General features: G+C 37.4%; 3 protein-coding genes across 3 annotated transcripts; 2 read left to right on the forward strand and 1 right to left on the reverse strand.

Annotated features, from left to right (window-relative positions):
• Window positions 1–9,777: 9,777 nt before the first annotated feature.
• Window positions 9,778–12,730, forward strand: LOC110912207 (mitochondrial inner membrane protease ATP23). The gene is made up of 5 exons (XM_022156884.2): window positions 9,778–9,937; window positions 10,034–10,155; window positions 10,846–10,983; window positions 11,084–11,167; window positions 12,293–12,730. Exons 1-5 carry the CDS (start codon window positions 9,841–9,843, stop codon window positions 12,425–12,427), a joined length of 576 nt encoding a protein of 191 aa, XP_022012576.1. The 5' UTR covers window positions 9,778–9,840; the 3' UTR covers window positions 12,428–12,730.
• Window positions 12,731–17,321: 4,591 nt separating this feature from the next.
• On the forward strand, window positions 17,322–19,850 carry LOC110912208 (ras-related protein RABB1b). The gene is made up of 6 exons (XM_022156885.2): window positions 17,322–17,480; window positions 17,593–17,732; window positions 18,935–19,017; window positions 19,100–19,304; window positions 19,405–19,473; window positions 19,573–19,850. Exons 1-6 carry the CDS (start codon window positions 17,435–17,437, stop codon window positions 19,660–19,662), a joined length of 633 nt encoding a protein of 210 aa, XP_022012577.1. The 5' UTR covers window positions 17,322–17,434; the 3' UTR covers window positions 19,663–19,850.
• Window positions 19,851–23,028: 3,178 nt separating this feature from the next.
• LOC110912209 (pentatricopeptide repeat-containing protein At4g35850, mitochondrial) lies at window positions 23,029–27,174 on the reverse strand. The gene is made up of 13 exons (XM_022156886.1): window positions 27,064–27,174; window positions 26,827–26,962; window positions 26,546–26,708; window positions 25,902–25,967; window positions 25,700–25,797; window positions 24,852–24,969; window positions 24,566–24,775; window positions 24,367–24,443; window positions 24,176–24,269; window positions 24,014–24,079; window positions 23,847–23,924; window positions 23,676–23,777; window positions 23,029–23,316 (listed from the first exon to the last, which is right to left on the reverse strand). The coding sequence occupies exons 1-13, from the start codon at window positions 27,086–27,088 to the stop codon at window positions 23,206–23,208; spliced, it is 1,344 nt and encodes a 447-aa protein (XP_022012578.1). The 5' UTR covers window positions 27,089–27,174; the 3' UTR covers window positions 23,029–23,205.
• Window positions 27,175–72,089: the final 44,915 nt, after the last annotated feature.

The raw sequence follows: 72,089 nt of genomic DNA on the forward strand, positions 1-72,089 counted from the left end.
ATATAAAAGGTTGAGTAACCTTTAATGGACACGTGTAACCTTTACAAAGCAGTAGGAACCACTATAAATATATATCTCATCAAAACAAATCAAAGGTGTACATTCTTCTTTCTTCTTCTGTTCAAGTCTCGCCCTCTACTATATATATTTATTATTATTATTATTATTTACACTATAATAATGATAAAGCCATGCCCCGTTTTAAGTGTTTTAACTCCCGATCACCACTACCCTTTTCGATTGATCTGAGCCCTATAACGCATGTCAAGGCTCTGCCCGACTAAGTTCGTTTGGGTTCTGTCTCGTGACATAGGGACAAGGTTGAATTAGGGGTACTATACTTACCACGAGTGCATTATATATATATATATATATATATATATATTAATAGCTCAAAAATTATACCCAAGATTTATACCAGGAGGTTTTCTAGTTGAACCCTAAAGTTATAAAGTGAGTCCATTCCTTTTTCTCACCGTTTTATTCCCTTTTTGTGATTCACCCAAAACTATTATTTATTATTTTATTTTGTCAAATAAGAAACCCTAATTAAGACCCCCAAGTGATCCTGCATAAGCCCTAAAATTTTCAGAACAATTGGAATCAGGATCAGGGCCCCTAAAACTCAGGGGGGGTATCCCCTACTTGACGATTATCTTCATATCTCGTTGTAAAATTCGAGTTTCTTCGATCTGTCGACTCACCAAGGCTAGTTAAAGACGTGGCTACCTATGCTAAAAGGGTCCCCGTCGCGTGGCGCGACAGGGTGTCGCGTGGCGCGACCGCGCCGTTTTTCCAGTATATATTCAGGAGTGTGGGACTTAGATTTGGGCGTTGGTTCGACGTACAAATTCAATTTAGGCACTGAGATATCGTTCAATTACTTCAAAACACACAACATGAAACGCTGCTACGATACAGGGTATTAACTCAATCACTGATACGATTCAATATCCGATCGATTGAAACTATCCGAGGGATGTTTAAGTGCTGCTCAAACCCGGGTTATACTTTGTCATTCGTCGTGATTCCGACATGATGTTTGAGTGTCGCCCTAACCTCGGGCTATACTCTGTCATTCGTTGCGAATCCGCTGGATGTTTAAGTATCGCACTTTGTCATTCGTTGTGAGGTTTTAATCTCGTGAGCTTATCGTAAAAGTTGTATTCAGTTACTTACCTAGTTTCGTGTGCATTATTGTTTAAATTAGGTTATCAGGCTTATCATTAGGCTAAACTCTACTCCATACACTTACAATCAAAGTAGATGCTAATTCTCAGAAGAATTTGAATCAGGAAGCTTGTTAAATCAATACTGCATGCTTATAAAGTGAGTCATTCTCTTTTATCAACTGTTTTACAATACCTCAAATTATTTTTGAATGTTATAATTACAGGGATTAAGTCGTGGTTATCTTAATCACTGGCTAGCGAGGTATTGTACACATTACTAATTTCTCACGGTTAGGTTAATAAGCCCTAACACAGGTTAGGCAAATAAGTCCTAACAGTGATAATCGTCACTACTTGGGTGAAAGGACCCAATAGTGGCATGACCATTGTCACCAGGAAGTGACACCGGCGCCAGATAAAAATAAGATAAATACCATTGTAATCGCTCTTATGCTGTAATTTATAACTATGTGTCATTTTATCAAAAATGAATGATTCACTCAGTATTTCCTGCTGACAAAACCTTTTTAAAATGCGTTTCAGGTAATTACAGTAGAATGGAGTAAGAATGGATACGGCACCAACAAGGGTTACAGAAATGGCTCATTTTATCAATTAAATTAAATTAAGAAGTTTATCCCATATCAAAAGCTACTTTTGTAAAAGTTGGGTTCTATCCCATCTATTTAATAAATAAAATCCGGTGTTTCTAAACTCTGATATTTTTCCTAACTCACGGTCCTGATGAAATTTCCGCTGCAATGTTTTTCTAAATTAAATAACCATCGGTACCACTTGGCTGCTCGCGGCGCCCGATTCCATTCAGGGTGGGGTCGGGGGCCGTGACATTAATCCAAGTCACTTGGTGAACACATTCATTACCAACAAGATGAATGTTCAACGTCTACAATCACTATTATGTGTGACATAGAGTCAACTAGATCGACACTCAATGGCATTCATAATTTCGCCATAAGTGATTTGCACACATTTATTGTTATTCATTAGGAGATATGTATATTTTGGATACTCTCCCAAACGAAGGTAAAATCTCCATATATTTCCAACAATAGTCAAGTGGTAGACGCATCTACGTGTAGATCACTCGGAACAAATCTCGCAAGATTATTATTCACACTTGTGAATTTTCCAATGACTTCTAACGAACTTATAAAAATGACTAGTACTTGGTTAATTATGGGTCTTGGCGGAGACTAATTAACTCTAAACATTCAAATGTGTATGAACATGAAAAAAATTTGTGTACAGACAAAGTTGAGGGAGAATTTTCATTCATTATAAGGAAAAGACAGTAACTTTTGAAGAGTTTGTTCAAAAAGCTAATGGGAAGAACTCATTGTCTAGGCTTATTCTAGATGTTAAATTAGAATTATTTTTAGTTGGTGACAAACTTATAACAATGGCATGTGTTGCTTTGGTCAGCTCAGAAGCTTATGTAAGCTAATGCAATATGAGTTGAATTCACTGATACAATGAGGTTGATCTTGTTCAATCATATGTGTATAAATGTCGTCATAAGTGAAGTTACGGAAATGTTGATCAAATTGTCAAACCCTCAAATTCCACATGCAGAGTATTACCATGAGGCGTGTGACTGCCCAAGATCCAACCACTAATTATATTGGAATGTTTGCGTAATTTGGAAATTATTACACATATTACAATTGGTGATTTAATTTAAAAGTTTTAAAAATATAACTTAAGTTTAGCAGCGGAAATATGAAATAAAGTTATTACAGTTAGAAACCACAATTTTAAAGAAATGTACAAAATATAAAACTTTCCAAACCACACACACACTCCATCCGTTTGCAACGTCCGTCCGTAGCTGAAAGTATCTTTAAATAGGATGAAAACCCGAATTTTCACTTGTTTATACGTCAACCGGCGCAAGTAGGTGCCATACCCAGTGAAAGGGTGCGTTAAGTGCTGAAAATCTGTTGTTTGGCACTAGGTTGAGCCAAATACATTGTTGGTGACGCCAGACCAACGATGGTTACTGGTTTTTTCTTCGAATTTCTTGTATTCAACTCCCGCCTTGTGCATAAGCTTCCAAACCTTCATAATGCTTCCCAAAAACCTTCTGTTAACTCCAAAAGCCATCCGTTAAACTCCAAAAGCCATTCGTTAAACTCCAAAAGCCATCCGTTAAGCTCTGGGTACCTGCAAATCAAATAAAACTCAAAATGACCATGTTTTGTAATAATAAACACTTAAAACCATCTACTTACATATATTAAAACACAATTATTCACTCTTTTTATCATAAACTTAATAAATTTAGTTATAAATATTATAACGATAACAATTTACGATGTAAACCAAAACACAGTAATTGTATCAACCTACTTATTGATGATTATATCTAACAATGATTCAACTTCAATATGGGTTGTACACTTGTACCCAACTCTATAGGAAATATAGTTTCATCTCATTAAATGCAAATTGAGTATTCGAATCGCCCTTGATGTGTTAATCTAGTCGACAAACTATTTCCTTATACCATTTGGGTCTTAATTGGATTAATTGCAAGCCTAGCTTTACTTTTTTGGCCTAGTTTTTATCATCTGACACTTTAGCTTCGTCCTGATTTTCTTTACCTTTGACCTTCTTTGCTTTGCTTTAGCTTGTTTTGGCTTTGATTGCCGGCTTTTAGGCTTTCGAACTACAACCTTCATAGCCTAAAATCTCAAACAATTTGTTGTTTTAGTTTAAATTTAATATGTATATATATGTAGACAAGCACACACACATAATGAACTGATTAATTACCATTTATGGTTCAACATGTTGAGTTTGGCGCTCTTCAAATGCACTCATTCTTGTGCTAATAAATGCATCATTATCGGCTAAGCAAACATCATCCTTATATAAATCATTACTTCCAAACTGAACATGGACTTCAGATGAATGTCGCATCTAAAATAATGAACAATTTGTTATAATATAAAACCAATAAACAAATGTAATATAAAATACCTTTGGTATATAAGGTTTAACACTTGGAATAATATCACAAGGCATCCAAAATCTACAATTAACAAATATATATTATTGTAAATTATTTAATACTAATAAAAAAGTATGATTATTGCCACATGGCATTCTCATACTAAACCAAGAACCTACTTAATGCCACATGGCATTCTCTTATTTAATTTACTAATAATATTATCAATTAATTAATTAATACAAAACAATAAAAAATCCTTAACAACTTAATACTAACAAATATTTTATTGTTTACTTAGATAATGATTATTTACTTTTAACTTATCTAAAATATATAGTTAGTTATTAGTAACAACTCTACTTATAATAAACAATTTTAAATAATGTCAATGTGACAACATCTTCTTATTCTTTAAAATGATTTTTTACTATATGTTAAACATCTATTAAATAAATTACAATTTTATATTATAATATAAAAATGGTAAAGAATAGGTTAATCCAATATTTGAAAACCGGTTTACTTCCATGCTTTGAAAACGCTTTTAATGTTATTAGACCCGTGTAATAAAGGGGTTTAAGGATAAAATATCTTCATAATAATTTTGATGCAAGTTTATATTCACCGGATGTCCTAAATGAGGTTATATTTTTAGGCTTGCCAAACCACTCATATTATCCGGAAGTAATATTGGCACTTAAACGTTTATCCCTAGATTTCGTTTAATACCGCCAAATAGAATGATTCCGTTTAAATTGAAAAGAAGACAGTTTCCTCTCGTCCTATGTTTTGCCATGACGATAAATAAAAGTATAGGACAGTTTTTATGTAAAGTTGGTTTGTTTCTAAAAGAATCGGTTTTTACACATGACCAACTGTTGCGTCATCTATGGTAAAAAATTCACTTATGTAAATTTTTGTAGAGAGTATAAATTTAAATAATTTATAAATTTATATCCTCAAACCCGTATAGTACACGGGTCTAATAATCTAGTAATATAATAAAAGATAGAAAATTAGATAAATTAAAGATCAACCAAATGTTCCTTTATTGACTTTCTTGGCCACCAAATACTGTTTTGTTTCGTTCATCAATTCTATTTTACATTTTATAAAAAGTGTGCACTAGACTATAGTTTCAGGGTAAAGTAATCATAGTTTCATGGTAAGATAATAAAATTTCATCGTCTCTACTAAGGGTGTAAGGGGTGCTCACCTCTTAGGTGAGTCCCCCCTCTTACACACAACCAATCACATAGTTCCATATCAACTCCCCTAATACACTCCCCTAATACCGATTTTTGATGGCGGCACTCCCCTATTAGGTGAGTTCAAAATTAATTTTTTTTTTGGTAAAATTATGGATGTTTAAAAATTATATAAAAGACATTTCATTAAATTTAAAAAAAATACATTCAAACTAGAAAAAAAAACACATTGAAAGTAGAAAATAAAAATTACATTAAAACTAGAAAATTAAAATTTTAGAAATCGCATGGCCACCCATACTTGTTAGCGATTTCTCCCTTTCGGGCGAGGATGATCGGCAACATACTTGGCGGAACATCGTCGTGCGGCTTAAGGAAGGTTTTCATATCTCGATCGTAATTGTAGTTTTTCATCGTCTCGAGTTGTGCCGATATGAGCTCGCGAGCCTCCGACTCTCTTTTTTTCCTCAATTCGATCGCCTCCAATTCTACCGCATGCTTCGCTTCTTTCATGGCGGTGTACACTTTGAATTGTGCCGCCAACTCGGCCGAGCTTCCCTCGGACGATGTAGCTTGACGCTTGTCTCGCCGTTGTGCTCTTTGTGGCGAGGGATCTTCGTTCATATCCGGTATCGAAAAGTCCACGTCAACGGGCTTTCTTTTATGTGCCGAACCTTCACCTTCCTCACCCATCAATGGGACTTGGGCCCATTTCTCGTGTTTTCGAACGACCTCCCACGCCTCGATGTGTTGAAAACCGCTTGGAAATCTTTCTTTAAATTCTTTTAACGCGACTTTCATCACGTCCAGATCCTGACATCCGCTTGCTCGTGTGCGATCCTACATGTTATAAAATAAAAAAAATTAGAAAGTGTTAAAATAGTATTAACTTAGAAAAAAAATAAAAAATATGCAATGTTAAAAAAAATATAATTTTTACCGCTTGTTGGTATAGGCCGTTGAAAAAGTTTATTTTCGCATGCATCGGGTTCCATTTAGACCGTACTTATGAACGGTCCGGTTACTTCCACCGATAGTTTTGTTAAAGTGCTCTAAAATTTTACCCCAAAAACTTTCGCGACTTTGTTGATTGCCCTTTTTTTTTGTTGGTAGAACAATGTACCCACGCCTTCGCCAACGCCTCTTCTTGTTCTTTTGTCCATTTTTCGCTCACCGTTTTCCCTTTTTTTTCTCGAGCCTCATCTTCTTCGTTGCCCGCGTCTTCGTCCACATTATATTCATCTTCCTCGTCGTCGTCGCCCAAATTTTGAGTTTCGGGCACTACCTCATCGTCCTCGTCGTCGTGAATAGGTAGAGGACGTTCGACATTTCCTCGTATAGAAGGAACTTGTGGAGAACGATAAGCATAAGGGTCGAAGGCGGGGGATTGAGGAGGAGCGTCCATTGATAACAAATTTTGAAAATAGCCGAAATTGGGTTGTTGGGTGTTGTAAAACGAGGGGTGTGTAGGTTGTTGGAAAAAAAACGGGGGTTGTGAAGTGTATCCGAAAGGGGGTTGTGGTTGAGCATTTGAACCGCTCGAACCATCTCGAGACGGTTTCGAGACCTGTCCCTTAGTTTTTTTCTTGGCCTCGCGGGGTCGGTTCTCCATTGCTCGGTGTATAAAAAATAAAAAGTGAAGGGGGTTTGGTTGGAGAGTATAAAAAATAAAAAGTGAAGTGGGTGTGGTTGGAGAGCTTAAAAAAATAGAGAGAATGAGATGGTTTGAGTATAAAAAAATGGTGAGAATGAGATGGTTATTTATATTATTTTTAAAAAAGTGATTTTTTTTTTATTAAAAATATGACTGTTAGAAGAGGACCGTTCCTCAAATCTCGTGCACAATCAATCGGTGAGGCCACGCCCAAATTACACCCCGAATCGGGACCCCGCTTTGATGGCGGCGGTGTTCCCGATCGGGGAAACCTATCACCGCGGGCACTCACCGAAGACGCCCCGTACACCCTAACTTTTTTAAAATTATTGGGTCCCGTGAACCCGACCTACTCCGCCCCTCAGCACATGTGTCCCTTCATTGTGCCACGACTGATCTGCACCATCTTGTGCCAAGGTCGTCTCCTGCGCCAAAATAATATAGCAGATTGAACACTGTTATGCTAAATTACACATGTCACGCTTTAGTTTATTGAAAATTTTAAATAGTTAATGACTTTTTTGTTAACTATCACTTTAAGGGTTATGCTATTCTACAAAGACTCTTAATTGTAAGAAGTGTAAGAAGGATTTATAGAGTGATAAGTGTTCAATAACCTAAAACCTAAACCCACTACACCACCACCCAAAAATCTAACCCCCCCCCCCCCCGAAAAAAAAATAAAAAAACTATACCTCACCAAAAAAAAAACCCCAAAAAACCTAATCCCCCCATCTCGACAAATATTTTTTTTAGTGGGTGAGAGAGGGGGGGGGGGGGTAGGTTTTTGGGTGGTGGTGGGTGTTTAGTTTTTTTTTTTTTGTGTAGTGGATTTTTTTAGAAGCCTTTATACCCTTCTTACAATTAGAAGCCTTTGTATTTGATCCTAATCCATCATTTTAAATAGTTAATGACTATTCTTTAACCATCATGAATTCTTGATCAATATGTTTAATTTGGTGATTATCTTTTTTTACCTCAACTCTCGGTTTAGGAGTTAAAATTAGTATACATAATTTTTTTTTGAACTGCTTAAATTACACCAAATCCACCTTCGGCGGTGCTCGAACCCTTGGTCTTAAGAGAAGCAACACCTTAACTCAAATGGTTTTGCCAATTGGGCCCAATCCCACCCATTAGCATACATAAATAACACATAAAAACTAAAGATAATTCATATTATAAACACATGATATTTAAAATTTTGAATGTGTAAAACACAAAGAGAAAATGAAGGGGCTCCTCCAATCATTTCCCAAAATGTTAATGGTATTTTGATTATGCATGGACAACCACCAAAGTAGCTTTACCATCCATTTCCACCTTGGATGACTATAAAAACCCTCTTCACAACATACAATAAAAACATCCATCAAATAAGCAGTATTTCTCTACATTCATCCTAGAGAAAAATACTGCACTTTTCACCTTTTTTTTCAAATAAATTCACCAAAAATGGCCCGCCAGATGATGGTTCTTGCACTCATCGTCATCGCCTTTGTGGCAGTCACCTCCGCTGCTGCCGTTGACGATAGCTCCCTAACAGATGTCACAAATGAGTCTGCTCCAATAACACTATCTGGCAGTGGAGCAGTTGCTACAAGGGTCCTTGGTGACTGTGGTGGCGATGCAAGTGGAACTTCCACCGCGACGAAGCTCTCTGTCACCGCCACCGCGGGTGTTGCAGCTGTGGTTGGCGTATTCATTCTCTAAATTATTATTGATTGGTGTTTGATTGCTATGTACACACATTGTACAGCATGGTTTCTTTTTTCTTTTTCATGATGATGTACAAAAGGTTTCTTATTTGTAATCTTTAACATTTTGTGAATAAAAAGAAGAAAGATGATGGTTATTTGAATATCAAGTTTCTAGACAGGTAGATTAATCGAGTAACTTGAGCTTGAATTTTATTTGCATTATATAAGGAGTGTAGCCTACAAAATGCTCTCCGACTAACCCTATAATCCATTTTCTAGATGTATATTTAAATATTTTCGAATGATTTCGGATACTAAACATTGACTGGTTGGATTCTCCTGCACTCTTCGGCGGGAATTCAATTGGTATGAATTCGGTTCGTTACGTCTAGAGAAAACCTCAAAAACAAAGTCATGATATGCCAAAATAATATCAATACGAATTTTACGTCGACCGAAACTTAAACTTGTTAAATATTATAACAAGTTGTAATCTTTTCTAATTAAAATAGTAATTTTAGCATTAAGTAAATTACAAAAATCGTTCATTATGTTGATACCAGATTGCAAACTATGTCATTTATCTTTAAAAAGTACAAAAAACCTACTCGATTTTTGCAAATTCTGAGGGAGCAAAACGGTTAAAGTGATAAAACCATAGAGAGCAAAACGGTAGTTAACTCTAAGTTTTATGTTTTTCACCAGTTGGTTGGTGTAAAAAAAAACCGGTTTTAGAACCAAAACCGGGAAAAAAACCGAAACCGGTTTTACAACCAAACCGAACCGCCGGTTGTAGACCGGTTAGATTCTTGATCTAAAAAACCGGTTAATAACCGAAACCGGTTTTTAAAAAACCAGTTAAAAACATATCCTAACCGGTTATACCGGTTATTGTTTTGGACTTAAAAAACCGGTTAGTAACCGAAATCGGTTATAGAAAAAACCGGTTTTCATTTTGGATGAAAAAACCGGTTCAGTTAATAAACGAAACCGGTTTTTGAAAAAAACCGATTTGTACACCAGGTAAAATCCGGATCAACCCCGAAAATAAACGGAGCAAACCCGACATCTACATACCATCAACACCCACCCAATAAGCAGTCACCATTTCATTCCTTGAGGTATCAAAATGTCAGCCGGATCTGCCTCCGGCAAGAGCTTCTCCGCCGCTAACGCCGGCATGACGGTGGAGGAGTGCGAAAACATGATCCAAGGAAGCCTCAGAAGTAATTACCTAACATTTTTATATTATTCATAGGGTTTAGGGTTTATATATAAATTATAATTATTATTCATCTCAATTGTTTCATTTGATGCATCAGCTCCAACTGTGAAGTTTTTACGGGAGCATTTGGAGAAAAGTGGGTGCGGTATTGTCCCCAATTTCATCAGGGCTGTTAATTGCAGTCAGCGGATGAGTGGTGGATATTCTCGTGGAGAAGGGGTGGGTAACTTCTTTTCTTATATTAATGTCAATGATTGATATTTGATTGGTTTATACTTAGACAATCATATTAGGGATCAAACATTTTGGACCGGATACAGGTTCGGTATTCAACTATTGATACTGTACCAAAAATAGTACCGACCGAACATATACAGTTTTGAATTTAGCTCAGTTTCGGTATGGGTACTATGCGGTCGGTACGACACAGGGTCAAGACTTATAAATGCCTACCAAACCGTACATATACGGTACAAGATTTGGTTTTGGTTTTTGCTAAGTTTTGGTACCGGAAAATATAATATATTGAACAATTTACAATGTAATGTTTTTTTTTTTCTAAAGTCTGACTGATGCGACGTGATTATTTTGTACCTAGTTTCGGTATAAATTATATTCAAAACTGAGCCCCCGCAAAAACCCACGACTCATATGTAATATAGTTTTAGTTTATTCCACAATGACGTAATGCTTTTAAAGTTCCGATTATACCATTGAGACATGTTGTTTTGACTTTCGATATAACTTTTAGTCAAATCGAGCGGGCAAAACCCACTAGTTAAAACTCTCAACATGCAATTTTCCCATCTAAAGTATGATTTTGTTTAACATAGAGCTGATTTAAGCAATTTGAACACGTATAAATGTGCTCGTGTTGATCGAAATTCTTTCAATCTTTGAATATTGTAGATAGTGGTGTGTAGTAATCATTTGACTATTCAAGATGAGGTCACTCAAGTGGTTATCCATGAGTTGATTCATGCGTATGATGACTGTCGAGCCGCAAACTTGGATTGGACTAACTGTGCTCATCATGCCTGTAGTGAGGTCTGAATTTACTCACCTTGTTATGTTGTTTGTTAATCTGTGTGTTGAAGATCTTGATCTTTGAACGACCTCTGGTTTTAATTGTTTATATCTGAAACAGATCCGTGCTGGACATCTTAGTGGTGACTGCCACTATAAGAGGGAACTGTTGCGGGGTTTCGTCAAAATAAGAGGCCATGAACAAGTAAGTCCGTTTTTAATGCATTACGATAGTACGATCAATTATCTAGCCCGGTTAGTTTTATCTTTTGCTTCTTTTGCTTAAGAGAAACTTGTAGTTCATGCTTCTTTTGTATGAAAGTCAAGCTAAACTATCTCGAAGCAGCCTCAGAAACTATCTGATTGGTTATCATTTGTAGGGGTCTAAATGAGCCGAGCCAAGCCCGAGCTCGCCTAAACTGCAATAACAATGATGCTAATTATGTTTTAATTTGAGTTGGTAATTTCGACCCAGTTACTTTTGAATGAGTGGATTAAGGTTATGTTTAATCTCTATATAGGTCAAATTATTATTATAAAAAAAACGTAGCTAAAAAGGAAATATGTCAAATGGGTTTTAACTTTAAACTTTAAGGTGTATCTTTACTTCATGAAACCTCCATAATCATCTTATTCAAAAAGTTCATAATTGAAAGGATATACATTTTTTGGACAAAAGGTGTTTTGTGTCGACCCAATGTATCTTGTTCCTATTTCATCATCATCATACTCAGTAAATCCCATCAGTAGCAAAGCTAAGGTATGGTCTGAGGAGGGTAAGATGTAGACACCCTTACCTCTACCCCGTAGAAATAGAGAGGTTGCTTCCAGTGAGACCCTCGGCTCGATAGTAGTTTTGCATCCAGCCTTGGACATAAGGCACATAACACTCACCAATTGGGACAAAAGTTGTTTAGTGCATGTACCCCCACATGATGCATGATTAACCGTCCCTCGCTTTTTAACGTTATTTTCACGAAATTAGTAAAATAACATTAAAATTAGTGGACTTTCACTCCCCCCCCTCGAGGGCCCACACATATATACATTATATGTGCATACCGCATAACGTTATTTTCACGAAACTAGTAAAATAACATTAAAATTAGTGCACTTTCACTTTTGCCCCGAGGGCCCACACATATATTCATTATATGTGCATACCGCAAGCGGGCGTAATCTTGTTCCTATTTCTTGAATAAATAAATGGTAGGCTGGATTCTGGACACAAAATTCAAGGCTAGGACATTCATTTGCCTCATCTTATTTTTATCAAATCAATTCTTTTTAAGTTCTCACAAATTACCGATTCTGTGTGGTTTTAATAAAGGACTGTGTGAGAAGAAGAGTAATGAAGTCATTGGCGTGCAATCCTTACTGTTCACAAGCAGCCGCTAAAGATGCAATGGAAGCCGTTTGGGACACTTGTTATAATGATACGAAACCATTCGACAGAGCCCCTTAACGAGAGAATTCTATGCTTTTGAGCAACATAATTTCCGGCTCATAAACTTTACCATTTTTATTCGAAACAAGTTAGTTCTGAGACAACTGAAGCATCAACCCCTAGTGGGTATGAACTTTTGGGATGATATTCAAGTTTATTTCTTTTACTTGACCTTTGCATCTCTATGATGCCTGCAATTCTGTAATAATTTTCCTTCCTATATGTTTTTGTTTAATGTAGAGGTGAGGCAATAGTGATGTGATTTTCATTGACAGTAAACATATCAAGATTACTATAATACTATTTCTTATTATTTAATTATGTTTTGTTTTATTAGTTTTTAACTTTAAAAGGTTGTTTTCTACATATTCTATTTTGTTATATTTTATAACTAGGTTAGAACCTGTGTATTACACGGGTTGAATAAATGCAATTTTATATACCAAATAATAAAAAAAGACATATATTTAAAAATCTCGTTTATTACACGGGTTGAATAAATGCAGTTTTATATACCAAATAATAAAACAATATATATTTAAAAATCTCATTTATTACATTGGTTGAATAAATATAATTTTATATATTAAATAATAAAAAGATTATATCTTTAAGAACCCCGTGTATTGTACGGGTTGAGTAAATTTAATTTTATATATTAAATAATAAAAAAGTTACATTTTTAAGAACCTCGTCGAGCTGAGGAGCAAGACTAAGTTCGATCGTTAGGGAGACTAAAGCGGGAGGTTGTGTTATACGGATTGAACACATGTAATTTTATATACCAAACAATAAAAAAGTTATATTTTTATAAATCCTATGTATTATATGTATTGAATAAATCTAATTTTATATACTAAAAAAATTATATTTTAAAACCCCGAGTATTACACGAGTTGCATAAATGTAATTTTGTATAGTAAAAAATAAAAATGTTATATCTTTAAAAAACCTCGTTTATTACACGGGTTGAATGAATCTAATAAAAATTTATATCTTAAAAAAACTAACGGATATACTCGATATACGATGGATGTGGTGATTGCGGTGATTGTTCTTATAAATGTCACGTAAACATAGTGATTACCGTATTTGAGTTGAGAATTGAACACGAAAATATAAGTATAGAACCAATAAATACCTTTTAAACATTTTTGAAATAGGCCCTTAACTATTTTAGTTTAATAAAATAAATAAATCATTTAAATTAACTGGGTTAGAGCTAAAGGATATAATTTGCAAGAGTTTGCAAACATCGAGTACGTTTTCTGTAATTATTGAAGACAAAGGACACAGTTTGCAATAAGTCATAAGTGACATACATAAAGGACGATTTTTGTAATTTACTATATTTTAAAATATTATATATATTATCTCCTATATGAATTGTTTAAATTTATATTAAATTTAATTGTATAATTATCTTTTAATTGATATTAATTATCTATAAAAATAGATGGCTTCAATGAATGACACGTGTACAAAACCTAGTTTCTTTTATTATAGTAGATAGATTTCTATATTTTTTTTAACTAAATATGATCTTAAACTTTTTTAAAAAGGTTCAAAGGTCCAACCAATATGACCAATGGATCAGTAGAGTCGCCGGTACGAACCGGTCCAGTTTTAAAAACATTATGTACAACTGTTTTTTTTATTTAAACAAATTTGAACTCATGTTGATTGGAATTCTTTTGATATTTGAATTATGAGGTGAATCAAATGGGTTGATTGAAATAATTGTGCTCAACTTGCCTGTAGTGACTTCTGAATTTACCCACCTTGTTATGTTCTTTCTTATGATCTTCATCTTGGAATTGCCTTGGGTATTTATTGTTTATATCCGAGACAGATCCGTGCTAGTCATCTTCGTGGTGGCTGCTATTGCGAGGTTTTGTCAAAATAAGAGGCCATGAACAAGTAAGTAGTTTGGTTTTATACATAACAATCGGTTATCGAATAACAAATGGGTAGATTGGGTAGGGTAATACAGATTTCAGATAGTTCAGGTTTCCCCGTTTCGGTTAAACCGAACTACTTCGGTTCAGTTGGTACATTTAGCTTAAATAAAACGCATAAATGATTTGGTATGGGGTAAAAGCGTAAATAAAGCAACAGTAAATTACCAAAATGGTAAATTTTGACCTTGCCTTTTCCGAAATAGAAAACAAGCAGGCAATTTGGAGGCTAAGCCAGTAAATTTGTGGGTAAATTTGGGTTAAGCCCTCACAAAACTCAGCAATGCATTCAATATGTATATAAGAGTTTTTGTTGGATCGGTAAATTTGGTTATGCCAAACATCAAAACCAACATCAAACCACAATTTCTTGTTAATCACTTATGGCTTCCCCAAACCGTTTGTTAATTGTTCGGTTTGGTTAATTAAGTCAGTTTACTTAGTTATGGTTTGGTTATTTCGGTCAAGTTCTCACCACTAAGTGTAAAATTGATTAGGAAATATATCTATTTTGATGATGATAGAAATAATTAACACGTTGTAAAGTTTTCTAATAATCATTAACCATATGCCACTACAAACTATCCAATACTCCAGTTATTCGTCAACATTAACGAACTATCAAGACAAACAAGAAAACAAAACATACATGTCGTACAGTGAACGAACCAAGATGAACGATCCAAATGACGTATACGAAATTATGGTAATTCGAGTGAGATCAATCGAAAAGTTTTTAAAACTAATTAGATACATGTAAAAATATAAGTTTTATATAAGCAAAGTCATTTCTTAAATTATTGTATTAAATTTTACTAAGTATTTATAAATTAAAACCTTTAGACCATGAGTAATGGGACATTATAGGGGCTTGAAGTGGTTTGATAATGCCCCTAACACCACCCCCATAGGCTTTATATGGGCATGAAAAGGAAAGGGCATTTCTAGTATAATGCCCAATGAGGATAGCAAATTTGGAAAGTAATGATGGAATGGGGCATTAAGGAAGGGGTTAACCATTACACACTTTTTAATGGGCGTTATAAGTATTGATGTGGAGGAAAATGCCCCTTAAGGGGCATTAACCATTACGCATGGCCTTATAAACAAGGATTATATTTAGATTTGAAATTCAAATAGATGTAGGTGGAGTGTTCCACAAGAATTTTGGCAAAACAATCTTGGCAACCTTTGCAAATACAAAAGCAAAACAACCATGTTAGTGAAATGTCTTACAAAATGGGTAAGGATAAGGATCATACAAGACTTTTCTTAGAGGTAAAGAAACAGTGTTTCTAAAGGGAAATAACTCTAAACATAGATTAGAAACTGACCTTCACCATTTTCACATGTAATCTTCACATCTTGAGAAGAGCAATAGCAATAACAAGAGCCCTCAAGCTTCACTATTGTATCTTTGTATTAGGTGATAACTACTTTATTTCGTGAGAAAATTTAGAAGGTGATCACCATTTTCAAATAGTGAGATGTTTTAGAAGGTGATCACTAACTAGTAGTAGTGAAATGAGTTGTAAGGTAATCCATTACCTATTCTTAGTGAGATGTTGTACACTGGTAATCTCAATCATTCTAGAGAGTTGTTTTTGTTAAGAGAACGTAGAGTTGATATGTTAAAAAAATCTAAATTTTTTGGTAAGACTTACCAAAAGTTTTCTATGGTAAATAGAAATGTTGTACTCTATGTTTAGGGAGGTTTTCAAAAAAAAAAAAAAAAATTTGATGTTACACTTTTAACCCAAAACTACTTTGGCTTTTTACTTTTAACCTAAAAGTTTTCTATCCTTTCTAGTTTAACATCACAACTTTTTTACTTTCAACTTTGGTCCCCTATACTTTTCATATTTCGCAAAATATTTGTTTTACGTTATGTTCTAAACTTTTCGAGTTAACACGGCGCAACGTTCGTGTGTGGTTCAACGTCGTTACATTTTGTTTTATGCTTCCTTTTGAATTTTGCGAGTTAACATTACACAACGTGCGTGTATGGTTCAACGTTTTTACATCGTCTAATTTTTTCCCGTTTGATAGGTCCGTCGCAACGCGCGGGTCCAAAATCGATTTAGTTATTATATTCGGTGTTTTACGTTTCGGTCTAATTTCTCCGCATCAACACGCTACAACTTCAGTGTTGGTAGTCACTGGCGGTGTTCCCAACTCGCACGTATATTTTCTCATAATTCTAAATAGTAATAATGAAAAAAGTTAAATTCATTTCTAATTTATCTTTATTGTAATAATAATTAGTCGATTAATTTTATAATTACTTAGAGAGTGTTTGGGGTTGAGTTTTGAAGGAGATTTTTAGATTATTGAGTTTTGAAATTGTAAATAATCAGTTTTGAGTGTTTGGGTAAAAAAATTAAAAAATTGATTATTTGCGTTTAGAAAGTTACAAAACGCAGTTTTCCAAAAGCAGCCCCCCCCCCCCCCACTGCAAAAAAAAACGCAGTTTTCCAAAAATTGATTATTTGCGTTTAGAAAAGACTTTTCAGTTGTTTATTTTTTTAAATATATATTTGTCAAACACTAAAATAGTTGATTATCTGATTATTGTGATATCAAGCAACATAATCAAATCCAAATACTATCTTTCAACATCACGTTTTGTTACAGTTAATTATCTGATTATTCAAAACGCATAATCTATTCTCAAAACTCAACCCAAAATACCCTCTCTTAATAAGGGCATGTTTGGCTAAGCTTTTTGAAACAACTTATTGACTTATTGGGAAAGTCAGTATAGAGTAACTTATTGATTTATTGGTTTTTTCCCCTCACATACACTCTCATTGCCAAACATCATTTTAGAGCTAATGATTTTTCAAAAAGCCAATAAATTAATAAGTTCTTTCAAAAACTTAGCCAAACATGCCCTTAAATCAAAATTGGATTCTAAAGTTGATCTTATCAAATGAAATAAAGGGTATCCGCCACGTCAAGTTTTCTTCGACAGAAGAAGCATAAACCCCACCCCCACACAAGAAATCATAATAATCATCATCATCACCATATTCATCTTTTACTGTTGTTAGGTTAAACAAAAACAATGTCGTACGATTACCTTTACAAATACATAATCATCGGCGACACAGGTACTCCTTCTTCACTTTATTTGCTTCATCATCATCATCTAAACCCTACGTCCAATTTTGACCCTTTTCAACCCAAGTCAAAATTAACCATTTTTGTTGTTTGGATACTCAGGTGTGGGGAAATCCTGTCTGTTGTTGCAATTCACTGATAAGCGGTTTCAACCGGTTCATGATTTGACTATTGGAGTCGAATTTGGTGCTCGTATGGTCTCCATTCATGGTAGGCCTGTCAAGCTTCAGATTTGGGATACTGTAAGTGCCTTTTTTTTACTAATCTGCCCTTACGGCACGCACAACTTTTTCTTTCTGTTTTTAGATTTTTTTTTTTTTTTGAATTGTTTGATCGTTATTGATGAATATTTAGTTTGAAATGGTGCTGGTGATTGTCTTTGGTTGTTTTACTAATCTTTTTGTTTTTTTATTTTTAGATTATTTATTTATTTATTTTTTATTATTATTAATTTTTTTTTGTGTGAATTGGTTGATGGTTATTGATGAGGGTTTTGTGGATTAGTGTGAATTAGTGTTGATGATTTTGTGTTTGATGAATAATGATGTCTAGGAATTTTTTAATTGTATCGCTTTGTGAATGGCGTTGGTTGGTACGGTGAAAGAAATAATGTTAATTGATAGTATCTTCGGATGATATTGTTCCATTGTTGGTATCGTAGAAATTTCCTTTTAGCCGGCGATGTTTTGTTTTTAATACTGTAGAATAGAATGGTGTTACTAGGGATAGATTGTGATAATAACTTGAAATTGAAAGATGAAATTGATTCGGGTTTGACCCAATTAATTCTGCGGGTTAACCAGGGTTGTATCAGATTATCCTTTTATGTATGTAAATAGCCGGTGTGGATGTTTAGTATGGTTATGCCCTGTGTGTGGTTGGGTGGAAATGTAGAGTGGGTCTTTTTCAATTCGCACCCAGGCGAGGCAAGGCGCAGGAAAAACGTCTTGCGGCCATCCATAGTTGTTAAAAGCCATTGCCCACTGTAAAAGATTGTGGTTTATACTTTCTACCTATTTGTGAATAGAAGGATTCATAGCATCCATGCTTCAATAGTAAAGGAATATAATGCATGAATGAAGAGAGTTAAGTGTGTTAGTCTAGTTCTCTCTTGATACAAGGAAAGTCGGACTACAAATGAATGAAGAAAGTTGAATGCTGACTTGTATGACAATGTGATTAGCGAGTCAACCACTGTTCATCTAGTACTCTTGAACAGTTGAACATTTACTATAATAAATAGTACTGAACTGAGGGTAGTAACTCCCTTATAAGAATGGATTGGATCAAATATTTCAAGAATACAAGTTGGAAGCTTGAATTTATTGTTCCTGTATCACTCGTTTCTAATGTTATTTATCTTGATTATTAGACCGAAAGATACATACATGCAGAATGCATGACCGTCGCATGATTTGTTTTTGTTAATTTTGTTTTGGTTCAGGCTGGACAAGAGTCATTCAGATCAATCACTAGGTCGTATTACAGAGGAGCAGCCGGGGCACTTCTCGTTTATGACATTACTAGGTACATCTAACTATCATATGTTTTCGTTAAAACCCGAGCTTACATAAGTAGTTTAAGATACCTATAACGAGTGTTGTGGTAGGAGGGAAACATTCAACCATCTAGCTGGGTGGCTTGAAGATGCACGGCAACATGCCAACCCGAACATGACAATCATGCTTGTAGGGAATAAAAGTGATCTTTCCCACCGAAGGGCTGTTAGCAAAGAGGAAGGAGAACAGTTTGCAAAGGAAAACGACCTCTTGTTCTTAGAGGCATCCGCAAGAACATCACAAAATGTTGAGGAGGTACTGTTTTGTCGGTCCTATCTTTATAAGTAAATAAGTCGGAATTGCCACATGTACTCTGATCTTTAATGATTTTTTTAATTATTATTTATATATACAGGCTTTTTTGAAGACTGCTGAGAAGATACTTCAGAAGATCCAGGAAGGTGTATTTGATGTGTCCAATGAGGTAAAACAAACCTATGCAATGTTTTTTCTTCTTTTCTAGCTTGATTTTATAAACTTAGTGAGACCTTTTATTATTATTATTCTGTTTTTGGGTGATTAGTCATCTGGGATCAAGGTCGGATATGGGCGTCCTCAAGGCACAGGAGCAAGAGACGGAACAGTTGCTCAGAGCGGCGGCTGTTGTAGTTGATCTCAAATAGTATGACAATAATATCAACATATCGAATCTTGGAACATGTTATATATTAGTAACTGGTTTCTGCTATCTTGAATGGGATGTGTGAATGACATGGAAATGGGTTTCATGTGTATATAAGGTTTGTGAACATAGTGTTTCTTGTCATCCTGGTTATGTGATCACGTATGCATTAACCGATAGTTTTACACTTTAGCCAAAATGAAACAAACCTGATGACCATTTTTGTTATATGCATGACCCAACTGTTTTTCCTGTCAAAACCGAAACAGTGTTGATTTTCGTTAAGGGTATAACTGTCAAAACCGAAACAGTGTTGATTTTCGTTAAGGGTATACTGTTGAAGTTTGTCTATAGATATAGAAGAATCTTCAACTTTCATGAGTTCTTGCTTTGAGATTTAGTGCATTAAATCTTGAGTGTATTTCTTAAATATAAATAAACAGCAATGCAACTGAAAAGCAATTTGGTTTTGAAGTAATTTGTTCAGACATATAATGATCACTCAAGAGCAATGCTCATTTGAAGCAATTTGAGGCTAACTAGTCTCAGCCTAATTTGATCCTACCAAAAATGCAGAAAAAAAGATCAGGACAAATGAGGAACATGAGGTGATGGTTGGTGGGGGCGGGTAGGGGTGGGGTGGGGTGGGGTGGTGTTGATGGTGGGGGAGGTGATTGATGGTGGAGGACTGATGTGAGAGAGAGGGGTGGACTGATGAGAGAGGGGTTGGAGTGAAATAGAGATTGACTTTTAATATTTAATTTTGATATATTTTATTTAAATATTTTTAAATAATTAGGTAAAAGGACTAAAATACCCTTGTATTTTCTGATTTAACAAAAAAAATCTAGCTAGGTTAGGGCTAAAGTGCATAACGTGTAGGATTTTGAAACGTTAAGGACAAAACTCGTCAAATTTAAAGGTAAAGGACATCGCCTGCAATTTGGTACAAACATAAAGGACAAAACTTGTAATTTATTCCTTAGCTTATTACTCCACCCATTTCATAAAGGATTCGACCTGTTTTAACAACAGCTACCCAATATTCAGGAGAGCCTTTACCTGAACTCATACGTATTTCTGCGGACCTTACTGTAACTGGTTTATCTAGAAATATACGGACCCATATTTTTCCACCGCGACGTGCATTTTGTGTCATTGCTCGTCGACCTGCTTCTATTTGTCTAGATGTGATCCAAGCGGGTTCAAGTGCCTGAAGAGCGTATTTACCAAAACAAATAGTATTACCTCGATGAGATATTCCCTTCATTCTTCCTCTATGTTGTTTACGGAATCTGGTTCTTTTGGGGTTATAGTTGATGGTTTGTTTTGAATTTCATCTCTACTACAGAACCGGACGTGAGAGTTTCTTCTCATTCAGCTCATCGCGAATAAAATCAATTCAAATTAAAGATTTTGAATTCAATTCAGATAGAATATAATTTGAATTAAGATATACATGTATTTAATAAGTAATATACTGAATCATTGATTTCATTTAATCTAGATCAAATCTATTATTCATTTGTGTATCTTGTTTGTATAGATAACTAAATCTATTTATATTAAATAACTCTTTTTTCTTATATTTGTATATTTTAGAATGTTAAAACAAATCTTTCTTTTGTTTTACTCTTTATCGTATTGGGTTGACCCAATTTTAGCAATCCAAGAAAATAAAGTTTTCACGGGCGAATATTTACTCTTTCAATTTCTATTTCAGTTCTATCATTAGTTCATAACTTTTCCGAATAGATGAATTGGTCTCTGGCCGGTTCCGCCACCCCGATCAATGAATCATTCGAATTCATTTTCACTAAAATCTTTTGAATTCATAGGTTCCATCGTTCCAATCGCTTCTTACTTAATGGTTAGGTCTGAATTTTACAACGGAGCTATTAGTTCTTGAGTCGATATTCTTAGTCTTTATCGGCTCGAAGCTCTTTATTTTTTGTTCGACGAGCAGATCCATTTAATGATGAATCCGTATTGGTGCTTTATTACGCAGATTTTTTCTGAGATGACTCATAGACCTTACATATTGGAATTATATATCATCAATATCCTTTTTCTTTCTTTCTCTCATCCTTCCAATTATCCATACCCTTTCTTTTTTTATTTCGATTGACAACTTAGATGCATATTTTTTAATTAAAAAGATTTCAGTTGCTACAACAATATGAACAATATCCAGATAATACGAAGTGATGAGTTGGTTATTACTTCTACAATTATTTGTTTATATTTTTATACTATGGGGCTGTTTTTTTATACTATGGTTTGTTTTTATTCTACAGTCACACACGGCTCCACGAGCCTTTTTACGAGTTCTGACACGGCTTAAAATAGCCATTTTACTCCCTGATGTTTTGGTTTTGCTGCCAGTTTGCTCCCTGGGGGAGCAAAATGGAAAAACAAACAATATGGATGGAGTTAGAGGCGGGGAGCAAACTGACAAAAAAAACCGAAACATCAGGGAGTAAAATGGCTATTTTTAAAGGTTTGGAGCAAAACCGTTAAAGTGACCAAACCACAGGGAGCAAAACAGAAGTTTACTCTATATTCTAACATTCAACTAACAGGATACAAATGCAACACAAGTCATCTCTACATCCAGTCCTTTTTGGAAAATAATTGTTTTATTAGCTGTGTAGTCATTGCTCATGCTATGTCTATAACTAACCAAAGAAAGATCAAAAAGAAATCACATCCTAAAGCATTTTCTTCAAAACAAACCAGCATTGGAATGCCTGGAAATCCCTATGTGGATATGAAAGCATTCCACTATGAATTTGGTGGCTAAACTTTCAAAAACAACTGAAAGATCTTATGCTATTTTCGTTATGATTGATCACCGAACAAAAAGCGCTTATATTCTGCATGTTGGGGAGTCTCATGTTCAACAGATATTGGGACAAGACATGGGGTGCATGTGTAATAGAGACCGGATTTGCATCCAACCTTGAGGTTTTAGAGGAAATTGCAAACGGAAATCAGAACAATGCGTAGTTTGTTGGACAAAGTGAGAATGATTCACTCATGTTACGCTCAGGTATGATACAGTTTGTAGGAAGTTTGGGACGCCTCCCTGCCATTGGTAGAGTTTTCGTACAATAAAAGTTCTCACTCGAGCATTGAGGTATCCTCCCTATGTGACGCTCAAAGGAAAATGTAGGACCTTGAATTGTTGGTGTGATGTGCTTCAATGTGAGCTCAATGTATATGAAATTGTGATGTTAAAGTCATGTGATTTGATTTAGAAAAAGTCAAGTTAAATCACCCTTTAAAATCACTGCTAAAGTTGGGAAAGTAGCTTTATCATTTGGAACTATCAAATGAAAGATTCATAAACACAAATTTTAAAAGGGCAACAAAGACTTGTATTACCATTTATTTGCAAAGCGGAAAATCTTGAAAAAGAAGAAACTTTTGGTCAAATTCATGAGGAACAAAAATTAAGAACCCAAAGTAACTATCAAAACTTGTGCCTAGAGTACAACAAAAACAAATACTTGATAAAACACACCTTTATCATCATCTTCTGCCTCCAAAGTTAGTCGGAGTCCTCCCATATCTTCCACGCAAATTGTCGAGAGTACGCGACACCAACATCAGTCTTGGATCGTCTTCAGGTATCTCTCGTTCCTAATTTTTCATCCAAAAAACTATCCATATGAGAACAAACACGGGCATGCAAAACCAAAATTTCTTATATATATATAAGTGGCAATTTAGACCCCATTTACTTAAGAACGGGTCGACAAGAGATCAAACAGGTCAAAAGTTAGAAAAAAAAAGTTTGATTAGAAATAATACACATAAAATTAGTTCAAGTGTTTTTTATGCATAAAGCCTCCTAAGTCGTTTTACATAAAAAAAAAATAAAAAAAAAAAAAAAAAAAAAAAAACTTTTGTAATCGTCAAAGACCAGCTAAGATTAATAAAAAAATGGATGTTTAAACAACTAATCATGACCGAGATTAAATGAGATGAGGTCCATTCACCTTTAAGCCATTGTGATACGCTTGACAAGCAGCAAGAGATGGAACTATATTACGTGCTTGCATCAGATCCCATACCATATTAGCAATCGTGTATCCCCCAGTCTGCAAACAAAAAATTATATTATATTAATAATATAAACGAGTTTAATAAAATGTTAAAAGCTTGCTTACCTTTTCACCAGAAGCAACAAGGAGAAGGGCATTGCCTGTTGCAGGATTCAGGTTAAAGTTCCTAGAAAGCATCTCTTTCTGAATCAACAAAACAAACAGCAATTAGCAACATACTAAACAAGCATTAACATACAATATATGGTGCCACATCATCATCAGTAGTTTACCAGTTTGTCGAGAGCTATTTCCATACCCTTTGCAGTGTAGCCAGTCATGGCTCCCTCTATAAGTGTCTATAGTAAGATTGGTAAAATTAAATATATGCACGATAAGATAACCGTATTTGTTGTTTACAGACTAAATAACCGTATTTATCCTCCTAAACTTACAGCATAGAGCTCTGGCACAGCTGGGCTGCCTGAGCTCATGTACTCTTCAAAGACTTTAAGCCCACGATCAATGTCTCCACAATTTAGGTAACACCTTAAGATATGAAACATGACGCGCAAAAGATCAACAAAGAAATAAGTTTAGAAAGATAAACAAAACGACAAAAAAACCGATTCCTATTACTTATTACCTCATAATATGCATCAATATGAAAACATCGGGAGTTCTGTTGTCCTTCTTTAGCATCTCCTGAAGAGTATCCACCGCCTGCAACAATGAACATGGCAAAAAGTGAAAAAGACAATGTAGCAATGAACAAGCAAAACGTTTAACAATCGCATTGTAGCAATAACGTTTGACTAAAACAAATTTAAAGATTTTGATAGTACCTGAACATCCTTGAGGTCAGCACAAGCGTGAAAAGCAACATGATATACCGTAAGGAATCTTAGCACAAAACCACCCCTGCGGTGAACATAGTTAGCGGTAGGAATATTGTACAACTCTTCCTCGGTAATGCCCATCATGACATTTTCAGCGCTGTCCCTTGTCTGTTCTATCGAAGACCACCCTTTAGACTGCTCAACCAGCTCCAGAATCTATTCAAACAAAGGAAAACATTTAAATATGGAATCATAAACACGGTATTTAACAAGATTAGTTTCTTAACTTTACCTTGGCAGATGTGTCCTCTGCTAATGGTGTCTTGTTCTTATGTGCAGCGATGAGCCCCGCATAGCAAAATTTGTTTAAACCAAGACCAGCGGCAGTCATATCACGAATAATCGCATATCTGAAATCCCATACCAATATTAACTAACCGTCAATTGACATCACTTGTACTAATAACCATTATGGTATTAGGGGGGTAGGGGCGCTCGTGATGGAATTCCATCACTCACAACATCCAATCAAGTTTCGCCACGTCATCGAGCTTTATTCCATCACTAGTGATGGATTTTATTAGGGATGCCCATCACTAGTGATGGTTTTTTTTTATTTTTAAAATTATAAATTAACAATAAAACAATAAAATTATAAAGTATAAATTTCATGTCAATAAAAAACAATATTTCTAGACATATTTTAGGTTACAACTTAAAAATAAACATATAAAAATAAAAAGATACATAAAGAAAACCTATCGCTATCGGTGTCTATCGGAAACGAATCCGCTGGAAATTCCATTTTTAAAGTTATGCAAGATTGTATTTTTGTAGATGAAAAGGATTGTATTTTTTTGAGGTTTGAAGATTGAATGTATATAAAAAAATGGACAGAAGGTTTTTTTTATAAAACTCCTCCTTCCAACGGTCATATACCAACGGCTCACATCCCACAACGGTAACAAAATAACGCGTGTTCATGGCCACGGGTTTTATATTCCACGCGTGATAAACTGGGGCGGCGCCGCGGCGGCGGTGTTTAACGTTATAAAACGCGTGGATGTTGGTTCATCACGCTGCTCCCCGGGTGGCCTTAATGATATGGGATGAAACAAAGGGATGAAAACAAATGCCTACACTTGATCTACTCGACCAGAGGCTGCACATGCATTAATCAAACAGATAAATGTCTGTCCATTAGGCTTTACTTCAAGCTTCTTCATTTCTTCAAATATCTTCGTTTACAGAAACAGCAAATAGTTACAAGTGTATAATCATATCATCATATGCTGTTGTCTAATGTCTATCGAGGTATGATAAAAATACAACGAAAAGATACCCGTGTTGCCTCAGCAGAATTCTTACACTTCCCGCATGTTGAGATCATGAAGTTGTACAAAACAACCTATTAAAGATATGAGAAATGTTACAAAACCATGAAGTGTAAAAAACCAACTGAAGAGCAATCACATAAGCAATATAGGTGAGAACTAAAGAACCTAAAGCCCAAAAGGTAAATCACGAAACGTCACGTATAAATGTATAAATAGCATCAGATTACATGACCTATATTCAATTGATGCTTTGTTGCCAACATTATCTACTTTTCCAAATCAAATGGAACATTCACAAGGCCCAAAAAAACTACACATGAAAAATAGGCATAGATATGGCACATAAACGATGTGAGTACTAGGGTTTCTAGTTTAAATGTTACAGTAATAAACTACATTCATTAAAAAAATATAAAGAAAAAACTATTAACAACTAAATATAAACAAATGAACGTAAATGAACACATTACCAAACGTTCAGAAACACTATTAAACGAACACGGCTTCTGCTCATTTTTCATTCATTTGACTAATCAAACAAAATTTCTTGTTCGTGTTCGCTCATTTATTAACCAAATAAGCGCAAACGAACTTCCCACTGAACAGTGCCGGTTCATTTACACCTCTAAACGCGAGTAAAAAACCTTACATCAGGTATCAAACCCATGGACTTCATTTCATCACGAAAAAAGAAACAATCCTGCAACCGGACGCCTTTCATACTCCCGGCAATCAACGCACGAAACGTATCCTTCTCCGGCCTCACTCCATCCAGCATCATATCATCATAAACATCTCTCAACAACCAATTCCTACACATAAAACATCCCAATCAACCTCCTAAACTAACAAATCCATAGAACCTAACCCTAAAACCTAAATCTAACAACAAAAACCATTACTATAACAAAATCTGAACAATTAAGATACCTTCGTTGAGAAGTAATAGATCCGATAACAGTGTTGTATTCCGACACATTGTTAGCGTAATTTCTCTTGGCGTATTCATCGGCGGAAACGGCGAAGTGACGACGGCCGATTGCTGCGAGTAGTGACTGGCGATTTGCTGATGAAATGATAAAAATGAATACATATTGGATCAGTGATGAGATATAGATATAGATATAGATATAGAGAGTGTGGAGGTGAGAGTGGACGGAAACCTACCGGAGATTTGACGGAGGAGCTTCATGGATTTGTTGAGAGGTGACGAGGGTTTTTTAGGGGTTTTTGGGAGGAATAATAATACAGAGAGATGAGGAACTCTTTTTTGTTGGGGAATCATGTAAAAAAGCAAAATATATATATATATATATATATATATATATATATATATAATTGATATTTTATGAAGAAAATTATGATTTTAACTGGCTAGCAACGGTTTTGAAACATAGATAAAAATACGCAAGTCAAGACTTGACATTCTATGTGATGATAAAAAAAACCATATCACAATAGTATGTTCGAAAGTCGCGGAAAAATTATTGGTTCAGTTTGTTTAGGTACCGACACTCGTTATAACCTTAAAAACAAGTACTTGCGGCGGGTTCAGAATGTAAATAAAATAACCTATGTACAACTGTATATACGAAAATTAAAAAAATATTACGTTAAGAAAAAAACTAAAAAGAAACGACAAAAAATATGTAAAAGGAAAAAAAATAATAGTTCAAGGCCCAGATAGTAATTACAGTAAAGCGTAAAAGGAAAAAAATTAAAACTTGAACGTCTAAATAGTAATTATAATTATAATAAAGTGTAAGGATAAATAATTAAAATTAAAAAAATAACCTAATTAAAGTTGTGTGACTAAATATGTCATGGCTCGAAGCTTGCTCAGATTTAGCTCGGAAAAAGCTCGCTCGACGTGGCTCGGTTAGAAAGTGAGCCTAGCTCGGCTCGGCTCGTAACGAGCTGAATTGGCTCGCTTTGCTCGCATACCAGTTCGGCTCGGCTTACCTCGGATTAACTTACTTTTAATATATTTTACATATATATATATTATAATATATCACAAAAAATAAAAAACTGATTATTATTTACACATAATTAGGAGTGTAATTTGATATCTATAACATACTCGAAGGTTGACTACCATGCTAAGAATATTGTATTTCGTTGAAATTAAGAATTTATTTTGTGCTGTAAACTTGATTTTCGCTTGTAATGTATTAGGTTGAGCTTATTTTAGATATAATCTTTTGAATTATTGAATAATATTCTAGAAAACTGAATTTTAAAAGCCATGTATTAGTTTTTCTTTTCAAAACCGAGCCAAACCAAGCCGAGCCAAGCTAGCTCGGTTTAAAGCCGAGCATAAATGGGTTGAGGCACAAAGGACCATATAGTTGGTGTTATGTATCTTATGTGAGTGTGTAAAGAGTTGATATGTAGTGATATAAGTAATGAAGACTACACATATCTACCTTGGTACTCGTGAAGTATCTATAGTGTGTTGTATTGATGTTGGATAAACCAAATTATGATATTTTGGGTTGCATAAGTATGTTTCGGTTAGAACTTAGAAGACAAAAGTTTGATAAAATCAGTCAAGCGAGTCATAATATGGAGTTCAATTGGTCATGAGAAAAAAAAAGCTATTGGAACCATAAATGCATGCTTTTAAAATGAGAATGAATGAAAATGAAGAATTTAGATGTAGGGCTGTAAACGAACCGAACGAACACGAACAAGGCCTTGTTCGTGTTCGTTCGTTAAGGAAATAAATGTGTTCACGAACGGTTCATGAACACTTACCGAACGAGATTTTATGTTCGTGTTCGTTCATTAAGGAAATGAGTGTGTTCGCGAACGGTTCACGAACACAAACGAACACAAATAAATTTGGCGTACGTGACGAAGGATAAAGATAGATGGCCCAGAGAGTAGCACTCGAACTTGAATCCCTTATTGTGGAAGGGAGGTCGATCGTATTTGCTGATGTAAATATTGAGAAATGAAAGGGAAATGATGCATAAACAAGGTGAAAGTGGGTTTCCTAGTTTAATTGTTAGGGTAATAAAATAAATAAAAGTTTAATAATATATAAAGTACAAATAAAATATAAGAAAGTACAAAGATCTTCAATTAAAACACAAACATACGAACATAAACGAACGCAAATCAACGAATGTTCATGAACACGTTCACGAACACCTTACCGAACGTTCACGAACACAATCGAACGAACAAGACCTCTGTTCATGTTCGTTCATTTAGCTAATCGAACGAAATTTCTTGTTCATGTCCGTTCGTTTATTAAATGAACGAACATAAACGAACTTCCCGCCGAACGGTTCACGAACTGTTCGCTGAACGTTCGGTTCGTTTACAACCCTATTTAGATGTTATAATTCGAAAATTGAGTTTTGGTAGAAGTCTGACCAAGTCCTAATGTATGTTAAAGTTGTAGTACACAGCCTTTTTTTCATGCACATAGTGGTGTCACATATGAAACCACAGACTCACGGAGGCACATGTGACAGTTTATAGCAACTAGTGTTATTTATCGTCGAGCGTTGCGTGATTCATTATATGTTTTTTTGGTGTTTCGTATAAGATGTATTGGATTCTCTAGTATGTGTGAATTGGGTTTGACTCTAGTATGTGTGAATTGGACTTTATACGATGTACATACACAATCTGTATTTAATTGGACGGAATAACGTTTAGGACAAAATAAGTATCAAATCAGTGTTGGATTAGTTCTGTTTAATCATAATGGAAAACATGAAAGATGATGCCATAGAGTTCGACATGTTTGTCAGTGTGATCTGGTTCCTCCTTAGGGTGCTGACTGATGATGGTGATTATGAAAACCGAAAAGGGTATCGGCTATGGAGAGGATGTCGATTATGATGTTATACTAATTAGGTTATCTGTCTAAGTGTGTAACTTTTAACCTCCACATAAGTCTCCTTATATAAGCACCCAAGAGGAAACCTAATTAGTTAATAAGGGTAATATGGCCCATCAACAATTACCAACTAATTATTTAATAGGTTATTATATATTTTGATCTATATTATGTAAATAATTATAATGGCTACTAGATTAAATATTAAACATAATATATTTAATCTTACATTCTCCCACTTAGCCGAGTAATCATTTACTATGAGTATTAGATAAGCCTGATCAGGAGTTAACACTCACTTTAGCCTTAAACAAGTACTATAGCAGAGAAATACAGCCGTTGAATCATTATGCGACTCAGGACCCCCATTAGTCATACTATAGCCTTAATTTAAAACCTAATCGTCAAGATCAAAATACGCATAAGCCCTTTGTTTGAAATGCCAATATGCTCAAATAAGGCCTTTACTAAATCCCATATTCCGAACATGTTCTCGTAAACCTTAGGAGGGAGACCTTTAGTCATCGGATCTGCAAGCATATCTTTAGTACTAATATACTCGATACAAAGATTATTTTCCTCAACTCGTTCACGTACGAACAGATATTTTGTATCGAGATATAAACCAGCTCCAGTCGAACTGTTACTGTTCGAGAAACTAACGACAGCTGAATTATCACAATAAAGCTTCAATGGTATAGAAATGGAATCAACGACTTTGAGTCCAGTGATTAAATTTCTAATCAACATTCCATGACAGGTTGCGTTATAAACAACAATGTATTCTGCCATCATTGTGGAAGTTGTGGTCAACTGTTGTTTATGACTCTTCCAAGAGATAGGGCCGCCTGCTAACATAAAAATATAGCCCGAAATGGATTTCTTGTCATCTTTGCATTTGGCAAAGTCAGAATCAGAACAGCCCACCACTTATAAATGATCACTTATTCTATAAGTCATTTTAGAGTCTTTCGTCCCTTGCAGATATCGAAGTACCTTCTAAGCTGCTTTCCGGTGATCTAGGCCAGGATTAGTCTGATAACGGCCTAGCATTCCAGCAATATAAGCGATATCTGGGCGAGTACAGACTTGAGCATACATCAGGCTCCCGACTACTGACGCGTAAGGTATCTGGCTCATTTGCTCCTTATCAACCTCTGTTGTCGGACATTAGAATGAACCGAAAACATCTCCTTTAACTACTAGAGCGACGGAGGGTTTGCACTGTTGCATGTTGTAACGTGTAAGGACACGATCTATGTAAGCCTTCTGAGACAATCCTAAGATCCCTTTGTGTCTATCCCGGTGGATTTCGATGCCAATACGTAAGAAGCATCTCCGAGATCCTTCATGTCGAAGTTATGCGAGAGTAACCGCTTCGACTCATGCAACATGTCTAAACTATTACTTGCCAATAGAATATCATCTACGTAAAGGACAAGTATAGTAAAGTTGCTCCCACTCATCTTGAGGTAGGTGCATTGATCCACTTGATTCTTCATAAAACCTTGTTTCTTCATGACTTCATCAAACTTGAGGTACCACTGACGTGATGCTTGTTTTAACCCGTAAATGGATTTCTTCAACTTACAGACTAGATGCTTCTGACCTTCAGGTTTAAAGCCTTCAGGTTGTTTCATGTAAACATCTTCGTCTAAGTCTCCGTTAAGGAAAGCGGTTTTAACGTCCATCTGATGCAGCTCTAAATCAAAATGAGCTACTAGGGCCATGACGATCCTTAATGAATCTTTACGAGAGACAGGTGAAAACGTCTCTTGATAATCAATTCCCTCTTTCTGAGTGTAGCCCTTTGCAACCAATCTCGCTTTGTAGAGTTCAATGTTCCCATTCGGATCCAGTTTTGTTTTGAACACCTATCTGCATCCTACGGGTTTGACACCGTTGGGTAATTCTACCAAACCCCAAACGTCATTTTTCTTCATGGATTCAAGCTCATCAATCATTGTTTTATTCCATTCAGAAGACTGATCACTGCTAATGGCTTCATTGTAAGAGATAGGATCATTGAGCTTTCCGGGATCCATTTCAGTCAGGTAGGTAACATAATCATCCCAGTTAGTAGGCCTTCTTTGCCTAGATGACCTCCTGAGTGGATTACCGGGTTCAGCGTTGTCTTGGTGTTGAGCGTTTGATGTGCCTTCGTCATGAGGTATAATGGGTTCTGATTGTAGAGGTAACTTTGGAGTTGGTGCAGTAGCTTCAGGTGCAGTAGTTGCATTGGGTACAAGAGGAGTAATCAGAGTAATGGTAAGCGACGAGTCCCCCCCCGCATCTTGTACTTCTTGCAATTCTTCGTAAGGGTTGGTACTGTGACAATTGGCACTTTTCCATACATTCCGTACGATAATTAGACAGTAATCAGTGCTTTAATAACTGCGCATGATCTAGTTTACAAGAAGAATGAAATTCTGATTACTGTTATATACACACAATGGCATTTCATGTTGCAAGACTTTTATCATTACTACATGCAACACAATATAATTCTATTAATGCTCAAAACTGAGTTGGCACCATTATCAGACAAACTAAAAGCACTGACGAGAGTTCAGTACTTAGACAGACATGATGTTAAGACACAGAATGAGCACCAGAACCAAGTGATACACTAGGATAGTGTGTAGGAAAGAAGGGATTACAAAACTGCCTTCCTAGTGATGACATAGGTACCGGAAAGTGCCAGAAACACACTAAAACTGTAAAATTTTGCAGAAAATAAATAAATCCAGCAATTTTCAGCAATTTAACATCTCATTATAATGCAGAAAAGTGGTAAAATGGTCCAGAATACTTTCCTAAGTGTCGGGAACCGAAACTGTAATAAAAGACTATATAAAGCACACTAAACTGCGCAATTTAGCACTTTAACGAATAGTAACGAGACCAACAACCGGACACTACCCGAAACATCAAATTTTCACTAGAAGCATTGTTTTAGTGTTACAAAGCAAGTTATGGTCACCAAACACCATATCACATCCTAAAAACACTATAACACATCAAACACTAAATGTTACACTTAAAAATCTAACTAAGTTATATAACTAGATGTTGAAATGTAACTACACCCCCCCCAACCGGTTCTAGATATGGGGGACCCACCCTTGATTTCTTTAGACTATTTATTAGATATTGTTGGAAGATTAGGAAACATATTAACCTTAGGACAAATACATGTTAGAAGATAAGTTTATAAAGGCCAATAGATTATCATGTTCATCATTCACCATCTTCAACCTACAAACACTTCTCTCTCCTTCTCAATAAGCTACGGCCCAAACAACTCCCACAACATCTCCATTTTGTAGCTCCTTTCCAAGCAATCCAAGGGTTATCTAAGGTGATTCAAGCATAATTAAGAAGATTGGAAGCGAAGGAACTTGAAGGACCTTCTTGGAGTGCTTTTATCCACCACATTTCTCATCATCTTCATTCTTGATTCTTCCCTAGCCATTAGAGCTAGTAGTAAGCTTCTTCATCTTGTTTTTACTTCTAATCATAATGGTTAAAGTGTTATGTAAGTGGTTAAACTCAAGAACCACAAAGAAACATGAAGATGGTCATTAACATAAAACTCTAAAACATGAAGATCAAGTTGTTCTAGTGTATGTATTGAACTTGTTTGTTGATTTCTTGTGTTTATGGTGTAGATCACCATATGAAGCTTGCTAGATGATGATTAAACACATGATCTAATAAGTATAAGGATAGATCTTGAAGAAATCATAATGATCATCCTTTATGTCAATCATGAACTTGAAAATGAAGTTGTTTTGGAGAATGATGATGCTTGATACATGTTAAAAGCCTTGTAAATGGATGATTTCAAAAATAATCTTTTCAGGAAACGAAAGATATTTACTAGATTTACATGATCTTGGTTTTTAAAGAAGTTAAGCATGTTTTAAATGCTAAATCAGGGCTAGAAAAATGTGTGTAATAAATAAAATACAAAAGAATCATTTTTAGAAAAATCTTCATACAAGTTGTGAAGAACTAAAATCTTCAAGAATGAGTTTTATAAACAAATAATCACACTTTTAAGGGTAACTAAGCTTACTTAACAACATGCTAAGTTACTACAAATTTTTACCAAGTTTCAAGTTCATGACATAGTGTAAATTTCACATGTTTGGCACTTGGTAAATGTTATTTGATTTGTTGATGATTGATGATGATTTTAAAAGAAAATGATATGCTTTGAAAGCATGGAAACCTCCATTTTAAGGGGAAACTATGGCAAATTTTTTTGTAGAAATTAAACACTTAGAAAAATATTTTTAAAACAAGTGTTTATAAGTAAATTTTGAGAATGGTTTTCATATAAAAGTTGCCATAATTTTTATTACAAAAACTACAAATATTGGAGATTGGTTTTTGATAAATAACATTGACTAAGTACATGTTTAGGAATATATATATATATAGTGGAGAGTTCAAATGAGAAGAATTAAAAATTAAGAATAAAAAGAATAAAGGATACAAAGGTAATTTGAACAAATCATTGAATGAGTCTATTATTTATTTTTGCTATTTAAATTAATGAGCTCTAATCATTTAATGAGCCTACTTATAAAAATAATTGTGCACCATACACAATAAAAACAACCCTGCACATGATCTTACATTTTCAACGTTTCCTTCACCATTAAAACAATATTTTTGTGTAGGATACAGAATGTGTAGGACTCAAACAATTTTAAATAATTTTGTGACTCATAATAAAATATGTGTATGACACAAAATTTTTAAATAATTTTGTCACCTCTAATAAAATTTGTGTAGGAGTCAATACATTAATGATGGTGAAGGAGGAATTTATGGTTATATTAATAAGACTTAAGTAACTCTTTAAAATATTTATTAATATTTTACATCAAAATGTCTATACTACCCTTAGTAATTAAAGCATTAATTAAAAGTGGACAAAAATGAAATCTTGATTAACAACCATTGATAAAAAAATAAAGGGTCTAGATTAATTCATTTTTTCTTCTTTTAAGAAGATTCTTCTTAAATGAACCTCCCCCTATATATATATATATATATATATATATATATATATATATATATATATATATATAATGTAAGTATCTATAGAAAACCCACTTTAATTTAGAAAACCCGGGAAACTCAAAGCTCCCGATGTTTTTTTTTCTTGAAAAAATTTACACATGTTATATACATGTTTTTAAGGGTTTTGGGCCAAAAAAATCAAAAAAGCACCGAGTAGATATTTTAAAAAAAAATAAACAAGTTTTGGTGTAACACATGTTACAAATATGTCAGATGAATGTAACATGTTGTTAGGGCTGGATTTTTGTGATACATGATCCTTACATGTGATCCTAACCAGTGATCCTTGTTTCTTTAGCAGATAGTGATCCTCAGCAGGACTTCAGGATCAGGATCATGGACCATCCCAGGATCCTCATGCTAACAGTTACCTTCATTGAATTAAATGTTGTTTTGCAGGAACATCTAGCAGGATCCGCTCTTAGCATCACAATCAAAGGACGCGTCTTTACAATTATAGCATGTGCTTAATCGGAGATGGACGTTGCAAAGGATATGGAAACTTGGCATGATTTAAGGGCGACAATTTAGGCTAGATTTGCTTTTATTTCTAAAGGGGTAATGAGCTGATTATTAGTCTTTTTACCTAAAATAGGTCACCTACACTTGTATATATAAACACTCTTCCCCATTCGGAAGAACACACAACACAATTCTCACACGCTTAGACACTCGAAACTATAGTGATCCTTGTACTCAGCTCATTATCATCCGAAGTTGTAACCATATTTTGATATATTGAAGTTGGTGATCGGTAGTTGCCATCACCCGAGGTTTTTTATGCCGGAGATCATACATTGATCAAGGGCTTTTTCCTCGTATAAATCATTGTGTCTTTGCATATTACATACTAAAGTGATCCTTTATTCTTTCAATAAACCAAGCATCATACCCCGTTTACATAGAGTTTGGTTGCATTATCCTTGTGTGATTTTTGACCAAAACCGTTTGGCGCCCACCGTGGGGCAATTGGTGCTTCATTCATAAGAAAACTTTCTGTTCGAAATCATTTCAAAGAGTTACATGGCTTCGTCATTAAAGAATACATCCACAGCAATGTCGGCAGTCAATTCATCTACTGGCATTCCACCTTTGCCTCCACCACCAGCTGGGTCTCAGAAAAATGCTGAGAAGAGACCAACTTCTATATCCTCTAAACCATCATCTTCTGCTCTAACTTCTTCTGTTCCCAGTACTAGTGATATATTTACTTTGATTTTGCAGATGAGGGATCGTATGCAGCAGCAGGATGAAAGTAATGACAGGATCCTCAGAGAAATCGGAGATCTCAAAAGGCAAAAGAAAACGGCAGAGGATCATTCCCCACTAATGCCCAAATCTTTGAATTTTGACACTCCAATGATTACTTCTCATCCAACAGAGGTCCCAGACATACAATATATGGGTGGATCAAGAGGAGTCCATTTCAGCCCAGCAACAATGACTCAGGCATCAGGATCATATTTTCAACCGGCGGGATCCTACGCCCAGCATTCGGGATCCTTCATGAGCTTAGGATCCTCCTTTGTCCCTGGATCATCCCAGGTTCAAGGATCCTCCTTCGTTCCGGGATCATCCCAGGTTCAAGGATCCCCCTTTGTTCCAGGATCATCCCAGGTTCAAGGATCCTCCTTCGTTCCGGGATCGTCTCAGATACCAGGATCCTTCCAGATGCCAGGATCCCTAAAAAGTTTGCAAACAGGAAGTCTAGATGTCCATCAAGGGGACTTCATTCCAATGCAGACCATTGCTTCCACTGGTCCCTCCGTTATCCCAGAATCCCAGCAATATGGATTCACACCCAATGTTCCTAACTTGAACCCGATGGGAGGTAACACCTTAAATAATTATCCTACCACTAACCATGGATTCGTGCAGGATACAGGTATCAATCATGCTATGGCCAGGGAGTTACAGAAGCTGAAGGATATGATATCAAGTGTTCCAGGGGTAGTCAAGCCTATCCCAGAGATTGCAGATGGGAGCCATAAGGTATCTCGTTTTGCACCACCAATTTGTGATGCAGAGGTACCCAAAAGGTTCCATATCCCTACTATGAAGCTGTATGATGGTACAACGGATCCTGAGGAGCACATAGCACAATACAGGGAGAGGATGGAGATCAATCCAATCCCAGAAAAGTTAAAGGAAGCATGCTTATGTAAAGGATTTGGATCCACCCTTACTGGATCAGCTCTTAAATGGCTGCTAAGTCTTCCCCCTTACTCTATCACTTCATTTGCTAATTTAGTTAATTTATTCAATAACCAATTCTCTTGTAGTAGAAAATTTGAAAGATTAACTAGTGATTTATATAGGGTAACTCAAAGTCATAATGAATCATTAAGGGATTATATAACTAAATTTAGTAAAGAATCCTTGGACATTCCCAACTTGGATATGGCTATGGCTGTTGAAGCCTTCAAAATGGGACTGCTTAAGGATTCATTGTTCTATGATGATCTTGTTATGACACCATGCAGGAATCTAGATGAAGTAAGAACTCGGGCACTCAGGTTCATCCGGCTAGAGGATGACAAGAGGATCCAGGAGAGACAAGTGGGATCCTCAAAACAGGAGAAGCAAGGATCCTTCTTCAAGAACAATAAATTCAAATCCTACCATAGAAATGACAACCAGAATGTGCATGCTGTTGACCAAGAAGAGGATGATGAAGATTATCCTCCAATCTCCGAATATTGTTTTTCCGTTGATAATCATGAACTAATCCTTGCAATGCAGAATCTAGGAGAAAAAGCTAGGTGGCCCAGGAAGAATGATAAACCATCCGGGACTAAAGACAAGTCAAAATGGTGTGCATACCATGAGGATTTCGGGCATCTAACTGAAGAATGCATAACTTTAAGAAAAGAAATTGGATATCTGTTAAGCAAGGGGCATCTAAAAGAATTGTTGGGAAGAAAAAAGCAAAGGACTCAGGATCCTGAAAGGATCCCTGAAAAGGCTCCAGCCCCTCCGGCGAATGCACAAGTGATCAACTTTATTTCCGGAGGATCAGACATCTGTGGTACATCCTTCTCGGCGGCCAAAAGGCATGCAAAGGAAGCAAAAATGGATAATGGAAAGAGACCTATTCGAACATCAAGTGTCTCAGAAGGAAAGACGATAACGTTTGATGAGGATGATCGCATTAACATCTAGGATCCTCATCATGATAGTTTAGTTATTACTCTCTTTATCTCTAACCATTTTGTCCGCAGGATCCTTATCGACGGAGGAAGCTCAGTGAACATTATCCAGCTTGATGTTCTGAAGAAAATGGGTATCCCAGAATCAGACATCACACCAAGATCCTCCGTGCTTGTAGGATTCAGTGGAGAAACGAAGAAAACTCTGGGGGACATCAAACTCCCAATCTACGTGGAAGGATTACATAATTATCAAAAATTTTGTGTTATTGACTGTTTATCTTGTTGCAATGTTATCCTTGGCAGACCCTGGATACATGATATGAAAGCAGTCCCATCCACCTATCACCAATGTGTGAAACTCCCTAGCCCATGGGGGATAATCAAGATCGACAGTGATCAGCAGGAGGCTAAGGATTGTTATACCTCATCCATGAAGCCAACCTCGAAGCCAAGGGAGCAATAGCAATTACAGTATCCTCCGAGGAATGTCTTGGAGGCAAGGGAACAAGATGTGGACGAAATCCTCTTGGATCCTAGTGATCCTGAATCAAAAATCTATATCGGATCAGGGATCCTTGGCAAAATGAAAGAAGACATAATATCCTTCCTCAAAAGAAGAAAATCTACCTTTGCATGGAAGCACGAAGATATGACAGGTATATCTAAGGATATCATCACTCATAAACTTGTCATTGACAGGTCTATCAAACCAATCCATCAAAAAAGGAGGAAGTTTGCACCAGAAAGGAATGCCATTATCCAAGAAGAAGTAGAGAGACTACTTCGAGCAGGTATGATCAGAGAGGTAAAATATCCAAAATGGTTAGCCAATGTGGTCGTTGTCCAAAAGAAAAACGGAAAGTGGAGGGTATGTGTCGATTTCACTGATCTGAATAAGGCATGTCCCAAGGATCCTTTCCCATTACCCCACATTGACTCCATGGTGGATGCAACGGCGGGGCATGAACTGTTGACCTTTATGGATGCATCATCTGGATTCCAACAAATTCAGATGGAACCATCCGACCAAGAGGATACGGCCTTTATGACCCCAACCGGTTTGTATTGTTATATTGCCATGCCTTTTGGACTAAGAAATGCAGGTGCAACATATCAAAGGCTGGTGAATATGATGTTCAAAGATCAAATTGGACAAACTATGGAAGTATACATAGATGATATGGTAGTTAAATCAAAGAAAGCTGAGGATCACCTAAGGGATTTGGAAGAAGCATTTGATATCCTTGATAATTATAACATGAAGCTTAATCCTTCAAAATGCCACTTTGGTGTTAAGGCAGGTAAATTCCTAGGATATATGGTAACTCAGAGGGGCATTGAAGCAAGCCCGGAGCAAATTAAAGCACCGGTGAATATCAAATCCCCTGCCAATGCTAAGGATGTGCAAAGGCTAACAGGCAGGATAGCAGCTTTAAACAGGTTCATATCAAAATCCTTAGGAAGATGTAAAGAATTTTATGATATCCTAAGGAAAAACAAGAAATTTGAATGGACTGAAAAGCATGAGAATGCTTTACAAGCCCTTAAAGAATATATGTCCTCAGCACCAGCATTAATGAAACCCAGAAAAGGAGATGTGTTATCCTTATACCTAGCGGTATCCTCAACCGCTGTAAGTGCTGTCCTTGTTAAGGATCACAAAGGTACACAACATCCTATTTACTATGTAAGTAAGAGTTTACTTGATGCAGAATCCAGGTACTCACACCTTGAGAAACTTATTCTTGCACTAATTATGGCATCAACTAAGTTAAGACATTATTTTGAAACTCATACTATCGTTGTTAGAACTAATTTTCCAATCAAGAATGTCCTCAGGAAACCAGAGATGTCCGGAAGAATGGCTAAGTGGGCAGTAAAGCTTAGTGCCCATGATATAAGATACGAGCCTAGAACAGCAATCAAATCCCAAGCACTAGCTGACTTTGTGGCTGATTTCAGTAGTGATCTACAAAAGGAAGCAGAATTGGAAGTCCAGCAGCTGGATGAGACCAAGGATCCTTGGATACTACACACTGATGGATCCTCAAATGTCAAAGGCACAGGGCTCGGGATACTACTAAAATCGCCACAGGGGGACATAATACCCCACTCCATAGCCTGTGAGTTCCAAGCAACTAACAATGAGGCTGAATATGAAGCCTTAATTGCTGGCTTGCAAATTGCTAAGGATATGGGGGTGAAATATCTTAAAGTATATGTGGACTCATTATTGATCACCAATCACTTTAATGGATCCTATGCTGTTAAAGGTGAAAAACTAACCAAATATTTAGAGATAGTCAAGGAATTGGCACTCTCTTTTGTCTCTTTCAGCTTAACACAGGTACCAAGGGAGGAGAACACAGAAGCTGATGCATTGGCCAACCTAGGATCGTCCTTGAAGATTCCAGAAGATATAAGTATCCCTATCATCCATATCCTGGCTCCTGCTATTGAAAATCAGGTGGCCATGGAAATAGAAGAGGATACTGCAGTGATCCCTAGTGAAGAAGCTCAATCTTATTCAGGATCATGGATCTCACCAATCATGAGATACTTGCAATACGGGGAGATTCCGATGGAAGAAAATCCTAGAGCTTTCAGGATTAAGGTATCTCAATTCACAATTTTGAAAAATGTATTATATAAGCGATCTCTTGCAGGACCATATTTAAGATGTATCGAGGATCCTGAAATTGAAGAAGTGTTGAGAGACTTCCATGAGGGAGATTGTGGAAACCACACTGGGGGCAGAGCATTATTCTCAAGGATCCTTAGAACAAGATACTACTGGCCAACTATGAAAAGGGATGCTGTAGAATATGCTAAGAAGTGTGATCCTTGTCAAAGACACAGCAATATCCTCCATTAGCCAACTGAATTTTTACACCCAATACCATCCTCTTGGCCATTCATGAGATGGGGAATGGATATAGTTGGCAAGCTTCCTAAAGCACCTGGTGGAAAAGTATTTATGCTTGCCATGACCGACTACTTCTCCAAATGGATAGAAGCTGAAGCCTTTGCTCAAGTCAGAGAAAAGGAAGTTATATCCTTTATTAAAAGAAACATTATAACTAGATTTGGCATTCCCTCTGAAATTGTATGTGATAATGGTTCCCAATTCACTGGGAGCAGAACCACTAACTTTTGTGACAGTTGGGGAATTAAGATGATAACATCAACACCAGTCCATCCACAAGCCAATGGTCAAGCAGAATCATCCAACAAGATCATCATCAACAATCTGAAGAAGAAGCTAGGATCCAAGAAGGGGAAGTGGGCAGAGGAATTGCTTTATGTGCTGTGGGCTGATAGGACAACTCCCAAGAATGCCACTGGTCAAACACCTTTCTCTTTAGTATTTGGGGCTAAAGCAGTGATCCCAACAGAAATGGTAGTTCCAACTGCTAGAACAAGTACTCGTGATCCTGAAGAGAATGCTGCAATCTTAGCTCAAGACTTGGATGCTATTGAGGAAATCAGGGATTTGGCTAGGATAAGGATGGCAAGCTACCAACAAAGAATGGCGGGTGCTTACAATAAAAATGTCAGGATAAGGAAGTTACAAGTCGGGGATATGGTGTTGAGAAAAGCATTCCAAAACACTATCAATCCTGCTGACGGGAAGTTAGCACCAAAGTGGGAAGGCCCTTACTTGATCGAAGCCAAAGCAGGAAAGGGGGCATACAGATTGCTAACCATGGAAGGAAATTTGTTACCAAGAGCCTGGAATGCCATTCACTTAAAAAAATATTTCATGTGAACAGGGTCCTCCAAGCATATGATCCTTACACTGGAAGCATCCTCGAAGGATCCCGGCGATATCAGTGATCCTTACTCTGGTAAAGTCCTTATCTCAGAACTGTTACGTTTTCTTATTTTTACCTAAGGATAAGGATCATGCATCCTTCATCCTCTTCTCACGGACCATTTGAGTTATGATAGTCCAGGTATCTTCAGCATATCGTTAAAGATCTTCAAAAGCACCACAGATCCTTGGGTTCAACCCCAGTTATCCTTGGGCTTGTCCCCAGTTTTCGCCAGTAGCGCACGATGATCCTGGTATAGTTCACGTCTTTGGGACCAGTACCCACTTTCGGGGCTGACAACCTCATCGTACTGGCTATACCCAGGATCCTACGTATAATGGTAGACGTACCATACATCCGTTCCTAAGGTTTCTAACGTTTTCACGTTAGCTAAGGTTTTGACATTCTCATGTCACTAAGTTTGGATAGTCGCCAGTAAGGGCCATACTCCAGTTTACATACGATCCTCTGGGCTTGTCCCCAGTTATCCTTTGGGCTTGTCCCCAGTTATCCTTTGGGCTTGTCCCCAGTGATCCTTTGGGATTATCCCCAGTTACCCTTTGGGCATGTCCCCAGCTACTAACTTATCTTTTACATTGGCTTAGTCCCAAGTTATGTTTCATTTTTCAGGTTTTCAAAGTTAAACACATAAGGATCCTTAATCCTTATTATCCATTAAAATCTTATCTACGGTTATCTTGATTAAATGTTAGGATCCTAACTTGGATCCTCAGGTATGATCCTTGACTATTTTGATTATACTGAACAACCCTTACACTTTGACAACTAAACCTATGATCCTTTAAATTAATTGCTTCAAAAATCTTCAGTGTCAGGATATTTGATCTAGGATCATATCCTAAATTTATTAAACATGGTTTGCTCAACTCTTGTTACTCTAACAAATATATTTCTAAAACAACTGGAAAATAAAGAGGATAAATAAAGGATAACAACACGAGATAAGCCAGAAAGATTAAAGTTATATTATTAACAAAAGGATCTTAAACCCTTTCAAAAAGTTGTCAAAATTGCCAACCCACATTTCTACCAGCAAAACGTGGCCCGTCCACATGGGTTGGCAAAGGGTGTCCATTGTTTATGCGGTCATAGCAGGTGCAGGAAACTAAGAGCGGCAGGATCACAAAGGCTTCATCCCCCAAACAGAGGATCCCTCCACCATTTGCGATCCTACCTATTGTCCAAAGGATCCAGGATCCTTAACCCTAAAAACTATTGTTCAAAGTTACAAACCATCATTGTTTCAAAACGTCACAACCACAAAAAACCACAACCAAATTTTAAAAAATTGGGCTCCGGCTATGTCTAGAAATTTCCATCATTGCCCAATCCTGCAGCTCAAACCTTCGCTGCACCTTCACCACCAGCTCCACTTGCTTCCCCCTGATCCTTGCCAGCATCACCACCTTCAAGCATAGGGATCTCCTCGGCCTCATCATCATCCTCCAACTCTGCCAGCCTTGCCTTCCAGCCTTCCACGTCCCATGTGCCTCTGTCGAAGGAAGGATCCTGAGCCTCCGCAGCCATCTGCAGCTGGATCTTATACATGGTTATCGCAGCAGAGACCTTAGCATCCTGGGTGATATCACGCTTCTCGTAGTCGAAGCTGATTAGTGCTTTGACAGCTTCATCCTTGGTAGCCCGGAGCTCCTTCTCAAGATCAGCTATCTTGAGGTCCTTCAGCACACCCATCTGTTGAAGGTCGGCAATTTGGCGATCTTGATCTTCAACGTGGTTGACATAAGTCTCTATTTCGGTAAATTTCTGCAAGAAAAACAAGATATAACGTCAGACACAAGTGATCCTCAAACAGGCAGGATATACAGGCAGGATATACAGGCATGATATTCGAGCAGGATATTCAAGTAGGATAACCAACAGGGGCAATGATCCTTACTTCATTAACGTAATCAAGAAACTGCTGACGGAGCAGGGGAAATCCTTGAAGATCCTCAGAAGCCTTTCTCTTCTTTCCCTTACCCCTAATAGGAGCTTTAGGGGCTGAAGCAGAGGGACTGGCAGCAGGAGCCTTCTTCCTTGCAGGTTTAACGTTTGCAAGATCATCAATACCAAACTTGGAGGCAGACTTGACAGATTTCCCAGCGCCTACACAATCAAAATAAGATAAGTACTTTAACTAATTCAAAAAAATCCTACATAGAACTACTTTTTAATGAGGATACTTACTTGACATTGTGGCAGATGCGGAGGATACTTCCTGTGAATCTTGAATGGCAACTTGAAAACTTCTTGTCTCCGAATCAAGCTTCTTGAAGGCCAAAAGCCTCTCTTTTGCCGCAGGTGTCAACTTCAGATAAGAGATGGAGATAGCTGCACAATAAACAAATAACAAAGAAAGACATTAGTGATCCTCATCATAAGAGACAAGTCTGATGGTGATCCTTCCAGGATCCTCTATCCTACCATGAGTAGCCCACTCCTTGGGCAGATCCTTCCCATTAGGGATGGTATCCCTCCTAACAAAGAAGAATCGTCGCTTCCAATTTGTATCATTCTTGGTGACCTTAAGAACAGGGTGATCCTCCCCAGCTTTCCGTTTCAACAAGTATCGACAGGAACCAAACGTGGTAAGATCATATAGCTCAGCCAGCTCTGACATCCCTAAGTCAATCCCCTCCTGCTCGATGATCCTCTCAAGGGTATACAGAACCCTCCAGATCATCGGCATGGCTTGGATATAAGACATGCCGGTCAGGGAAAAGAAGGATTGGGTGAAGGCTGGAAAAGGATACGAATATCCTATGGTAAACGGAGTTGCAGGAAAGGCCACCCAGGTGTCGGAAACAAAATCGCTTAAAGCGGTGGAAGTGAATGAATTGAAGATAGCATCCGCCGGAAAACAGTGACGGATCCTATCAACATGAGCATCGGTGAAGCAGCATCTCTCGGTAGGAGAGTCTTTAATGATTCCTTGGCTTTTTAGGGGACTGCTCTTCTTGTGATCCTTGTGAGGGGAATTTCGGAGCAACATACTCATGGCAGAATAAAAATAGGGGAGCAGAAAAACAGAGAAAGAGAAGAGAAGAGAATACCTGATCGATCTTCGGTAGAGATTATAAAGGGAGTATATCTTGAATTTAAATGCAGATTGATCCTAACCCTATCTCCTATTTATAATCATGATTTGCAGGGATGTCACTTCAGTGACGTAAAGGTTGCAACGGCTAGTCCGGTTATAACGGCTAGTTATCCGAGTCGCCCGTTGCAGATAAGATCAAAGCAAAATATAACTCGTTAATTTACAATAAACTCCTTATATTTTGGGGGCAATTGTTAGGGCTGGATTTTTGTGATACATGATCCTTACATGTGATCCTAACTAGTGATCCTTGTTTCTTTAGCAGATAGTGATCCTCAGCAGGACTTCAGGATCAGGATCATGGACCATCCCAGGATCCTCATGCTAACAGTTACCTTCATTGAATTAAATGTTGTTTTGCAGGAACATCTAGCAGGATCCGCTCTTAGCATCACAATCAAAGGACGCGTCTTTACAATTATAGCATGTGCTTAATCGGAGATGGACGTTGCAAAGGATATGGAAACTTGGCATGATTTAAGGGCGACAATTTAGGCTAGATTTGCTTTTATTTCTAAAGGGGTAATGAGCTGATTATTAGTCTTTTTACCTAAAATAGGTCACCTACACTTGTATATATAAACACTCTTCCCCATTCGGAAGAACACACAACACAATTCTCACACGCTTAGACACTCGAAACTATAGTGATCCTTGTACTCAGCTCATTATCATCCGAAGTTGTAACCATATTTTGATATATTGAAGTTGGTGATCGGTAGTTGCCATCACCCGAGGTTTTTTATGCCGGAGATCATACATTGATCAAGGGATTTTTCCGCGTATAAATCATTGTGTCTTTGCATATTACATACTAAAGTGATCCTTTATTCTTTCAATAAACCAAGCATCATACCCCGTTTACATAGAGTTTGGTTGCATTATCCTTGTGTGATTTTTGACCAAAACACATGTGTTACACCAAAACTTGTTTATTTTTTTTAAAAATATCTACTCGGCGCTTTTTTGATTTTTTTTGCCCAAAACCCTTAAAAACATGTATATAACATGTGTAAATTTTTTCAAGAAAAAAAAAACATCGGGAGCTTTGAGTTTCCCGGGTTTTCTAAATTAAAGTGGGTTTTCTATACATCCTTCCCCTATATATATATATATATATATATATATATATATATATATATTGATGTCACAATTTGTGTGATTACTTGTATATTATGTGTATTAGTTATATTATTTTAGAACTTGAAATAATATAACTCATCTATGTACGAAGAAATTACAACCCCAAAATATTACCAAAAATGCCAAGGAATAAATATACAAGTTACACGCAAAATATTGGTGAAACCGAACAAAAGAATGTAACTTACAAAATATTCCGGAAAACTTACTCATAAGTGCATTTTTGGTAAATAATATTTTGGACATCAAAGGAACAAAAATATGATTTTTACAATTATTGCAAATTTATATCATATTTTTGACAAGGAGAAAATATATTATTTTTGGGAAAAATATATATTTTCTTGAGAAAACTTGAAATACATTATTTTTGGATAAAAATAAATTTATATATATTTATCAAGTTAGACTTGAAAATATATTATTTTTGGAACTTATATGAAAATACAAATATTTTTGCAAGGGAAAAATTATAAATAATTTTCCTAAGTAGTAATCCTTAAAATATATATTTTGGAAATATATATGAACTTTTATTAGAAATAATATTCCGAAGAAGTTAATACAAAATTAAGTATAAGGATACTTAATAAACACAATGGAAATACGCATCTGTGTACATACAAATACATTCCGGAATACGACTCAAATACATGGCAAAATACACGAGTATAAGAAATACGTAACTCAAAGACACTAATTAATACAAAGTCAAGGCACGATCCGCTCGGCTAATAGACCGTAGTACGTTGTAGGTAGTCGTGCACACTAGTAGCAGCGTGAGTTACGTCGGATTGAAGAACGCAAAATGGTGAGTTCAGGTCTCCCTTTCTCTTAACTATTTTTGGTTTTATAACTCTCGGGAGTGGAATACATGTTACGAATGTTTAAACGGTATGAATTGACTATGAAATGAACCATTAGATCATGTGAGCATAGAATAAATTTGAAATGCCATTAACTTTTAATTAGGGACGAAGGTTAGATCTAACGAGTACGGCCGAACCCCGCTCATGGTACTTGTGACCACTTGAGTGCTTCGGTGTCCCAGTCGAGGTGAATCGACATTAGTCGAGGTGAATCGACAATAGTCAAGGTGAATTGACATAGTCAAGGTGAATTGACATAGTCGAAGGGAAATCGACAAGTGAGTGCTCCCTATGTCCTCACATGCTTTAATGTCCTTGTAAAACATTTATTTATGTTCATAAATGCTTTTCATATCTATTTCCAAAAGGAATCTCTCAAAGGTTTACAAGATTGTCAGTACTCACACAAACGCATGAACTCGCTCAACTTTTGTTGACGTTTTTCCAAAATTACATGTATTTCAGGTAAACAAGTTGGATCTTGGGCGCGAGTGTTGTTTCTAGAAGTAAATTCCAAGTTTAGATGTCATCCACTTTTGTTGAATTATATCTTAGTCGAAGGTTGTGTTGTTTGAAACTTAAATAACTGGTATTTGTAATACTTTTACTTAATGAATGGATGAACATCGTTTTGATCATGTAGTTGTTTATTATGATTGAATGCAATGATATTAAACCAGTCACACATCATACGCTTCCGCAAAAGTCAGGGTGTGACAGTTTTGTATCAGAGCTTCGATGTATATATCACTAGGACTCTCTCACGAAAAAACATTTTACAAAAAGGTTTTCATTGCATTCACATAAGCGTCAAGATCCATGAGTCAAACATTTTTCAAAGAAAAGACAAGGCAAGGACATTAGTAGGGAGGAGAATACCCCAAATTAAGGTTCCAATTAAGGCATAGTCTATGTGGGATAGACTTGCCAAAGACAAAATGACCCCCCCCCCCAAAGGATAAACGAGAGTTATATGTGACATGATACAATTATTTTCCTGTTTATGCTAAGTAACATACTTGTTTATTGATATATACATACGAATATGTGTATGGAATAATTGTTGATGTGAATAAGATACCTTCGACTCCGAATCCTATTATTGTTCTTAACTCGCACGATGAAGCTATCAGCCTCGCGCTCATTGCAAAGCTCATGGATGGAGTGATTACCAAACGAGATCCTGAGCTTGTTTCCGTATGAGATGGCTTCTCTTCCCTCTCGATTGTGAAGGTGTCTGACTACGGTAGTAACGGCGAGGCAGAGGCGGCAACCTTGGACAACTTCTTAATCAGCGGGACGAGGTCCCTGTGGCTTTTGTGAAGCGAGATTGACGACACACTTGACCAGACAAGGAAGATGAAGTATTCATCTCAAAGGTGCCCCTCCAACTACTAGGAATTCTCCTTATTCATATTTCATTTAATCATCGTGCCTATTCGCGCGTAACGATAACGAATGTTAGCGCATGGACCACCGCAATGGTTCTTTCCATGTCAGAGGTATAAGGACAGTAGTGTCCCCTCCTTGGTTGATCATCTGCTTGGACGAGGGAAAATTAGGGTAACTGTGCAAGACAATTTATTATTACGGGAGCCCACGTAATAACGATTTGTAGTGCATGGAAATCCTGGTGGACTCTGCGGGTCAGGCTAATGATCACCATCCCTCCAAAAATAATCTATAGGTGTTCATACCTTCATCTGGTAGAACAACACCTAGACCATTGCCTTAGCACTTTACAAAGTAGGAAACCTGTCTTTGCCTACTTCGTGTCTAACGCTTCTACCCGTCTACGAGCCGTTGGGAATCAGTTTCTAAGCAAGTGAAGATGGCTAATACGCGGGAAAGATTTGGTGACGATACACTCTCTATCACCTCTATATGCACAAACTTGAAATTAAACTATCACTGATTGGAAAGCATATCCGTCATAGTGAAGCTAAAGACCTAAGAAAACCAATACAGAAGGAAAATAACTACCACTTCATATTATGAAACTTGTATGACCGAGGTGATGTAGCCTCAAATTCATTTTACTTTTTCCATTGCAACAATAAGTCAAGTTGCCAAGCCTATATGAGAGCCAGTGGTTGCTTCCTTACTCCTACATTGTTATATATATGCATGTGATATTGGGTGATTTCAGGTTTGCTTGTGGTAATATGTACTTCATAGGAAATTATAGAATGTTGTCTAACCAACCCCATACCTTTTGACATAAGAGAATGCCGCCCAGACGTGACACAGACACCAGTACGTTACCAAGAACTAAGGCCGAACTCAACGACCGCATTTCCCAAGCTATAGCTCAGTATGAAGCCCACCGCTCTGGACGCAGCGATGGCCCTTCTGGAAGTAACCCTCCAACTGGCTGCACTTATAAACAGTTCTTGGACTGCAAGCCATGAACTTTGATGACACAGGAGTCGCCGTTGCATTTTTCGTTGGGCATAAAAGACTGACTCCATTCTGAGAATGAGTAACTGTTCGCCCCAGCGGAGTGTTACCTTTATCTCAGGGTTGTTTTTGAATGGCGCACTCTCTTGGTGGAACCTTCAGGTTCAGACCCTTGGCGAAGATGCTGCTTATGCACTGAGCTGGGACGAGCTCAAGGAAATGATGGAGAAGAAATACTGTTCTAGGGCTGAAATCCAGAAGCATGAGGTGGAGTTCTGGAATTTGAAAATGGACGGGCTGAAGATTTCTGAGTACGTCCAGCGATTTCACGACTTGTCTAGGGTCGTCCCCTACTTAGTCAAGCCAGAATTCAAGAGGATTGAGCGATTCATTTGGGGACTTGCACCTCAAATTAGGAGCCTGGTTACTACCTCAAAGCCTCCAACCATCACAGAGGCTATCGATTTAAGTGTCACACTTACTGAAGAAGCTCTTCGTATGGGAAAATTTTCAGAATCTGAGACAAACAAGAAAGAGACTCATGTGGAGTCCTCGGGTAATAAGAAAAGGAAGTCTTCGAACCTAAAGATAGGCACCCAAGTCAGCTATGGAAGCTCTAAAGCAAACAAAAGGGAGGAAGTGAACCCGCCCTGTGGCGGGAAGGCTTATGGAGCCACTAAATAGGCCGGTGGTCAGGTTTATTTGGGAAATAAGCCGAGATGCGAGAAATGAAATTTTTACCAGGAAGGTCAATGCTTGAGGCCTAAGTGTGGAAAAGAAGGGCATACCAAGGATGCCTGTTGGGCAAAGGATCCGGACAGAAGAGATAATGGTAGAGTACCAGGTTACTACAGATGTGGTGAAGTAGGGCACTTCAGGAAAGATTGCCCTAGGAAGACCCAAGCAAGGAAGGGTCTTCACGATCGGAGCTCGTGAAGCACGCCAGGATCCAGATGCGGTTATTGGCACGTTCCCTATTAACCAAATTCTATGCATCCATTTCTGATTAATACTGGCACCAACATTAATCTCGTATCCTTAGAACTTAAGAAACTACTTGGCCTAGTTTCGAGTAGAATAGACGTCCCATATTCTTTAGAATTGGCGAATGGAAGGTTAGTTAAGCGAAAGAGATGATTAAGGACAATATTTTGGGAACTTAGAAGGCCGGAACTTTCTGTTACCATTGACTTGGGAAGTCATGATATGGTAGTCAGCTTGGACTGGATATCCAAGTATAGAGCTGAAGTTGTTCGTTATAAGGAAAATCACTCGCATCCCTCTTATGAATGATGAAACCCTTACAGTACACAACCTTCTTGCAATTGGTGCAAGGGCACTAGGCGTCGTAAGGCAGTGGATTTGCGACACCTCGAATTGGTTATAGAGACACAGAATCACCTCTGAGTAGACTGCATAGCCTTCCCTGCTCATGTTGTCAATAAGGAGACCAAGGAGCCAGAGCCTGAAAACATCCCCGTGATGGAAGAAGTTCAAGAAGCCATCTCTGAAGACTTTCCAGGAATACCTCCACAGCGACAAGAGGAATTTAGGATAAACCTTGTGCCAGGAGCGGCACCAGTGGCAATATGACGCCTTACTGACTAGTTTCGTCGGAGATACAGGAGCCTCCGATGCAACTGCAGGATCTGCTAGACAGAGGAAATCTACCAGGCCGAGTTTCTCACCCTGGGAAGCCCCAGTGTTATTCGTTAGGAAACAGGACAACACTTTTTACACTCGTACATAGCCTAATCTGAGAGGAACTCAGAGGGAATAATGAGGGAGAAAAGTATTACGCATGGGTTACAGGGAGATAGACAACTAACCAACAAGAATCGGTACCCCTTACCGAGAACCGATGACTTGTCAACCAACTACAAGGTCCCAGCTACTACTCCAAGATGGAATTAAGGACATGGTGTCCTTAGTTAAGGACATGAAAAGGAAGTTGACAGTTCCCATTTTGCATCAACTTTAGAGAATTGGATATCAAGAACCGGAATCCATTGCCATGGATCGATGACCTGTGCAACCAATTGAAAGGTTCTAGTTACTACTGGAAGACCGACTTGAGGTCAGGTTGTCCTCAATTGCAAATACAGGAAGAAAATATCCCTAGAAAAACCTTTAGGACTCGCTTCGAGCATCACGAGTTCCTTGACGTGCCGTTTGGCTTAACACATGCACCAGCAGTATTCATGGACCTCATGAATCAGGTGTGTAAGCCGTACATGGATAAGATCATGATTATATTTATTGACTATTGTTATGGGTCATTTTCTGAGCATATATATCCTGACTAATATTCTGCTTTTGATTGTTTACTTGTGATCAGGATACCGGATCAGGATATTGGTAACATCCTGGTGCGATATCCTGGTATTAGCTAAATTAATCACGTGCAGGTTAGAAGCTGTGGGTCACTAACGGTCAAGTGGACCTCTTCTCCTTAAGACTCGGGAAAACCAGTTATGTGAGAGACGTTGAACCCGAAAGACCAGGTCTACAACGTTCGTATGGGGAATATCCGCCGAATCCCGGTTTAATAGGGTAGTTTGTTAAATTTATTTTACTATAAATAGATGGATCAGATCAAGTTAAGGCACTCACTTTCAGTCGCATAATTTACACTCTAGCTACTAGCAATCACTGCACACAAACACTTGTACTCGAATTACCTTGTAACACCTAGTTGATCCGCATCACATCCTGCACTGTATCCTGATATTTGAAGCAATAGAAGAACAAGGCAGCTGCGATTGTCAGCTCCCGAGGTTTTGTGCCGGCGATCAAGATTGATCAAGGGCTTTCCTCGTATATCTGGTGTCATCCTTTACCTTTTTTGCTCATTGTTTGATCATAAATACAACTCTGTATCCTGAGCTGTATACTCAAACTGTTTTTACAAATAACTTAATCAACATATTTACAACACGTATTTCTAGCACACTACCTCACTTAACTAATTTGATCACTTAATTGCTTCGGTAATTTTTGACCAAAACAATTTGGCGCCCACCGTGGGGCAAGTGGTGCTATTTTTACTAAAAACTTTAGTAAAATCATTACTCGGTTTTCTATTGTCAAAACTTTTTGCTACATTGTTTTCAATGGCCTCGAGATCAAACATGAGCTCTTCCACCATGTCTGCTACAACCTGTGCAACAATTGGTTCGGTGCTTCCACCTCATCCTCCAAGAGTGCAAGCCTCTTCACAGGGAACTGAGAGTCATGTGGCTCGGGATGTTATCCCCGCTCCCAGTACCCAGGGATCTGGTCCTGTTTTGGCTTCTAATGACGAAATTCTAAATTTGTTTGGTAGTGTACAGGAACAGATGAGGCAGAAGCAGGAAACTAATCGGATGCTGATGAGAGAGATACAACTCTTGAAATCCGGCCCAAGTAGGCCTGCTGAAGAAACTGTCACTCCTTTCTAAATTTGTTTGGTAGTGTATAGGAACAGATGAGGTAGCAGCAAGAAACTAATCGGATGCTGATGAGAGAGATACAACTCTTGAAATCCGGCCCAAGTAGGCCTGCTGAAGAAACTGTCACTCCTTAATGGTCTTGGGTCGTCCAAATTCACCAACCACTGGAACATCCATCCAATATCCATTACTCCTAACTGGAGTCTTGGATCTCAGACCTGTTGATGGAAATGGGTTTTGATTTCCACTAGGTCTTTGGTCCTGAGGGTTCCTATATACATTTGGACTATTTGATCTTTTTTATTTTGAAACCTTGAGTCTTGATTCCAAGAAGCTTGATTGTTATAATTTCTAAAGCCATTGTTGTAAAAAGTTCGACCACCATTATTCTGGTATCGATTTTGATATTGACATTGACTTCTGAAATTATTTGAATTATAATTGTTCATTCTAGGTGAACTGCTTCCAGGTCTCTGATATATGCCTGGTGGAGATCTAGGCTGAAATCTTGGTTGATTTCTTTGAAAACGAGGAACTTGTGGAGTTCCTTTTTCAGCCTTATCAACACCAACAGCAACATTCTGTGGTTGCTTAGGAGCAGATTTCTTTGGAGAATTTGACCCTTTCTCCTCACTATCACCTTCCTTCTCTGGTGATTTTTCTCTCTTCCTCTCACTCACTTGTGCTTCACTCTTTTTATTAGGACAACAGCTAGCTACATGTCCTTTGGTGTGACACTTGAAGCACGATCTCCTTTTCAAAGACTTCTTAGCTGGAGTCTCTGAGGTAGATCCCTTATCAGATGGTGATGATGCCTTGGAAGAATTTTGTTCAGTTTGCTTTGATTCAGATATTTCTTTGTTTTTATTTTTAGCAAACTCTACATTTGATTCTTTTTCGATAACAGCGGTTTCATTTTTCATATCACTACCTTGAACAAAATTAATCTTTTTAACAAAAGTTTGATTTTTGCCCTTTGGAGGTGAATTTTGCTTTTTCAAATGTTCCCTGTTATTGTTCTTCTTAGCATCATCACTTCCAGACCCCTCACCTTGACTTGATGTAGATGCGAAACTACTTGGTGCGGTTGACATATAGGCTGCTAGCTCATCTTCATCAGGGAGGAAAGAATAGTCATGACTAAGAGGAGGTGGGACTTCATTAAAGCCCTGGAAGCCCACAGTGGTCTTGTCATTACTTTTCTTTAACCCACCCATCATGTGTTTCATGACAAAAGACGAATCTCTGAATTGACTTAATTTCTGTTCAAGTTCAACAATTTTGAGTTGTGCATCTGAGAACTCTTTGTTTTTGTCAGAAATCTCTTTTGTTTTCTCAGCCATCATTTCATGAGCTAAGTCTATGACTTGAAGCTTTTCATTTAATTTGCATGTTAAAGCTTCAATTTCACTTTCATACCCTTTTATCTTCTTCAAGTATGAAGTTTCGTTTCTTTTAGCGAAAAAGTTTGACTCTTTTATTCTCGACATCTCGCTTACCAGACTTTAATTTTGTGTAGACAATCTGTCAACCTCACCCTGTAGTTCACGACACCTCAAACACACAGAATTAGATTTTACCTCTTCCTCATGAAATTCTGTAGTTTCATCAGCAACAACCTTTTCAGCTTCACTCTCCTTCGTACTTCAGCATCCACTTTTGCCTCAGCATTATTCACTTCAGATTCAGCATCACTCACAGTAGTTTCAGCCACATCTACTGGCACTATCTCTGCCATGAATGCCTGAGTAGCACTCTCATTTCCCTGATATCACCTTTGTAATGCATCCCACATATCCTTTGAGTTAGTGTACTTATTAAAGGTATGTTTGATGCTATCAGGTAAAGACATCTTTATTGCAGCCAAGACTCTCTTTTCAGCTTCATACATTTTCTTATCAGCCTCTTGCATGTTCGCATAATCTGTTCTACGTGGTCTGCCCTCAAAGTCGTGTACTGGGTTTATGTACCCATCTACAATACAGATCCACATGCGTGCATCCTGAGATTCAATGAAGGATTTGAAGCTGTCTTTCCATGTAAGATAGTTCTCCACCTTCATCATCTTAGGAGCATTCAAACTCTTCATGTTCGACATTTTAACGCAACAGACTGATAAAACCGTACAATATTTTTCCGAAAACAGTGGTTACCAAATTACACCTTTAGAATCGTCTCGAAAAGACGAATCCAATGATATATAATGTCAAAAACCGATTTCGGGATTTTCCAGGAATATATAATATTTTTTTATTTTTATTTTTTTTGTCCTAAAAATCCAAGGAATCTAACGGCGCAAACGCTTCTGTCAAACGAGCTACGGATCAAGTTCTATTTGCAAAACACTGAAATTTTATCGACGCTTGCCAGAAAAAATTCCACCACTTTAATTTCGCTGCTTTAGTCAATTTCGCTGGTCCTGTTAATTTCGCTGGTTTTGAAGGTCAAAGTCGCTGGTTTAGTTCGCTGAACAAGTCAATTTCGCTGCCTATTTCGCTGGTCTATTTCGCGATTACGACGAACAGTAAATTCGCCAAAAATCGTAATAATTTCGCTGTGGAAAATTTTACGATTACCAAAGTCGCCTTTGGATTTAATTTCGCCGATGACCGAGTTATTAAGTTTCAAATTCGCCGATCAGTTAATTATGCTGGTCCTGTTTGCGAATTTGCTAAATTCGCTAGACAGTAATAAGGAAATTCAATCTTTTTGAAAATTCTGAAGATCTTATCTCCTCTCCAACACAAATCTGCAAAATCAAAACAGCAAAATATCAGTGATTTTCGAAAATCAACAAGAAACAGAATGAAGAACGTGAAGAACACGAAGAACAATCTTCGAATCTTCAAGTGTTTCCAGCCAAAATCCTTCAAACAATCAACCGAATCTTTCCAGAAATCCTGAAAAACACCAAACAAACAAACCAGAAGATCAAAACAGCCAACTATTTTCGAAAATTTTATCAAACCAACACAAAATTTCGAAAATTTTAAAAACCCTAATTTTCAGGTTTAACAAAAAATCGAAAAAACTCCCTGATTCTGCAGAACACAATTCTGAACCGAGCCTTCAAGAGCCTAATGCTCTGATACCAATTGTAGGTCCCCTTGATGTGTATGGATCTTCACAGAATTATCAATCCGATCAAGAGTGCAGAATCCTCTTGATCAGAATAAGCAGAAAACGTGTAGGAAACAGAAACATCAATTCACTTTTAAACCGGGTTTCTATTGATTATCAATCACAAGGAATTACAATTAATCCAAACCCTAACAAACTCAATTTCGTCCAAACCCTAAAGCTCTCACGAAATTCTATCTCTCAAACTGTTTTTGGCTGATTAACCTGAACCCTAAAGCCTAACCTTGTTTATATAACACAAGGGTTACAACTGGGCTAGGTTAAACACTCTTGGGCTGCGAATTGGACAGGCCCAATTCGCCCCCATCACCCAATGTGGGTTTAGTTTAGCCCAAACTCAATTATCTCACTAATACAAAGCTAAACCCGCTAACCGTTAATCGTTTAACTAATTACAAGATATCCAAAGACCAAATCTAAGCTGTTGTCACAAATATGCACCAACAGCTTCTAATGACGAAATTCTAAATTTGTTTGGTAGTGTACAGGAACAGATGAGGCAGCAGCAGGAAACTAATCGGATGCTGATGAGAGAGATACAACTCTTGAAATCCGGCCCAAGTAGGCCTGCTGAAGAAACTGTCACTCCTTTGCAACCCAGGGCTTTGAACTTCAGTTCTGCAGTTTACACTGAGGATAACCGGGGGAATATCATGCCAAGCCATTCCCAGAATCATACTCCTGAGATACCTTCTTCAATAAGAGTATCAACCGTCAGAAGCTCAGGATATGCTTCAGGATATGGCCAGAATCCTCAGGCTGCTAACCTGTCAAATAATAATATTCTTGCTACTAACAATAGTGGATCTTTGCAGGATGCAGGTATGACGTCAACATTTACTAGGGAGCTTTAAAAGCTGAAAGATATGATATCCAGTGTGCCTGGAGTGGTCCAGCCGATTCCAGAAGTATCCCAAGACAGTCACAGGATATCCCGGTTTGCGCATCCTATCTGTGATACTGAAATCCCGAAAAGATTTCAAACCCCCAACATGAAACTCTATGACGGAACCACGGATCCTGAAGAGCATATCGCCCAGTATAGGGAAAGGATGGAGATCAACCCTATCCCTCCAGATCTCAAGGAAGCATGCCTCTGCAAGGGTTTTGGTTCTACCTTGACATGATCAGCCTTAAAATGGCTGTTAAATGTTCCTCCTCACTCAATTACATCATTTGCTCATTTAGTGAATTTATTTAACAGTCAATTTTCTTGCAGTAGGAGTTTTGAAAAATTAACAAGTGATCTCTACAGGATAACTCAAGGACCTCAAGAATCCCTAAGGGATTATGTGAACAAATTCAGCGGGGAATCCTTGGATATCCCGCACCTTGATGTTGCTACAGCAGTCCAAGCATTCAAGATGGGACTGCAAAAGGATTCCCAATTTTATCAAGATCTTGTGATGAACCCTTGTAGGAACTTGGATGAAGCTCGGAACAGGACTTTGAGATATATCAGGCTGGAAGATGATAAGAAAATGCAAGAGAGGATGAATGCATCTTCAACATATGAATCAACTAACAGGAAGTCAGAATCCTCATACAAACCATATCGCTCCAAGCCATATGGTAGAAATGACAACAACAAAGTGAATGCTGTTGAAGACGAGGATCCTGAGGAGTATCCTGAGTTATCTGAATACTGTTTTTCTGTTAATATACCTGAACTAATATACGCTATGCAGGGTTTAGGAGACAAAGCCAGGTGGCCTCAGAAGAATCAACAAAAGGCTGATTGGAAGGATAAGTCCAAGTGGTGTGCCTTCCATGAAGATTTTGGACATGTTACAGAGGATTGCATTGCTCTGGGGAAGGAAATAAGCTATCTCCTGAGCAAAGGTTATCTGAAGGATCTCCTGGGAAGAAAGAAAAACAAGGGTCAGGATACTGAGAAGGATCCTGAAAGAGCAGCATCACCTCCTGCAGATGCCAAGATAATTAACTTTATTTCAGGAGCATCCGACATTTGCGGGACTTCATATTCTGCAGCCAAGAGACATGCAAAGGAGGCTAAAGCCGAAAGAGGGGAAAGACCAACCAGGATGACAACCCTCACAACTGACAAAGTGATCACTTTTGATAGTGATGACAGGGATACTGTCCAGGATCCTCACCATGATGCTCTAGTAATAACATTATATGTGGCTAACCATTTTGTACGCAGGATATTGGTGGACAATGGAAGCTCCGTCAACATAATCCAACTAGAAACTTTAAAAAGAATGAATGTATCTCCAATTTCAAAATCCACCGTGCTTGTTGGGTTCAATGGAGAGGCCATGAACACAGTGGGAGAGATAAAGTTATCAGTATATGTTGAAGGGGTCAACTCAATACAACGTTTCTGTGTGATGGACTCCCTATCCTGCTATAACATCATACTAGGCAGGCCATGGATCCATGATATGAAGGTTGTGCCATCAACTTATCATCAGTGCATCAAGATCCCTACCCCTTGGGGGGTTGTCAAGGTTGATAGTGATCAGCAGGAGGCGAAGGAATGTTACTCATCCTCAATGAAATCCTCAACCAAGCCTAATGCAGCATAGCAATTAAAGATGCGGGCCCAGGATATCGTGGAGGCTTCAGAGCAGGATGTAAAGAAAATTATCCTGGATCAGGATAATCCGGATATCTCGGTGCTCGTAGGAACCAATATCCCTCAGGATATTGAAAATCAATTGACTAATTTTTTGAAATGCAGGATGTCAACGTTCGTGTAGGATCGTTTTCAGACCCGAGCAAGTCGATCATAAGAGTTTTTCTTAGTTTGAACGGCGGAAACAGACAAACTGAGGTCAATTCAGCAAGAATACACTTTAAACTGTCGATTTTATTAAAAAATCGACGTTATACAGCGAGTCGACACTTCGGCAGCACTTTGTTGCAAAACCGGAAGAATTGTTATGAGATTCCGCTCCAACTGCCCCTATATATAGGCAGTGTGATTTCGCTTGAACATGTTTCAATCGGAATCACTATCTACGTTTCAAGCGGAATCTGAATTAGTCATCTGGAGCGAAATCAGAACCTTGTGATTTCGCTTGAAATGTCCACATGTCATTTCAAGCGGAATCTCCTTTAAATCTATTATCTCGTTTTTCGTGCCCTGATCTAACTACCTCTATACAAGACTCGATACAAGACGAAGACGACAGACGGATGCACCAACAAACTCCCCCTCGGATGTTGACGGAGTCTTCAGTGTCGAGTCTTCGCAACTTCAGTCTTTATCAGCCTTTGGGCTTTTCTTTGAAATATCTGACGCTGTGTGTATCCTCAATCTTTATCTTCTCTTCTCTTTCATCAACAACAAACTCCTTCCCTCGGATGTTGACTTCTTCTCTATTCATTTGCACCAACATACAATCCCCCTCGAGTGTTGAATCTTTAAATTCATCAGCAGCAACAATCTCAGGACCAGAACCTGGCATATTGACATTCAGACTCCCCCTCTCAGTAAGCTAGGATCGTAGTCTGATTTTCACAGGTTCAAGATCGTTGCCTGTCTCACACTTTGCTCAGAATCGAAATCTGGCTTTCTTCAATCACAAGCTTCTCAGGATCGATTAATCCAGCTATCAATCTTTTATCCCAAGATCACTTAGCTCTTATCCTGCACAAATCTCTACCCAAAAATAAATTTTCACTTTAAACAATTTCCACTCTGCTCACCACTTGTAGAATAAATCTTAGAATGATTTATCATCTAGAATCTCTGATGAATCACTTGCAGAAATATCTGTTTCAAAACTTCTGATGACCACTTGTAAGTTAGATTGTAAAACCTTTTAAACACAATCTTCCCAAACTTGTTCATCATGTTTAGCACTTGAAATTTTGAAAATCAGCTCTTCAACACCAGTTGTCGAAAATCTTTTTGAATTTTTCAAAATTTATGCTAAAACACACTAAAATCTTTTTGGATTTTTGAAAAATATGAAATGCAGTTAAAGAAATATTTACAGACAATCTTTTTGTGAGTTTGTGTAAGAGGACCATATCAGTTTCTGAGACAAATCATTAACACCGTTAAGCTTCATTTCATTTTAAGTTCTAAACAATTCACCTAGATTGTCAGTATACTGGTCCTCTTAAATTTTCACACAAATTTCAACTGTTTCGAGATACGAGATTAATGTCTTACTGACTTAATGACTTAAATTTATTCGCGTGTCCAGCCACTTGAATATACTCCCGTATCCAGATCCCAATATTCAGTTTTACAGGTGAGTATACCCCAAATGATATCTGTAAGGGGTTAGATGCGAAACCGTGAGCTCAGGTCAGAACTTCCGTTCAGTAGAGAGATGACGGCTCGACCTTAGATGTGTCCCCTTTAGAGGATCTTTTCTTCAACAGCAATGATTATCAATTTTATTGTTTCATCATTTTTGCTGAGGGCTGTGCTATGTTTCAAGCATTTGCAGAAAGTATTATACGGGGACTAGGTCAGAATTTCCATTCAGCAGAAATCCCGGGATAATACCCCAGATATCACTGAGTATAAAGACCTAGTATCTCAGAAAGAGGGACCTTTCAAACAAGATTTCGGGGTTACCCATATATCCAAGAAATGTTACCCACAAATTAAGCAAGTTTGAAATTTTAGGTTTATATCTCGTCACAATCTACTAAATGTGCAAAAACCTACCGGCACATCCGTAGTGAGATTGTTTATCACATTTTTGAATTTTCATTTCTTTAGTGTGTTGTGATAGTCCACTGATGTGCTATCATTTCCTCTTTTTTACAACAATACTCATTTTTGATTTTATCATGTTTTTGGCTTTTTCAAATTTTCTAATGTTTTTGGATTTTCTGAAATATTTACTCCCCCTAAAATGCAAACACATTTAAAGAAATTTTGAAAACAAACTGTACAAGTAAATTGACAACCGATATCAAATCACCTCAAATCGCCATCCACTTGGCATAAACAATCAGAACTCCCCCTTTCAACAAACTATTTTCCCATTTAGATTTCAAAACACTTAAGTTTGTTTTAATCAAAATGGTTTTTCCGGAAAATAAGTTTTGTTTTAACCACTTGTAGGTTCGGGGATGTGGTTCATCATATTGTCTTTTTACCAAATATATGAAGATTACATCAAGTTCAAATTAATGACCTTGATTAATCACATTTTAAGAACCAACCTCTGTACCACTTGTACATAAAACAATCAAATACAAAGAATGATGCCGATTCATATTCCACTCTTACCAACCTGGGAACTCCGGCAAGTCAGGTTTTTCTATTCAAAGAATATATCCACCCAAGCCTGACCAGCCTTGGGTGTTACCGAGTTCTCAACACTCGGTTTCTTACCTCCCATCTTCTTTTCATAGAACTGTTTAACCCCTTTGACTTTTCGGTCAACTATTTTACCAAAGATATGTTTTACTTTGGGGTTAAAGGCCTTTTTCCACATCAAAAACCTTTTTGTCAGAATAAAATTGGTTTGAAATCTCAACTTTACCAATTTTCTTCTAAAAATTTTCAGCCCGAAGTGGTGGAAAATTCTCATCATCCACAGTCGGAACTGATTCTTCACCACTTTCCTCAACCTGTGGCTCCTCTGATTTTGTGGAATCAGATTCATCGCCAGAAGATAGCTCCTCTGATTTCGACCTATCAAATTCATTGCTAGAACTATCAACAGACTTCTTAACAACCCATTTCTGGTTGTCAGATTTAGCTCTTTTCTTGTAAAATCTGTTTGAACATTCACCAATTTCAAATGTTGAGTTTTTGAATAATTTGGTTCTATCAATTGGCGGTTCAAACTCAACCACTTTCTCTTTCAGTTTAGAAACTCCCTGTTTGGTTTGAATTGACTGTGAACAGTTTATGGCAATATGACCACTTTTTCCACACTTGAAACAGGTTCTCGTATCTTTCTTCTGAACAACAACCGTCATCTCTTCTTGCTTCTTAGCAAGGAACTCTTTGTTTGATTGTCTCCAGAATTCTTTCTTTTCTTCTTCATCTGCTGATGTTCCTGAAACAAATGTCATCTTTGATTTAAAATCACGAACATATTTTTCATTTTTCTGTTTTTCTGTTGGAATAAATCCTAAACATTTCTTTTTGAAATTACCGTTATGGTTTGGTTTCTTTTGAAAACCAGAACCAGAACTGTAACCCTTTTTCTTGTTTAATCTTTGTTGAACTCTTGAGGTGTATTTTTTAGGTTTTTCATTTAGATGTAAATCTTTTATTTCAGAAATATTAATTTTTGTTAATTTGAGAACCTTTTTAATCAATTCAGTTTTGACACCTCTTATTGGAAATTCCTCATCAGAATATAATTTGTCCGAATCATTCAAAGTATATGCCACTTTAAATGTTTCATAATTCAAATTAGATTTTGATAACAGGAATTCTTTATCATAAACTCTTTTGCCCTGTTTTTCATTTTGACCCGGAGTGCTCGACTCAGACTTTGACTCCGACATAGACTCCGACTTTGACTCCTCAGTTTCATCGTTATCTAACACATGATCCACCACTTTCTTCATCAATTGAGATTGTTGATCAGTGTCAGACAATGTAAACGTGACATCAATACTTTCTGGCAAATTTATTGACGACTCCGACTCCCACTGTAAGTTTGTAGCCTTTTGGACTCTTTCAGAATTTGGATTTCTGGGCAAATATCCATTTTCCAGCGGGGGTGGACACTTGTTGTAACTGACACCTTGTTTCTTACCAGAATTCTTTTTGTCAGTATTTTTCTTTGTGTCCTTCTTCTTTTCACTTTTCTTTTCAGGAGCCTTTTCTTCAGAAACTTTTTGTTCTTCAGTTACTTCATCATCTTCAAATGTCATCATGCCTTCAACAGTTGGATAAATCCTTTCGATGACATAAGAAGTACATGAGTAACTTTTCAACAAATGATTTACTCTTTCAGTTTCAATTCTTTGAAGTTCTAATTTTTGTTCAAGAACAACACACTTCTCAATGTAGTTATTCACAACTTTTTGCTTCGTCATGAATGCTCCTTGAAGAGTTTTCATAGCAGTTGCGTGTTCTTCACTTGTGTCATTATACATGTTCATTGCTTTGTTCAACACATCGTAAGATTCCTTTAACCTGTTCATGTTGTTGATCAACTCACTGTTTTTCTTTTTCATGATCTCACAGGTTTCACAGTTCACAGGAATCTCTTTGGCAATAACCTCTTCACTAATTTTGAACTTCGGAACTTCTTTTACTTTTCTTCTGACCACCGGAGCTTCATCATCATTGCTCACTGGTGTCTTGATCTTCTTCTTTTTATTCTTAGCTTTTTCATCTTCACTGTCGCTTTCTGCCATCATCTTCAGATGTTGTGCCATTCTTCTCGCATAATACTCAGTATCATCATCACTATCTTCTTCAATACGAGCAACAAAGGCTTTGGCTTTCAACAAATCTTTGTCTGGGCAATAGTCATCCCAGCTGAAGTTCTCCCAGGTAAAATCTTCAGGCATCTTCTCATCATCTTGGTTTATTACTAATGCTTTACCATCAGCTAAAACATATTTATCCTAGTTGAAATCTGTTGACGACTTTTTCTCATCATGATCCACCATGCATGCTCTCTTTGAAGAATCTTCAATCACTTTTCTCCCATGTGTTGTTTGTGCCTGATGTTGATTTGGTTGTTGAGCAAGTTGATGGTAGATGGCCTTCCGGTAGTAATCATTGTTGTTGAACGGATTTTGAGCTCCACTTGCTTCGCGATTGGTGCACTCTCTCTTGAAGTGTCCTTTTTCCCTGCAACGAAAACAAGTGACTTTAGATTTGTCAAATCCTAAAGTAGAAAGATTAGCCTCATGAATATCATCTCTTCCTGTGATTTGCTTGAATTTCTCAGCTCTCCTCAACACACTAGCCAAGCACCATTTTATATCCATTAGCTCCATCTCCTCAGCATCGATATGGTCGTAATCCTCCTTAGTCAGCATTGGGTTTCCGATTCGACTTGCAACAAAACTACCATAAGATTCTAAAACAGTTCCCAACAAAGACATGTGGCTTTTTGCAATTTCTTCTGTGTAATCTTGATCATCCTCAAGATTCAACACAATGTTGCACTGTAATTTCCTCCCATTCTTTGTTGTTGATGGATTTGGATCAAATGATGGATATGATGAAAAACTCGTTTTGCTGCTTGATCCTTTAGATGAACCACTTGATGAACCCTTTGCGTTGAATGCAGTTTCAACTTTTGGTGACATGTTGGTTGTTTTATCATTCAACCCTGCTTTGTAGTACAAACTAATGTCTTGTTCACCATCAAACACTTTTATTCTTGAAATCTTTATATGCTCCATTTCTTGTGCTTCAAGTTTCTCAATGAACTTGCTCAGTGTTAGATTGTTGAAACCCTTTTTGTTTCTTAGCATCATTAAGTATGTACCCCACGTCTCATGTGGTAATGCATCAGCCAGTTTTTCAATCAACTCTTCAATCTCTTTGGTGATGCTAGCCCTCTTCATGTTGACCAATAAATTGCAATATCTTTCAATTATCTGCTTTGTGCTTTCGTTTTTCAAACCACGAAATAAATCAAACTCTTTTTTCAGAAGTGATTTCTTGTTTTTGATCATTTCTTGACTTCCAACAAACTTGGATCATAATGCTTTCCAAATCGAATATGCACTCCCAGTGTGTTGCAATAAAACCATGATATCCTCTTTGACTGCCTGTTGCAGTAAGCTAATCATCATCTTTTCGTTTTTGTATTTCTTTTTCTCATCGGGACTAAGATCTTTGATAGGAATCACATCTTCGTCATCATTAATTGGTCTAACGTATTTTTGTTTCAATGCATTCCCAAGCATCCAAGTAATTAGCTTGCACCCAGTTCTCAAAACGTTCTTCCCAACTCTTATACTCCTCGATGTTCATAAGTTTGGGCGGTTTTTGCATAGTTCCCGTTTCATTTTCCAACATCGTCTGCTGAGCCACAGTGATCGGGGTAGCAAAGGCATTATAAAAATCCTCGTCCATGATTTGATTTTTCAAAAAAATTTCAAGACTGTCTTTTCAAGCGAAATAACCAACTTCAAGCGAAACCTCTTTTCAAGCGAAAACTCTTTTCAAGCGAAACCTCTGATTCAAGCAGAATCAACAGGTTGTTTCAAGCGAAATATGGATTTCGAGCGGAATCAATCCAAAGTTTCAAGCGGAATGTCGATTTCGAGCGGAATCAATCCAAAGTTTCAAGCGGAATGTCGATTTCGAGCAGAATCAACAAAAACTTTCAAGCGGAACCTAATTTTCAAGCGGAACCAGCAGAAATTTCAAGCGGAATCTCGTTTTTCAAGCGGAATCAACTTAGAAATGTTGCTGACGTCATCAATTACTCGCTGATTTTCAAGCGAATAACGAATTTTGTAAGATTTAGATTGATTTTAAGCTTGAAATTTTCAAGGTTTTGTTAAAACATGATTACGCACATACTGTGAAAATTTGAGCCAATTTTAACCGTGAAAAGTTTTGAATTTTGAAAAAGAAGGTGTAGAAATCAGAAAATGCAGCTGAATTGGTAAGAACTCTTCCTCCCGAGCTCTGATACCACTTGTAGGATCGTTTTCAGACCCGAACGAGTCGATCAGAAGAGTTTTTCTCAGTTTGAACGGCGAAAACAGACAAACTGAGGTCAATTCAGCAAGAATACACTTTAAACTGTCGATTTTATTAAAAAACTGACGTTATACAACGAGTCGACACTTCGGCAGCACTTCGTTGCAAAACCGGAAGAATTGTTATGAGATTCCGCTCCAACTGCCCCTATATATAGGCAGTGTGATTTCGCTTGAACATGTTTCAAGCGGAATCACTATCTACGTTTCAAGCGGAATCTGAATTAGTCATCTGGAGCGAAATCAGAACCTTGTGATTTTGCTTGAAATGTCCACATGTCATTTCAAGCGGAATCTCCTCTAAATCTATTATCTCGTTTTTCGTGCCCTGATCTAACTACCTCTATTCAAGACTCCATACAAGACGAAGACGACAGACTGATGCACCAACAGTTCGCGTGGAAGCACGAGGATATGACAGGTACTTCCAAGGATATTATAACACATAAACTTGGTATTGACAGGTCATTCATGCCCGTCCAACAAAAGAGAAGGAAATTTGCTACGGAACAAAATATGATCATCCAAGAGGAAGTTGAAAGGCTACTAAAGAGCAAGATGATTAGGGAAGTGAAGTTTCCCAAATGGCTGGCTAATGTGGTTGTGGTGCAAAAGAAAAACAAGAAATGGAGAGTATGTGTGGATTACACCGACTTGAATAAAGCTTGTCCCAAAGACCCGTTTCCTCTACCTCATATTGATTCAATGGTGGATCACCGCTGGCCACGAGATGTTAACCTTCATGGATGCATCCTCAGGATTTCAGCAGATCCAAATGGAACCTTCGGACCAGGAGGATACTGCCTTCATGACACCTACATGTATTTATTGTTACACTGCTATGCCCTTTGGTTTGAAAAACGCAGGTGCAACATACCAAAGATTGGTAAACATGATGTTCAAAGACAAGCTGGGGGACACTATGGAAGTGTACATTGATGACATGGTAGTAAAGTCTAAAAAGGCTGAGGATCACCTCCAGGATATCAAGGGAGCATTTGATATCCTGGATCAGTATAACATGAAGCTAAATCCTGCTAAGTGCCATTTCGGAGTGGGGGCAGGAAAGTTCCTAGGATATATGGTGACTAAAAGAGGGATAGAGGCAAGCCCGGAGCTGATTAAAGCTATCTTAGATATTAAGTCACCTTCAAATATGAAGGATGTTCAACGGTTAACAGGCCGAGTAGCAGCATTGAACAGATTTATTTCAAGATCCTCGGAAAAGTGCAAGGAATTTTATGATATCTTCAAGAAGAATAAGAAGTTTGAATGGGGAGCAAAGCATGAAGCAGCCTTGCAGTATTTGAAGCAGTATCTTTCAACCGCACCCTTATTGATGAAGCCTGAGGATGGCGAACCATTATCCCTGTATCTTGCAGCATCAGGGAATGCAGTAAGTGCTGTCCTTGTAAAGGATCATGAAGGTCAGCAGTATCCTGTTTATTATGTTAGTAAAAGTTTATTAGATGCTGAAACTAGGTATTCTCACTTAGAGAAACTGATATTAGCCCTAGTTATGGCATCAACAAAACTTAGACATTATTTTGAGACACATAGGATTCATGTTAAAACTAATTATCCTGTTAAAAATGTGCTTAGGAAACCCGAAATGTCAGGTAGGATGGCTAAGTGGTCAGTAAAATTAAGTGCCTTTGATCTAGTATATGAACCTAGAAATGCTATTAAGTCTCAGGCTCTAGCAGACTTTGTGGCTGATTTCAGTAGTGATATTCAAAATGAAGTAGACCTAGAAGTACAACAGCTAGGAGAAAACTTAGAATCATGGACTTTATATACTGATGGTGCATCTAATGTAAGAGGTGTAGGTTTAGGTATACTACTAAAATCGTCACATGGGGACATATTACCCCAGGCTGTTAGGTGTGAATTTCCTGCTACTAATAATGAAGCAGAGTATGAGGCTTTAATTGCAGGATTAGAGTTGGTTAAAAATATGAGTATCAAGAATTTGCAAGTATATGTTGACTCCTTGTTAATCACTAATCATTTTAATGGATCCTATGCAGTTAAAGGTGAGAAGTTAATCGAGTATCTCGAAATTCTAAAAAAAAATTAGCAGGATATTTCGATATTTTCATACTTGAACAGGTGCCAAGAGAGGATAATGTTGAAGCTGATGCCTTGGCGAATCTAGGATCATCAGTCAGGATACCGGAAGGAACCCGAATACCAATGTTACATATCTTATATCCTGCGATGAATCCTCAGGATAAGGAAGTACTAAGTATTCCGGATCCTGATGAGTATCCTGAGAAGGATCCCAAGTCCTGGATGGTTCCAATTATAAGATATATCAAGGAAGGACACATCCCAAAGGATGAGAATCCTAAGGCCTTTAGAATGAAGGTATCACGATTCACTATTATAAATAATGTCTTGTATAAGAAATCTCTTGCAGGACCATATCTGAGGTGCTTAGAGGATCCCGAAACTAAGGAAGTACTTCAGGATATACACGAAGGGGATTGTGGTAACCATACTGGGGGCAGGTCATTGTTCTCAAAGGCGTTAAGAACAGGATATTATTGGCCGACGATGAGAAAAGATGCTGCAGAATATGCTCGAAGATGTGATGCATGTCAAAGACACATCAACATATTACATCAGCCGGCCGAACCACTTTATCCCATAGCTTCCCCTTGGCCATTCATGAAATGGGGAATGGACATAGTAGGAAAATTGCCAAAGGCTCCAGGAGGAAAGGTCTTCATGTTGGCAATGACCGATTATTTCTCTAAGTGGGTCGAAGCTGAAGCATTCGTTCAGGTTAGAGATCAAGAAGTGGTATCCTTCATAAAAAGGAATATCCTGACTAGGTTTGGAATACCAACTGAGATAATTTGTGACAATGGATCTCAATTCACAAGTAAGAGGACTACTGACTTCTCCAATAGTTGGGGAATCAAAATGATCACATCCACGCCAGTACATCCTCAAGCGATTGGACAAGCAGAATCCTCAAACAAGATAATTGTCAACAACCTGAAAAATAGATTGGAGCCAAAAAAGGAAGATGGACAGAAGAATTACCCTTTGTCTTATGGGCTGATAGAACGACGATAAAAAGTGCAATTGGCCAAACCCCGTTCTGCTTGGTATTTGGAGCAGAAGCAGTGATCCCGACTGAGATGGTAATACCTACAGCAAGATCCAGCCTCCGGGATCCTGAGCAGAATCCTGAAACCCTATGCCAGGAACTGGATACTATTGATGAGACAAGAGACGCAGTGAGGCTAAGGATGGCAGCATATCAACAGAGAATATCTAAAGCATATAACAAGAATATAAGGACTAGAAGATTTCAAGTTGGAGATTGGGTATTGAGAAAGGCTTTTCAGAATACCACTAATCCTGCTGATGGAAAGTTGGCTCCAAAATGGGAAGGACCCTATGAGGTTGAATCAGAATCAGGAAAAGGAGCATTCCGACTCAAGAATATAGAGGGGGATATGTTACCGAGATCCTGGAATGCTATACATCTAAAACTCTATTTCAAGTGAGTATGGAATTTAAATTCTAACTCAGGATGGTATGGATTCTATCTCTTTTATTAAATTTTGATATTATTTATTGTTTTGAACCCATTACTAACTTAAGCATCGGAGGGGTGTTAGCCAGGCTAACACCCACCTTAGTTTATTGTTGTTTTGTAGTATATGCTTCGGGATATAGCTCCGGGATATACATTCAGGATACTTCGAAAGATTAGAGGATTGGCCCCCTCTCTCACGTTTAAGGGAACCTGATCCCTTCACAGGTTTAAAGGTATTCACCTTTTTTCCGAATTGGGTTTAAACACCCTGCCTGGAGCGCAAGTTATTCAGGAATAGTTCAAGGTGGCGGGACCGGTTCATGTAAAAGTGGCTGACAATTTCGTTACTATTGGCTATATCCTGAATCCTAAAGGTATATGAGGATTGATCACCCTCTCTCACGAAAAGGTATTTTCATACTCTCTAAGGTTTAAAGGTTATCACCTTTCTAAGTCTTGGAGTTTATACACTCCCGCCTGTAGCGCATGAAAATTTGGGATTTCCCCAGGGTACTAAGGATTTATCTCCAGTATATTTTTGGGTTTTACCCCTGTAACACAAGAATTGTCTAAACAGTTGGAACTGATATTCAAAAATTTTCTAAGTGTTTATAGACTTCATGCATAGGGGACATTCCTTCTAAGGCGATTGTGTGGAGCTCAGAAAATTAAATTGGGACCTAAGATACTAAGTATCTCGAACTGGGGACATCTTTGTGGCAAAAGTTGCAACGGGAGTAAAGTCCAATGTCAGGGTTGTACTCTGTTCCTGGTATGATCTTTCCTTTGTGAATCTTACACAGGTTGTTTGAACTTTCAAAACTACGTTTAAAGTTTAAGTATCCTGATTAGGATATATCTTTAGGATATATTCTTGAAATATATTCTCGAAATATGATTCAGGATATTTGATTGGAATATTTGGGAGATGATACTTGGATTGAAAATTAATACTCTGATCAAACAAGTGTTATCAAAACAGGTTTTGGAAAATAGACTATCTTTTATTCTTTAGAAATTTTGTTTGAATTTTGAGAAATTCTATTTGATAAAAGTCTTCATAAGATATCACTGAGTATATTGATCAGGATATTTTCAAAAGATAGTTGCACAAATTTTGCAAAGCTGAAATCTAAACTAAGTGATGCATGATAAAATTAAAAGGCAACAACAAATAGGTCAAAAGGTGGTATTATTTAAACAAACGATGCCAGCCGATAACCAAAGGCTTCGTCCTAAAACCTAGGACCCATCCACCCTTGGTTATCAAATTGTTTTAATACAGGAAATAAAATGGTTCAACGGAAAAAGAAAATAAAATTGTTCAAATAAGCATAACTCTCAAATTTAAGGGAAATAAGTTTTAGGAGAGAGCGCCTTCTTCGTTCGTGGCATTTTCAACAGCATCCGTCTCGGATCAACCTGAGCATCCCTCTCAGCATCAGTTGGTTTTTCGACTGCCTTTGAAGATCCTTCAGCTGCAGGTTTAGCAGAAGTGCCGCCGAGACTCCTTAGCTTTGTTTCCCAGGCATTGATGTCCCAAGAAGGGCATTCGAAACCCAGTGCTTTGGCTTCGTGGGCCATCTTTAGCCTGGCCTGGAGAAGGGAAGTGATGACGGAACTTTTAAGGCTTTCCCGGTAGCTGATCATATCCTGTTCGTGTTGAGCATGGGCAGTATCAAGATCGGCTTGGGCCTGGAGAGAAGCTTTGTTGAGGGCAGCCTGGTGTTCTTGGGTCATAGCCTTGAACTTGTCCTCGTCATGCCGAGATTTGGCGGCTGCAATCATACCATGATCGGAGATGGTAACCTCGGCTTTCTTCAACTTGGATTCAAGCGTCTTGTTGAGCCCACAGGATTCTTGATATAAATGAACCAGACGTTCGAGGCCCTACAAAGTAAGAGGACAGGTATTGGTTTTAATAAATACTTATAAGTAGTATATAGTGCAAGATATGGCTCAAGGATATTAACCTGGTTGAGAAAAGAAGTAATGAATCCGCTTGCCTCAATGAACCCGTGATTCTCATAGGGGAATGTATCGGAGATAACAGGAGAATCAGGCTCTTTCCTTTTACGAGAACTTGAACTCCGGGGCTTAGTAGCTGGCGAAGGTTTGGGAATGATGATGGCTTTGGAGCTGCTGGGCTTGGATGAGGCCGTGGCCTTGGGACTAGGTACCTTCTTGATCTGGACCTGATCAAAATAACTGTCCAGCTCATCAAGGTCGAAAACCTCAGGGATCTTGGCTGGTGCTGCATAAAGGGAAAAGTCCTACATCCTTATTACTCTTCATTATATTATATTACATTAATTAGTTATTTCAAAAGTAACTCTTACCAGACATTTTGGATGATGAATATTGGCTGGAACTCGGGATGTATGTGGTAAAACTCCTGTCACTTGCAGGCAATTGGTAAACTGCTTCGATGCTTTTTTCTGATTCCGTAGTAGGGGGAGCTACTTCCTTAAAATTCACTGCGAAAAGATCAAATAAGAAGATATTAGCACAAGATAGAAGTCTAGAAGTACATGGGGACATTCATGATCCTACCGGTGGTTAACCACTCCACCGAAAGACTAGCACCCTCATGAATGGAGTCTCGTTTGACGAAGAAGAACTTGCGTTGCCATCCATCTTCGTTTTTAGTGGCTTTAAGAATAAGCGGTTTGCTGGAAGTTGAAAAGAGCAGGAACCGACTGGAACCATGGGATCGAAGGCGGTAAGAAATTGGCATATCTTCGATGCAGAGGTCGGGATAGTGAAGGTTTTTAATTTGGTTGAGCATGATTAATACTCTCCAGACCATGGGCATGGTTTGGGCAAAGGAAATACCGGTAGTCCGGAAGAATTGCATCATGAATTCGGGAAATGGATACCGAAGACCTAGCGAGAAAGGGTATGCCGGAAAACAGAACCAATCAGTAGAAGAAACATCTGATCGAATTGTTCGATCAAATGGTCTAAAAA

Source organism: Helianthus annuus, chromosome 15, assembly GCF_002127325.2.
Source record: "Helianthus annuus cultivar XRQ/B chromosome 15, HanXRQr2.0-SUNRISE, whole genome shotgun sequence".
Taxonomy (NCBI): Eukaryota; Viridiplantae; Streptophyta; class Magnoliopsida; order Asterales; family Asteraceae; genus Helianthus; species Helianthus annuus.

Coding starts and splice junctions, on each gene's coding strand:
- LOC110912207 (XM_022156884.2), top strand. CDS start 9,841: ATGTCAGCCGGATCTGCCTCCGGCAAGAGCTTCTCCGCCGCTAACGCC. Junction 9,938..10,033: donor GATCCAAGGAAGCCTCAGAA/GTAATTACCTAA, acceptor TTGATGCATCAG/CTCCAACTGTGAAGTTTTTA. Junction 10,984..11,083: donor CTCATCATGCCTGTAGTGAG/GTCTGAATTTAC, acceptor TATCTGAAACAG/ATCCGTGCTGGACATCTTAG.
- LOC110912208 (XM_022156885.2), top strand. CDS start 17,435: ATGTCGTACGATTACCTTTACAAATACATAATCATCGGCGACACAG. Junction 17,733..18,934: donor AGCTTCAGATTTGGGATACT/GTAAGTGCCTTT, acceptor GTTTTGGTTCAG/GCTGGACAAGAGTCATTCAG. Junction 19,305..19,404: donor CATCACAAAATGTTGAGGAG/GTACTGTTTTGT, acceptor TTATATATACAG/GCTTTTTTGAAGACTGCTGA.
- LOC110912209 (XM_022156886.1), bottom strand. CDS start 27,088: ATGAAGCTCCTCCGTCAAATCTCCG. Junction 25,968..26,545: donor CCATGGGTTTGATACCTGAT/GTAAGGTTTTTT, acceptor TATCTTTAATAG/GTTGTTTTGTACAACTTCAT. Junction 25,798..25,901: donor ATTCTGCTGAGGCAACACGG/GTATCTTTTCGT, acceptor CTGTAAACGAAG/ATATTTGAAGAAATGAAGAA.